The sequence below is a fragment of the Microcaecilia unicolor genome, chromosome 5, assembly GCF_901765095.1.
Source record: "Microcaecilia unicolor chromosome 5, aMicUni1.1, whole genome shotgun sequence".
NCBI lineage: Eukaryota > Metazoa > Chordata > Amphibia > Gymnophiona > Siphonopidae > Microcaecilia > Microcaecilia unicolor.
The window spans coordinates 63979796-64051884 of NC_044035.1; positions in this window are offsets into that span (position 1 = coordinate 63979796).

The following is a 72089-nucleotide window of genomic DNA, read 5'->3' on the forward strand; positions in this document are numbered from 1 at the left end:
TTTTAGTACTGTTAGATTTCTCAGCAGTTTTTGACACTTTGGATCATGATATCATACTTACATGACTGGCAGAAACAGGTATCAATGGAACATTACTTGCTTGGTTCAGATCGTCCATAATGTTTGGTAGCACCTCATCGCCACCATGCACACTGACCTGTGGGGTATCACAAGGATTGATACTGTCACGTATTCTGTTCAATATCTACCTCAAGCCACTAGCCAAGCTGATTTGGTCGATGGACACTCAGTTTTACATCTACGCAGATGATGTGCAGCTGCTCATACCCGTTGAACCTGACTTATTTACAGCTCTGAATAAACTGATTACCTGTCTAACACCAATTCCATGATGGAATGTGGAGGAGTGGCCTAGTGGTTAGGGTGGTGGACTTTGGTCCTGAGAAACTGAGTTCAATTCCCACTTCAGACACAGGCAGCTCCTTGTGACTCTGGGCAAGTCACTTAACCCTCCATTGCTGCATGTAAGCCACATTGAGCCTGCCATGAGTGGGAAAGCACAGGGTACAAATGTAACAAAAAAATAAATAAACACAACAAACTTTGCCTGAAACCAAGCTTTTCTGGGACCCTAACACAAGTAGACATATACCTGACATCAAAATCTCTTTTGGGAAGTACAAACTCCTGCTCAAATCACAAGTCAAGACCCTTGGAATACAGTTAGATTCAACACTTACTCTGATTCCCCAAATCCACGCAACCTTCAGGAGCTGCTTCAACTATTTGCGACAACTACGCTGCCTCTTTCCTTACATTGAAATGGCAAATCTTATCACAGTTGAGCATGCCGTGATAACAACAAGACTGGAATACTGTAACGCACTCTACACTGGTCTGACTACAAGCAGTCTGCACCAGCTCCAAATGATTCAGAATGCTGTAGCAAGACTCATAGAAGGTTGCAAGTGACGTGACCACATCACACCACTTTTACAAAATCTTCACTGGCTACCAGTACAATACAGGGCTAAATTTAAAACTCTATGTCTGATCTTCAAGGCCCTTAAAGGAAATTGCCCTGAGTACTTGAAGAACAGGATCACCCTCTACACACCTCCAAGGACACTAAGGTCCTCCCAAGGAGTATCCCTAATTACACCCTCTCCAAAAGACATTACACGATGTGATCCCGCAAGTGAGTCTTCTCTCCATAGTCTGGAATACACTCCCTGAAAGATTCTTTAACACAAGGTTATCTCTACTTCAAGAAGCAGGTGAATGCTTGGCTCTTCAACCGGGCCTTTAATGGAAGAAGTAACTAACTTGTTAGTCTCTCTCTCTCTCTCTCTCTCTCTCTCTTTATATATATATATATATATATATATCTCACACACATACACGGAGCAGCAGGACATATTTATCTAATCCTACCTTAACTGAGATAATATTTAATCACCTCTCTGACCTCATGTACAACTTTCTTTAAATTAGTCCCCTGATTTTCTGACTCCTCTTACTCTCTTAACTATCTATATGTTCCATCTTTGCTTACACCCTATACTGTTTATTAAAATGTTTTACTACGTATTGTGTTGACATTGTAAGTAGTATATATATCACAACTCATTCTCTGTAGTCACTGGCTTCAAAGATGGCACTGGAAAGTTCAGAGACGTCATCAGAGCACCATCTTTGAAGCCAGTGACTACAGTGAATGAGTTGTGGTATCCAGTATTTTCCCTTCCTGAGACAGCCAGAATTTGGCGAAACAAGGCACACTTGTTGAAGTAGTATATATATATATATGCCATACTTTGTATTGCTATTTTAATATTTTTTACTGCTGTAATTATCTATTGCTTATGTTTGATTTATTCTTACTGTACACCACCTTGAGTGAATTAATTCAAAAAGGTGGTAAATAAATCCTAATAAATAAATACATACATAAATAAAATAAGATGTTGGAAAATCCTAAAATCAAAGCTAAATGGATAATCTGGACAAAAAAAAGATAAAAGTTGATGACAATGCACCATGCTTTACACCTCCAAAGTTATATTGATCTGTTAATTTCTAGTCTTTTTACCACCACCCCAAATTCTCAAATTACTATGTACCAACCATCCACAGTTTGGAGTGATAAAAGACTAGGAAGGCCACGTATGAGAAAAGCAATTTTTATTACTTACCAAATATAGATACAATTAATAGTTTCTCATGGGAGGACAGCACTGCTACACATATGTGTTATCTGTAACCGTCTCTCCGATATCATTAATGATTTTCTCATTGGGAGAACGGGACTACTAAACAAAAATGTTCGCCGCCCTCGCTTCTCCGAAGTAATACTCTGATCAAGCTGCTTATATACTAAAATAGACAGCTAACAATTCATTTACTTCTGCAAGTTATTTTCCACTTTTACTGGGTACTTTCCACAGAGGTCCATACAGTTCTTTTTTTCCCAGGATCTATTTCCCTTATGTTATTCCCCTTAGGTTGTTAAACCACATTATCCTGTTTATGAGGTTTTTATGACTTCTCTTTTCTCTGAAATGCCTGCACTCTTTTGGTACTTCTCTTTTCCCAGAACAAAGAGTGTCTTCAGCATCTCATAAATTTCTAAGGTCACACAGGCTAGTTAACTGTTTATTCTTTTAGGCCTTGGTCTTAAGGCTTATGGCTGTGCCCATATTCTACAGATCAGAAAACAATAATGGATAAGGTCTTCTCCAAGTTAGACAGACTGTTCAAGAGTCAAAATAAAGACTGACTGATTACATCAGATCAAGCACTGAGAAAATGTTAATGACATTTTGCAAGGAAAATATCATAGTAACATAGTAGATGATGGCAGAAAAAGACCTGCATGGTCCATCCAGTCTGCCCAACAAAATAAACTCATATGTGCTACTTTTTGTGTATACCTTACCTTGATTTGTACCTGTCCTCTTCAGGGCACAGACCGTATAAGTCTGCCCAGCACTATCCCCGCCTCCCAACCACCAGCCCTGCCTCCCACCACCAGCTCTGGCACAGACCGTATAAGTCTGCCCATGTTGACTCTGCCCCGGTATCATGCTCTCATTCATCTCGCCCCCTGGTGGTCAGACCTGGTGGTTGCAATGGACTGTCTGTTGGTGGTTTTCCCGGTTCCAGAAGTCATGCCGGTCCGGTCCGGATTTTCTAGCCTGCCAGTTGGTCTCGAGACTTTTTGGAACTCAGCTGTTTCCGTACCTGGTGAACTCCCTGGCCGTTGGCCTTTATTAACCACCTGGAAGTGTTTCTAGTTTGCCTTGCAACAGAGGTCTTCAGAGGTGTTTCTTCTGCGGTTGTTTGTTGCTGTGCTTTCCCTGCTACTTTCAGTTTCTGCCTTTGAACCTTTGCCTGGACTTGGACTTTGACTTTGTTTGCCACCTGCCTTTGAACCCGTGCCTGGAGCTGGACCTTGACTTTGTTTGCCTGGCCCCTGTTCTGCTGGGTTCGTGGACTATTTTCCTGCTCCCTGCTGTGGCTTCTATTCCGGTGGGTGTTCCTCCTGCCGCTGCCGCCTTTGGCAGTAGCCCAAGGGCTCACTATACAGTGTTTCGTGTGAAGCGTGACAGCCCAGCATTATCCCCGCCTCCCAACCACCAGCCCCGGCATAGATCGTATAAGTCTGCCCAGCACTATTCCCGCCTCCCAACCACCAGTCCCGCCTCCCACCACCGGCTCTGCTACCCAATCTCTATCATCATGAGTACAGATATGAACAACTGAAAACATATATGTCTAACTAGAAAGGCAAGGCCTTATGTGGGAAATACTTTAGGGAAATCAAGAATACCATGGACTTGGCCAGGAACTGGAAATGGCTACAGATGAGTTCCATAGCACAAGAGACAGAAGGATTGATTTTTGCAGCACAGGAAAAAGCATTACAAAACTAATTGAATGAAAACAAACATTCACTATTTTTCAATTAATAGACTGTGTAGTGAAAAAATGAAACCATTCACTTCTTACTCAGTAGATGTAGTAAGATCACCCAAACTGACTACAAAGAAGGTCATGAGAAGGAGCTACAATGATTCTTTGCAGCTTGTGCAAGAAGTGCCACTTCTTGTACCCACCATGAAGAAAAAGTTACAGGGAATGAAAACATCAAGATTTTATGGAACCTGAATTCAAATGGACCAATATTTGGAATAGAACACACCTGATATAACAGTAATCAAAAAATAATAATGTGTCTTCAATTTGCATGGACATATCAGGAAACATAATAATTAAAAAAAAGGAATTGGACAAATTATCAAAATGCTATGAGCTGAAAATATAAATGGCAAGAATCTGGAGAAAACAATGTTGGGTTATGTATATTGTTACAAAATCCTTGGGCAGAATTACACCAAGGCTAGAAAAAGTTTTTAAAAAACCTTGAAATTTTAGATTTAACAATGGTGAAATTACAAACATAAGGACATAAGAATAGCCATACTGAATCAGACCAATGGTCCATCTAGCCCAACATCCTGCTGCCAACATGGCAAATCCAGGTCTCAAGTACCTTGCAGAATCCCCAAAAATAGCAAGATTCCATGCTACTGATCTCAAGAATAAGTATTTGCTTTCCTCATGACTATCTTAATAGCAGACTATGGACATTTCCTCTAGAAACTTGTCCAAATCATTTTTAAACCCAGATACACCAACTGCTGTTACCACATCTTCTGGCAAAAAGTTCCAGAAAAAGAAACATTTCCTCTTATTTGTTTTAAAAGTAATTGCATGTAACTTCATTGAGTGTCCCCTAGTCTTTCTACTTTTTGAAAGAGTAAAAACAAATGTTCACATTTTCCAATTCTACACCATTCATGATTTTGTAGATCTTTGTTATATCCTCCACTCAGTCATCTCTTTTCCAAGCTCCATCCCCTTAATCATTTCAGGTCCAAACTATATTTTGTGACTGTACTTGGATAATTCAATGTGAAGCTCAAATACCTTAGTTGAATGTAATGAATCTGGCAAATCAATTCTTGGAGGCAGGTCTTTGGGTGGCATAAGAATAAATGGGCCCTGCTGCAGATAACTCGAGCTAAGCTTTAGTAAACAGGAGGGGATAGTAATAGTGGACCATTTATGATAGCACCTCTTGTCATGTAACACACATTTCTTTTTTTAGGCTGATTGTCTTTTCTGTATAAAAGCAAAAATTCCGTTAAAAAAGATCTTCCACTATAGACAGAGAACAAATAAGGTATAGCCTGTGGCAGAAATAATTGATAATAGGCATATTGACTGGGCACATTCATTCCATGATATGCGCCCATTGGATGCCAACATAATTTGTGATGAAGCAAGCCCCCTATGACTTATGAGAAACAGTATTTCATATATTGTTTTTACTTGTAGGCTTGTTTTCAGAGACCTGATCTTTGAGTTCTGTGATTTCTCACTTTTTTATATTTAGTCAGGAAGTTGGACATGAAAATGTTTTATTTGGAAATTATTTCTCTCCATATGGAATTAAGAAAAAGCACAAAACCCTTTACATTTTTTTTTTAATTTGAACTTTGGGTGACCAGCAAGGAATATTAGTGCAGTATTACTACAATATAAAATGATGAAAGCTATGTAGCTGCTTCACGTTAATTTGTTGTTATATTTGCTAGCTTATTTCACTGCATTATTAAAGCATTTAGCACCGTATGTGTCATTAATATTCCAAAATGTAATTAGCATATTTAATCAAAAACAATTAGGAGCGAACACTGTTTCCCTTTTTAAGTAATAAAATATTTACAACTGGAATAAACAAATGGAAAACCAAAAAGCACTTTGAGGTGTTGATTTCTCGCTCTTTCCGACTTTCTTCTTGAGAGGAGACTTCCAGACTTTAAGCTCCCTCTGGTGGATTCTTTACCTAGATTTTCTCTAGGGAGCTTCAATTGCGGTATGTCAATTCTGAAGGAATAAAATTTCATTGCAGTTTCAGCATACTGTAATAAAAGAAGATGCATGCACTGAACAATCTTATTTAAATTCTACTTCAGAATCAGCCTTGACTGCTCAAATCATTTTTAAGTGCAATAAAAAATGTAAAATGTTGAATTGGGTCTTGAAATTCAACTAATAAAGTAGGATATTGCAATCTGAAATCATACAAAATTACACAATGATACATATCAGGTGAACAAAACTGTGCTGGTTTGATTTTAATATGAAAATTGGATGAACTCTCTGCATTAGCCCTATTCTTATTTTCTGAGGAATGGGTCTATGCGGGCTGAAAAATTAATCAATGAATATGATCAACGATCATTAACTTTACCCTGACCCTTGAAATAACACAACCTACTTAGGAGGGAAGTTATTAAGCTGGGTTAGGGCAGTAACCCGTGTTATTTGTGTCTTAACACGTGTTAAAGACCTCTAACACTGGATACAGTGCCCTAATGCTGAGTTAAGTCAACCTGCATTACATAGTAATTACATGCAACATATACAAATGAATATAAAGCGGTTCATTATTATATTAATTTGGTACTGTGGTTTGGGTTATTTTACTGCATAGGAACATTGGGCCTGGCACCAGACATAGAAGTAGGGGGTAGTGGGCATAACCCCCCTCTACTTAGCCAAAATGTCCTCCAGTGACACCCCCATCAAAGTATCATTCCAAACCAGGCCCCCAACATCAACATCCCCCACTAGTGGCCAATTTCCACCTGAATATATTACTGCATTTCCTTATAGTATATTCCTTTCTTGAGGGGATGATTTATCCTCATTTCCATTTATTTGTCTTGGGTTCTCCCATTTGTAGTCTCAGGTTTATGATTGCCATTTCTGTATTTTCTTTTTGATGATATTTCTTGCAATGAATGCCTTTTCTGTATCAAACATTTAAGATTGTGTGTTTTCTTATAAATTTCTTAAAAAGCAAAAAAATATGGTGTTTCCCAGAAGGGATGAGAAAATCATTGCTGTATAATTTTTTGGGTGACTTTCTTCAAAAAATGGTAAATAAATCCTAGTAAATAAATAAACAATAAATAAACCACATGGAGCAACAATTATAACCCTAAACATTTTACTGCGAAGACTAAATTGGTCATTTCAGTCATCCTAATATGAAAGGACTGTCTTACTGGACATAGCATAGCAAACACTTTTAAAAAATTAAGTATTGTATAGTCTTCCAATTTGTTTTGCTTCATTTTTCTCAAAAAAAGATATAGTGGAATTAGAAAAGGTACAGAGAAGGGCGATGAAAATTATAAAGGGGATGGGACGACTTCCCTATGAGGAAAGGCTGAAGTGGCTAGGGCTCTTCAGCTTGGAGAAAAGATGGCTGAGGGGAGATATGATAGAGGTCTATAAAATAATCAGTTGAGTGGAATGGGTAGATGTGAATTGTTTGTTTACTCTTTCCAAAAATACTAGGACTAAGCGGCATGCGATGAAGCTACAAAGTAGTAAATTTAAAATGAATCGGAGAAAATGTTTCTTCACTCAATGTGTAATTAAACTCTGGAATTTGCTGCCAGAGAATGTGGTAAAGGCGGTTAGCTTCGTGGGGTTTAAAAAAGGTTTGGACAGCTTCCTAAAGGAGAACTCCATAGACAATTATTAAAATGACTTGGGAAAAAAATCACTGCTTATTTCTGGGATAAGCAGCATAAAATGTATTAAACTTTTTTGGTATCTTGTCAGGTATTTGTGACCTGGATTGACCACTGTTGGAAACAGGATGCTGGGCTTGATGGGCCTTCGGTCTGTCCCAGTGTAGCAATACTTATGCACTTATGTAGCTTTTCTGTAATTAATTCTAGAAAAGATGTATTTACTGTTGAGCAATGTTTCAAAACCACATACCCCAAGAAGCTGCAAAATATTTATTTACCATCAAAAGTTACTGCAAAGTTATTAATTCTGAACCTCTTTAAATAGTTCTCCATTTCTTCTAAACATTTAAGAATGATATTTTTTTTGAAGCAGTGCTGAAACCTGCCACTAGGCCCCAAACCAGTTGAAAAGGACCACGAGGAGGCAGCCCTGGGAAGAGGGGCCATTATGGGGAGGGGAGAACAAGAAATCATGGGAAAGCAGCTATGGGAGAAGGGGGGGGGGGTGGGCAGAATCCCAGAGAAGGTCAATGGGAGGTGAAACTAAAAATGTGTTTGAATTGCCAGGAGTCTTGGTATGGTTCTGGCTGGTGTTTAGAGGAGATCAAATTTGACTCAAAAAAAGGAAAGCAAAAGGATCAAGGAGATGTAGAGTATGAATGCACTGGCATTGACAAAGACTAGAGGAATTTACACTTAGAAACAGAACAACTAAGGGTGAAGGATGACCAGAGGAAGCACCAAGATGTTACATTCAGTAGACTCATATGAGGAGGCAGGAGCCAATTGAGAGAACAGAGTATAGCCAGAGGCCTCAACATTATGGGTTGGGCCAGGATCTGAAAACCAGGGCTTGAATGAAGGATGAGGTGTTCCTTGCCACATTACATTGTATAGAAAGATGCTCAGTCTACTGAAAGATCTGGCAGGGGGGGGGGGGGGGGCAGGGAAAAAAGCCAAAAGGCTCTCTCACATGTATAAAAGTGTATAGCAATATAGAACTTTCATACCCTGTGAAAGGCAAAATAAAGTTCCTCAATCTTTGTGAGGATCTAGACCCAGACAGATGTCTGATGACCACACAATGAGAGACCCTCCACAAATAATATGAGTGGTTTGCCATTGCCTTCTTCTGAGGCATAGAGGGTTAAGTGACTTACCTATGGTCACAAGGAGCTGCTATGGGACTTGAGCTGAGGTTTGTTCCCAGCCTACTGCTCTAACCTTTAGGCTTCTCTTCCAATTGGTGTGTGAGTGTAGACATTTTATAATATGTTAAGTGATTCCATTAACATTTAGAAGTCCTTCAGGTTTTGCAGATATGATTTTTTATCTGTGTACAGTTGATCCTAGAATGCACTATGATTCATTTTTATTATTAGCATGAAGTCCCATAAGTTTCATTGAATGTGCTTGGTAGCCCTTATTAATGTCTGTCCATTGCTCTATACTGTGGTGCAAAGTGGAAAGTGTAAAAATGTGGAGAAATAAAACTTACTCTATGATGCACAAAAACTAATCAAAGATTTTATTTTGGATGTATAATAAGGTGAAGTTTTAAACACTAAAAAACACTAAACTTATTTTTAGACTACTTTCTTTCTTATAAATATGGTCCGTTGAAGGACACTGCCCAAGGGACCCTGATTGCAGGCACAAGTCCAGCCTCATAAATTAAAAGCAGAGAGATTCCTAATAAGCTCATTTCTGTTGAAATAGGTTTATTACTACTTTTGCTGACTCCTGAACAATTCATGAAGTATAAGCGGTGGGAGGAACTCTGATTTGGTTCTTGCAATTAAGGTCTTGCTCAATGACTAGTGTTGCAGCTTGCATGGTTAAATCACATTGAAACACCAGTTAAATTCAGCAATGTCACTTTGTTTGTGTGCTCTCTCTCATATTTTTGACAGACAGAATGGATGTCTCCTTGTGGTGGTGGTGCAGGAAAGAAAAAACAGTAAAACAAAAATTCAGGAAAGCATTGGATCAGAGCAGAGGGTCTTTAGCTAAGGGATAATGAAGGTAAAACCAGAGATCAATTAGAGCATTTCTCATCAGTCTTGAAGTATCTCATAACTGTTTTTTTTTCTTCATTTTTTAAACATATTTTTTCACTTAATTATTATTTTCAACATATCCGAACAAATGAGATAATACAGAAATAGGAAACATACATATCCCTTAATATAATAGTTTGGAAATCAAAGAAAAGAGAAAAATAATATACTTTCATCCACTATAAATGCAATGTGATCCAAGAAATTAATAAAATTAACAAAATATTCTTAGAAAAATAATCCTATCATATACCTGTAAAGCTCTTCCCATCCTGCCCTTAACAGCGTGCAATATGAGTCTATGCAGTGACTTTTATTTCTTCTTTAGCCACAAGAAATTCTTCCAATTGTTAAGCTCTGATAAAACTTTAATATCTATATAAATAATTCTCACCTCCAACATTCTTAAGGTCACTCTGTGGCAGGGAAACACTGAAGCCCTGCACTGTTGGTAGGCTAGGCTGTCAGCACCACTCACTGTCACTCATGCACCACTCACTCTCACTCATAGACCCGCCCTCAGCCACGCCCCATCCACACATAATTCACAACCCCAATGTTCTAATGAAGCCGGAAGCTGCAAAGTCTGCAACTTCCGTGGTGGTGTAGATCGGAATTTTTCCCCATGAATGTCTACCCCGCCCTCGCGTCTAAACGTCATGACATCGAGGGCAGGTAATGATTAAAGAAAATACAAAAGGAGTTAGTTGCCTCCGCAATGCCGCCGCAAGCCCCCCTACAAACATTGAAAGCGCAAGGTACAGACCACACGTCACCGTGTTCTTCTGTCTGAAAGGATCTGGGCTGCATGCTGCGAACTTCACTTTCCCATTTTTACCACTTAAACTGTGTCGCGGGTTGCACAGCAACGATGCGAAACAACTGTTTGTTAAATGGTAGGGAAGCCGTGTGGGGAAAGAGGTTTTCTCTTGCTCTCTTTCTACTTCCTGCCTTTCACTCCATCTCCCGCACTACGAGCGCGACTACACTGCGAGTGGTGGTCATACTTTCCTAAGCTACCACATCAGTTGACTTTCTGTGTTTAGTAATGGGGAAAATTTGATGTGTATTACAATATATTTTTCATGCTGACGGTAGGTTTTACTACATCTTTCTGAAGCTGCTTCAGGGGTTCCCCCCCCCCACATACACATACAGACACCTGGCGATGGTGCTGCAGGAACAGGCAGTGACTGGGAGGGAGGGAGGGCGGGGGAGGGAAAACTCTGCAACTGGGATGCAAAACAGTACAACTGGGAGGCAGAAATGGGAGGGAGGGAGGGAGGGTGGTTGAGGACCCTAGAACTGGGAGGGAGGGGGTGCAAAAACCCTAGAACTGGGAGGGAGGGCGTTGAATAACACTGCAACTGGTAGGAGACGAAGGGCGGGAAGGAGGGGGTGGAAAAACACTGGAACTGGGAGGGGAAGGGATGGGAGGGGGGCCCTGCCACTAACTCTCATTCTCACACACACACTGTCACGCCCAGTCTCACTCTCTCTGTCACACACACACACTCACACATTCACTCTCTCTCTATCACACACTCACTCTCACACACACTCTGTAAAACACACACACTCTGAGGAAAACCTTGCTAGCGCCCATTTCATTGGTTTCAGAAACGGGCCTATTTTACCAGTCTTTAGTATTTTCCAATGTCAAAGTTTGTAAAGAGGAATGCATGTCAAATGCAAGGTCCCTTGGTGACTCCAATGTCACAACAGCTGGTTTAACAAAACCTCGCAAAGTTAAAGCAGGTGTAGGCAAGTTGGAAACTTGAGAAAGAGTACTCACAGTTTGCCGAAGCAAAATTGAGGCTGCGTTTTATAGCAAATCCTGCGAAAAATGCAAGCTTCCCAATGCTGTGGATATGTACCCTCCCTGAGTTACCAGGTCGTCACTCACAGCAGAACCAGGGTCAGAACAATCCAAAGCAGCACTATGTCCTGGCTGCAGGGGAGCTGCCTGCTCCAGGTGACTCAAGGAAGACCCGTCTACACTGCTCTCCGAAGACGCCACACCGGCACCGGCAGAAGGGGAGGAAGACTGCACGGGTCCCGCCAGGACTCTGAAGTCATCGAGAGTCTTCTGTTTCAGGACCAGAGCTGCAGCGGGAGTCGAGAGAGTCTCCTGCACCTTTCCTCTTCTCTTCTCTTTCCCATGCTCAGCTAGGAAAGAGCTGTCCGAAAAACGTCTGAGTCAAGACACTCTCAGAGAGCTGCAGGCATGGTAAGTCTGCATGACGCCATCTTGGATCCCGTCTGGTTTTCTTTTTAGAATATACAGTGAATATGCAAGCATAGATTTGCATGCATTGCCTCAACTACATGCAAATCTAATCATGCATATTCTTTTAATATATCCTGAAAACCAGACTGAGTTGGGCAGAGTGGAGATACTCCCAGATTGACACGAGAAACGTTGCTTTCTGTAGCATTGCAGCAAGACAAAATATCGGACAGCTAGGATGAGTCTGCTAGTCTTTACCTGCCATTGTAGCTCACATTTTGGTAAATTCTTTATTTTTTTCACTCTATTTCTTTTTACTCCCCTTCCCCCACTGTACTATCAGTACATCTCTGTAATAATATGCAGTCTGGCACAGAAAAGCCTCTGCTTTGTATCTGCCTGAATATTTCTGCACTTTCATCCAGTGCTTCAATATTTGTAAAGTGTTATATGGTATATAACTTTCACTTTCATACCCTTGGGTTTAGATTTTGAGTTTGATATACCCTTGTATATGTGAATATCCAAGTGATTTTCAATCAAATACAGAAGAAAAAAAACATTCCAGTTAATCAAAGCATCAGAAAAGTAGAAAGCACAGGTAAGAGAAAACAATTTCTGCAGTTCCCAGTGCCTGTTTTCTGTTCAGAGGGGGAAGGCTTTCCACACAGTGGATGAACAAAAAATCCCACGAGGTAAAGATACAGAGAAACAAAGTGGAAAGTGGACCAATGACTTCAGGGCACTGAGATTCTGGTGGTATATAAAGAAGTGAACTTTATTGTAGACTGTACCGACAGCGTTTTTGTGAGTAAGCAGATTCTGCTTACATTAGAGGCACTACATCCTGACCGCAGGGCCGCCGATGGGGGGGGGGGGGCAGGGGGGGTCAAAATTCCCTGGGTCTGGGTCTCCAAGGGGGGCCCGGTGCCGGGGTCAGGCCACCAGCGCTGCAGTTCCCGGTCTCACCTGCCTCCTCCTTGGCTCCGGGCCCCCTGCATTCAAAGCGGCACTCACAGATTGCCTCCCTTCAGGCTTTTCCTCCCTGTGTCCTGCCCTCGCGGAAACCGGAAGTTACATCAGACGAGGGCGGGACACAGGGAGGGAAGGTCAGAAGAGAGGCGATCTGCGACTGCCGCTTTGAATGCAGGGGGCCCAGAGCCATGGAGGTAGGCAGGTGAGACCGCGGACTGCAGCAGCAGGGGGCGGGGCGGCAGTGGCGGGGGGGGGGGGGGGGGGGGAGGCAGGGCGGCCTTGCCCCGGGCCCAGCCTAGTCTCTCGGTGGCCCTGCCTAACTGTTTGGTCAAACCTAAATTTCTATGGAAATCATAAAGAGGACCCTCTGACCCCTGAGGCAGGCGTTTGTACGCCGAAACACAGCCCATGTTGGGTCATTTTCATAATAAAAAGGACATCGATTATCTCAATCCTGAAGGCCCAGTGTTGCTTCTTTTTTGTTTCTGACTCAAAGATGAGCGCCAATTATAGAATAGCATTGAGTGCCAATTTCAGTGTCCCAATTTGGACACCAGGACTTAAATCTTCTGCAACCTGGTGCAATTCCCAGAGCCCAATTTGGGCACACATTCCCAGTATTCTATAACACTGCATGCAAATTTTAGTAAGACCCCTGACCTGCCCATGCACCTCCCATGGCCACACCTCCTATTGGGTTGTGTGCTATGGGATTTGGACACAGATTGTTATAGAATAATGTGCAGCAAGATGTGTCTGCAAATTTAACACTTGGTGCCAATTAGCACTCAATTATTGGCACTAATTGGCTCATTAGCCAAATTAGTTGGATGCAGATCTTGGACTGGCACCCAAATATCAGCACCCAATTTTGGGCACCATATATAGAATCCAGGGGTCAGCGCACATTAAATTCATTAGCACACTTTAGTAAATGGACCCCTTGTTGATACTACTTAACATTTCTACAGGGTCCTTTTACCAAGCTGTGGTACAAAGGGCCCTGCAGTAGTGGCTGTGGCCATTTTCGCCACATGCCAGTGCCCTTTTTACTGTAGAGGGGAAAAAGCCCGAAAAACACATGGCTGTGCGGTAAGCTTGCACTTAAGGCATGGCCATATGTGGGGTAGCTCTCACTGCCACCCATGGAGTTGGCTGTAAGGGCTCCCATACTACCCCGGCAGTAACCAGGCAGTGTGTAGCGTTGCCTGATTACCACCGGATAACCCCCTGTGGTATACATATATTTTTTAAATCCAGCAGCGCCGGAAATGGCATGTGCTGGAGGCAGAAATGCTATGGCGGATACATTGGGCTGGTGGTAGTTCCGGGTTGCCATGCGGCAACCCTTTAGTAAAAGGACCCCTATGCGAACACATATGCACATAAATAACAATAACTCAGCTACATACTGCTTTGTAAGTATACACTCCTCCAATTTAGGTATGGGCACTTACACCAGTTCTATGGTTGGCAGAAGAGCTTGTTTCTAACAATATATGTGCATAGTTTAGTGCTCCAAATAACATACATGCATATCTTTATAACAAAATATTATCTTGGGCAAGTAACTTAAACCTCCGTTGCCTCAGGTACAAAATTAGGTTGTAAGCCCTAATGGGACTGTGAAATACCTAGTGCATGTTATGTCACCTTGAGCTACTACTGAAAAAGAAGGTGCATAATGAGACTACAAATGGGCCTACAGTTTGCACCTAAAAATAGACATAACATAAGCATTGCTGTACTGGGACAGACCAAAAGACTATCAAGCCCAGTATCCTGTTTCCAATAGTGACCAACCAGGACACAAGTACCTGGCAAGATCTCAAAACAGTACAATATATTTTATGCTGCTTATTCTAGAAATAAATGGAACGAGCAGGAAGTATTCCAGGAAGAAGAAAGCCGATCGTCCCTTGAAAAAGCAACAGCGCGAAACAGGCCCTGTCGGGACATTAAGGCTCCTGGGCGCTCTATTATATCTATTACATCTAAGCACACTGCACTTAATCACAAGGCATTGAAAGTAAAATTAATAAATAATAAAACGGACGGTAGGAGGTTGTCAATGATTAAGACCATGTCACAAGAATAAGGCAAAAAGAACAGGCCAGTGTGTGAGCCTGAAGTGACTATATGAAACTTCCCCATTATTATTACTGATTATGATATGTGTGCAAATGTTTCTACTTTCAGTTTCCTTATTGCGTCTTATGAACGTCGAAGTAGAAAGCCACTTATTTTTGACAGTATTCTAGAAATAAGCAGTGGATTTTCCCAAGTCCATCTTAATAATGGTTTATGGACTTTTCTTTTAGGAAGTTATCCAAATCTTTTTTTAAACCGTGCTAAGCTAACTGCTTTTAACACATTCTCTGGCAACGAATTCCAGAGTTTAATTACACATTGAGTGAAGAAACATTTTCTTCGATTAGTTTTAAATTTACTACTTTGTAGCTTCATTGCGTGCCCCCTAGTCCTAGTATTTTTTGAAAGAGTAAACAAGTGATTCACGTCTACCCATTACACACCACTCATTATTTTGAAGACTTCTATCATATCTCCCCTGAGCTGTCTTTTCTCCAAGCTGAAGAGCTCTAGCCACTTCAGCCTTTCCTCATAGGGAAGTTGTCCCATCCCCTTTATCACCCTTCTCTGTATGTTTTCTAATTCCACTATATCTTTTTTGAGATGCGGTGACCAGAATTGCACACAATATTTGAGGTGCAGTCACACCATGGAGGGATACAAAGGCATTATAACATCCTCATTTTTGCTTTCTATTCCTTTCCTAATAATACCTAACATTCTATTTGCTTTATTAGCCGCAGTTGCACACTGAGCAGAGGGTTTTCACATGGCTGCTGTCTTTTTTTTGTGATTCAAGACCAGAGATCCAACTCTTACAAATTCAGCATATGGAAACATCTTACATGTTGGCACCCTAATACAGTATGTTGGGTCAGCTGCTTATCAAGTGACTGCTTTGTTTGCTGTATGTGGAAAATATGACTAATTTTCTTATTTTAGCCTAGTTTTGTACCTAGGCTAGAATAAGAAAATAAGTCCAATTTTTCACATACAACAAACAAAGCAGTCACTTGATAAGCAGCTGACCCAACATACTGTATTGAAATCCTGGAAATTCAAGAACATTAATTGAAAAAGCTCTTACTTCTGGCAACATTTAACATTAGACCTGCTGCTGATTTTCTGTGAGAGCATCCCAGAAAAGTGCTCTTGGGAAGGATGAGATGCCACTGTGGGGGAAAGATCAGGAAATAGCCACTCATGCACATTATCATGTGCTGCTTTTTACCTCATGACATATTGCTCTACAATTTTCATATTGTTTTGCAGATTAGAACGGTTTATTCAACAAAGTCCAAAGAAACAATATACATGTGTATTTTAACTCTCCGTCTTTAAATGCACGAACCAGTAAGGAAGAACTTCTGAAGTGTAGAAAGCATTTGTTCAGTTCTCCATGGAAAAGAAAGTCTAACCAAACAAGCATATAATATAGACACATTCCTCATGGGTAAAGTTATCCCTAAGCCCATATGCTTTAACAAATTAAGAAGTAAATAATTTGCTGAAGTTACAGTTCACCCACATCAGAACACCTCTGGAAATGAGATACCTGCATCTCAATTGCTGTTTCCTATTGGGAAAGGTTTTCTTTCTTTCTCTTCTCTTCTCTTTTTTTTTTTTTTTAATTCTCCTTACTGTTAAATGATCATTAACTCCTCTGGACCTCAGTGAGTAGTGTGGCTATTTGATACAGGTTCTGCCTGCTGTTCTTAAATCTAACAAGCGACTGAGGGAGATTGATAAAAGTGAGCATTTTCAATAGGAAAAGCCCACCAGGGACTTTTCACTGCATAAAAAGGGATACAAAAAGGTTACTACAGATATTCTATTATTCAGGGCATAATTCAACCATTACAATTTTAATTTATGGGGAGAAAAACCTAGAATGGCCTCAAAATGGTTAAATTTCACTCCTCAACTGATCATTTTAGTAAGTCAGGAAATGAATATATCTAACACAGAGAGGCCATCAAAACCAGGCCACTGGAGACTCTAAAGTCGACTTACATAGGGTTCCAGGGATTTTTCATGTTCTTATGGAAAATATCTCTTTGAAATCCCTGAGCTGAAAATTTTAATCTCATTTGTGGACGTGTGCAGTACTGAGAAAGGGTTGAAGAGTAACGTGAACACTATTTTTGCATAATTTCATTTGTCAGGAGAGTCTTGCTGCTGACATTGGAAGAGTGATTTAATTGATTTTAATCATACACCTGAGATTGGGAAATTGAGCCCTCTGTCCTGAAGAATAATTCTAAATGGTCATGAGAATATCTAATTTGCCGTTAATAGGTTCCTTTTTATTTTTTTTAAATTTTGTTGTGAAGTTAGTATGATGCACGATCAAAGCCTGATGCTCTGAACTCCTGCTCTGTTTTTAGGCAATACGTTTAAAGAATGGGGTGCCCTTTTTAAATGTTCCACAGGTTTTGGATCAAATGACAGCTTCCATTAAACACATTTGTTATACATGTAAATATGCACTCTGGTCTTGATGTCAAAGAACACTCAGTGCTATTCTATAATAGGTGCTACATCTTTGAGTGCCTATTATAGAATAGCAGCGGTTAGCATATCTGGATTTAAAAAGGTTTTGACAAGTTCCTGGAGGAAAAGTCCATAGTCTAGTATTGAGACAGACATGGGGAAGCAACTGCATGGAATGATGCTGCTAATTGGGTTTCTGTTAGGTACTTGTGACCTGGTTTGACCACTGTTTGGAAAAGAGAATACTGGGCTAGATAGACCATTGGTCTGGCCCAGTGTGGCTACTCTTATGCTCTTATGTTCTGAGTAAACATACAGTTGGAGGACATTGATGAAAATATGCAGTATATAAGCCTTTGCTGAGCTGCTAAAGATTTGTTGTCACCCATCTGAGTTGTTTGTTCTAAGCTTTTGCAGAAAGAGAGCAGCAAGAGATAGGATGGTAACAGGACAGATTAGCAGAGGGTTCTTGATTAGCTTTGGTTAGTGCTACCCCGGACAAACCTGGTCTGTCAACAAGCAGCAAGTAGGTGGTGGGATTGATGACAGACGTAATAGGCTGGCTAACATGTGCCTAAGAAGCTTACCATAGAAGCAGAGTCCAATGCTAAAATCATTTTCAAGTACTTTAGAAACAAAAAGGCTATAAGGGAGTCAACTGGACCACTAGATGACTAAAGGTAAAAAGAATGCTCAGGAAGAACAAGGCAATAGAAAAAAAAACCTAAGAGGCCTATTTACAGTTTTGCACCTGCTGTTAACACGTTAACTGTAGGAGCTATGGTGCATTATATGCAAATCTTCAGCAATAACTGCTTAATGCATTCCCAGCATTTTTGGGAAGGTTGCCATGCAAAGCTAAGGGGTCTCTTTACTAAGCAGTGGTAAGCACTAACGCGTACTTCCCGTGTGTCAAAATGCAGTACCGTGGGGATGCTCAGGCGCCCTGCGATAGTTCAGGCATCTACGCATTTGTGTCACGGCTGCATCCAGACTCACCTTTTTCCAGTGATCTGGCTCTGTGACTTCTCCGGACTGCTTCATCCCTACATTGATGCATCTGCTGTCTGGTGTTCCTGCTATCCAAGTCTCGTTCTGGTGTTCCTGCTATTCAAGTCTCATTCCAAGTTGTCACATCATCAGCAAAGTCCTTTATAAAGCACATTGGAACTCTCATGCCTTGGTCTTTGCAACAGGTCTTTTAACCTTGTCTTTGTGTTTCCTGTTTAGATCCAGTCCCTGCTTGGCTTTCTTCCTATATGCTTTGATTCCAGCCTTGCTTTGTTGCTGTGAGTCTTGTCCCTGGATGCTTGTTCTTGTGTTTCTGAGTTTTGCTCCTGAAAGCCTTGTTTCTGAATGTCTTGTTTCTGAACCATGTTCCTGAAAGTCTTGCTTTTGTAAATCTTGTTCCTGAAGCTTTACTCCTGTGTAGACTTGTCCCTATTGTGTTTCTATGAGTCTTGTACTTGAAAGCTTTGTTTTTGTGTGTCTTGCTTTTGAACCTTGTTCCCAGGGCCGCTGAGAGACTAGACCGGGCCCTGGGAACAAGGCCCCCCCGAGGTCGCCTCCACCCGCTCCCCTCCGTCCGCCACCGGGCCGGGCCCCTGCACTAAATGTAGATCCTTCAAGAGGTAGTGTCATGATTTAGGCTCTACACCTTTTCTGATGTTTTGGTGCCACCTCAGTAAGGCCAAAACACAATCTCTCCACTACAAAACACTATACACAAACTTGTGCAAAAACCCCCTCATAACCTTACCAAACCATAACAGCAATAATTGCAAGGACAGGACAAGCTACAACCTTATGTGTGGAAAGGCAGCACTATAATTACACCGGGATCTAAAACACCAGTACACAACCTAGTGAAACAAACAAAAAAAAAGGGCTGCAAATACTACACGCTAGCAGAATACTGCTCCTTGATCACAAATGAAAAACACATGGCAACAGATATGACACAAGGAACTAGAAATAAAAAAAATATGAAGGCAAAAATACTGTACTGGAAAGTTACCTCAAGAAGTCAGACTCAGAATGCAGTAATTAACAATGGAAACTTACATGAAAAATATCACAGATGCACATTTCCAAAAGCTGACATATTCCAATGAATAAATTCTGAATAAAATATTTTTTTCTACCTTTGTTGTCTGATCATTTAGTTTTTCTATTCGCTTTGGTCTCAGCGTCTTCTGTTTTATGTAGTGGCTTCTTTCCATTTGATATTTTTTCTCTCACCATGTCCACCATCCTCCTGTGTTCTTATGCGTCCTGTTTAGCATCTGTAGCCCTGTCCCTATCCTTCCTCCGGTTTCAGCATCTGCCTTCAAAGTGTTCCGATCCAGCCCTTAAATTCAGCAATTTCTCCCCTCCATCCATGTGCATCTACTTCCTCTGTCTTCCCTTCCCTCCATCCATGTCCAGCATTTCTCCTCTCTCCCTTCCCCTCCATCTATGTGCATCTCCTTCCTTCCATCGTCCAACATTTCTCCTTTCTTAACTGCCCTCCACTCCATCCATGTCCAGCATTTCTCCTCTCTTCCCTCCCCTCCATCCATGTGCATCTCTTTCCTGACTTCCCTCCCCTCCATCCATCTATGTCCAGCAACTCTCCATTCTCCCCTGGCCACTCCTCCATCCACCCATGTTCAGTAAATTTCCTCTCTCTCCTGCCCCCTCCATTCATCCATCCATGTTCAGCAATTTTCCTCTCTCCCCTGCCCTCTCCTCCTGTCCAGCAATTCTCCTCTTTCCCCTGCCCTCCTCTCCTCTCCATGTCCAGCGATCTCCTCTCCCCCCTGCCCTACCCTCCTGTCCAGTGATCTCTTCTCTCTCCCCCTGCCCTCCCCTGCTCTCCTCTCCATGTCCAGCAATCTCTTCTCTCTCCCCCTGCCCTCCTCGTCCAGCGATTTCCTCACCCCCTGCCCTCCCATCCATTGTCCAGCGATTCTTCCTGCCCTCCCTCAGCTCCCCGACAGCCCTCCTTGCTCGCCATTCCTTCCTACCTCCCGCACGTGTTTTCTTCATTCGTCGCCGGCAACGCTGCCATTCATTCTCACAAGCAGCTCCGCTCCCCTCTGCTGCATCCATCTGGCCCTATATTACGTAAACAGGAAGTGCATTAGAGAGGGCCTGATAAACGCGGCAGAGGGGAGTGGAGCTGCCTGTGAGAATGAATGGCAGCGCTGCCGGCGACAGATGAAGAAAAGAATGCTGCGTGCAAGGGGCATGCGGCGCTGGGCCCCCCTGGAGGCCCGGGCCTGGGGAATTTTGTCCCCTCTATCTCCCCCCTCTTGGTGGCCCTGCTTGTTCCTGAAAGCCTGGTTCTTGCTATAGCCAAACCCTGCTCTTGGTTTCTGTTACAGTATAACTCTATCTCAGGCTCCTGCTTTACTCTAGCCCTGCTCTTGATTTTTGCTAAAACTAAGCTCTGTTCCTGCTTTCTGATAAAGCTAAAGCTCTGTTAAAGCCAAGTCTGTTCCTGAATCCTGTTCCTGCCTTGGAAAGTCTGTTCCTGAATCCTGTTCCTGCCAAGCCAAGTCTGTTCCTGAATCCCTGTTCCTGTTGCCAAACCAAGTCTGTTCCTGAATCTTGTTCCCGTTGCCAAGCTAAGTCTGTTCCTGATGTCATTCCATAGTAACATAATAGATGATGACAGATAAATACTTGTACAGTCCATCCAGTCTGCACAACAAGATAAACTCATAGGAATTTTGTGATACTACATACCTATATTTGAACTTGATTTGTCCTTGCCATTTTCAGGCACAGACCGTAGAAGTCTGTCCAGCACTGGCCTTGTTCTCGAGTTACTGAAGCTGAATCTGTCCAGCTATGATGAGGGCACAGACCATAGAAATCTGTCCAGCACTGGTTTTGTTTCCCAATCACTGGTGTTGCCATCTAATTCCCACTAAGCTTGTTTGGTTCTATGCCTTCTATAGAGGATTCCTTTATATTTATCCCATGCATTTTTGAATTCTGTTACTGTTTTCATCTCCATCACCTCCCATGTGAGGGTGTTCCAGGTATCTATCACCCTCTCCATGAAAAAGTACTTCCTGATATTATTCTCTCCCCACTACCTCAACTCATGTCCTTTAGGTCTACCACCTTCCCATCTCTGGAAAAGGATACTACTGTCCTGCTTGTCTTTGGAGAAAAATGTTGACCACCACTGGCTGAATATAACCTGTAGAAGGTTTTTTTTAAATATCTTTGTTTATTTACAGTTTTGGCGGTCCTTTTACTGACGACCTGTGTTAGCCAGTAACACATACTTAACACAGCAAAAAATGGATTACCATGGGACACACTACAAATCATGCAGTAGTTTTTGAATGTGTGCACGCTAACCCTTGCACTAAATCATTTTTTTGTATTTTTTTGATAAGATTGTTAGGGATGCTTCTGGTTAGCGCATGGATAATGCAGGAGCCCCTACCGTCTACAAAATTGATGGTGATAAGTACTGCCGTGGTCATTTTTGAATGATTAGTCTGAACTTCAGCCACTTGCAGTTTTTCATTATGCTGCTCCATTTCTCCCTGACTCTGATGAAGCCTGAGTGACAAAACAGGTCCCATTGGCCAAGTGAGTATTTGCTTTAATAGCGACGTAAATCTGTGATTGGAGGTGCTTTGAAATTCATCATTGACTCAATGTTGGTTATGAAGATTGAATCCAGTTAATTGTGAACACAAGAGGATTGAAGTTTGTCTTTTTTGAAATATTGAATTTATTGAACTATAGTGTGTTACTTCAGTCCTTTTTGAATTTTGTATTTACGGTACTGAGTGATCTTGTATATTAAAGATATGAAGAGTTTTTCTTACTTGCTGTGAGACATCATTTTTGCACTTGGAGTGTTCATTTTTTGGTTCTCTTTTTTCATCCTTTTGGATTTGCATGTTTAAAAATGGCCAACACAATAGCACATGGCCATTAATGGAGAAAATGGAAAAAAATACATTTTTATGGCTGTGGTAAAAATGGCCTTAGCGTATGGGAAAGACCTAAGTAAAGCCACGCTGAGATCAATTTTTAATGCAGCTTAGTAAAAGGACCCCTTTGTGATTCATAATGTGCTCTTTTTTTAAATAAAAGATATTCATATTAGTTGTCTAATATTTTAATTATTTTGAATTTTCAAAAAATATTTATTTAATTTTTCATTCTTTTGACATTGTAACATAAAGGTGATGGCAGATAATGACCAGAATAGCTCAGCTGCAGTGGCGTACCAAGGGGGGGGGGGGCGGTGGGTGCGGTCCGCCCCGGGTGCACGCCGCTAGGGGGGGGTGCCGGGCACCTGTCTGCTACGTTCGTTCTGTGCTCCCTCTGGGGCAGAGGGAGCATGGAAACGAATGAAGCGGACAGGCGCAAGGCCCCCCCCAGTGGCGTGCACCCGGGGGATTTTTCGCAGGGGGAGGTCGCGCTGTACCCGGGGGGGGGCGGGGCGCATCGGCGATCCGCCCCGGGTGTCAGCCCCCCTAGGAACACCACTGCTCAGCTGGTCTGCCCCACTAAAGTGGTTTAGATTGTAGTTGTAGGTTACATGTACACTGTATATGTAGGTTATACGCCCCAATGCCGTTCTTTAGGATTGAATCTGCCGACCCATGCAGGTTACCTTCATGTCTTCTTTGTAATTCAGAAAAGTTATTTTATATGTGTTCTGAGTTTTAGGTGCTTTTTCCTTGGTTTCCTTTCTCTTGTCACTAACAGAACTTCTGTGTTTATTCCACCTTTTTGAATTCCATCACCATGTTTGTCTTCACCACCTCCTTCAAGAGGACATTCCAGAAATTCACCTCCCTTTCCATAAGGAAATATTTTCTGACTTTGCTCCTGAGTCTGTCTCCTTTCAGCTTTGTATTTTGCCTCCTAGATTCCTTTGGAGAATGTTTGCTTTTTGTTCATTAACATGTTTCGAGTACTTAAATGTCTGTATCATATCCCCCTTGTTCATCCTCTCTTGTAGTCCTCAAGTCTCATCTTCTATGCCTTCTGAAATAGATCCCACACCATTTTGACTGCTTTCTTTGGACCACTTCCAGCCTCCCTGTGGTCCCTATGCACTAAAATGCAAAGTGACTTTGTAAAAATACACTTTGCATGAAGAATAGTGCAAAACAGCTAGAAATGTGTAAGAATGGCAAAGTTAAGGCATTATGGAAGTAATTTTATAAAGACCCATCTAAATTTAGGTGTCAAGTATGTGCATTAATGCTGGAATTCTAGATATTAATGTTCACATACAACATATGCTCATAAATGAAAATAATCTGGCTTTGCACAATTCTTTAAGTCTTCGATGGCATTTATTTTGCAGGTGAGCATTCATATCGGCAGAGCCTGGGAAAGGTATGGGCAGGGTGTGTGATTACACACATAGGGCTAGATTCTATTTATGGCGCCTAAAAAATCAGTGCTGAAAAAAATATGCTTAGGCATATTCTATAAACTATGCTTAAAGTTTGGCATAGTTTATAGAATATGCCTAAACTTAGGTGTTGTTTATAGAATATGCCCAGTGCCTGTTTCCTGTGACTATGTTTAGTTGTGGCGATTTATGCCAACTGAAGCCTGGTGTAAATGTCAATGCCTAAGTTACGTATGGAACAGGCATATTCTATAACACTGCACATAAATGCTAAGAATGCCCATGACCTGCCAATGCCCCTCCCATGGCCACACCCCCTTTTCAGATCTGCATCTTAGAATTTATGCAAATCACTTTATAGAATACGCTTAGAAAGTTTTGCATGTAAATTCTAATTAAAACCAAGTAGTGGCAATAATTAAGCCAATTAAGTTGCTTGTGCAAAACAGAATTCAACCAGATTTGTGCATGCAACTTAGGTTGTACTGTATAGAATTTGGGGGATAGTCCCGGAATTAGTAGTTAGTGCCCAAATTTGAGGCAGAAAGAAGAGCAGTGTAGTCAACACAGCACTTCCAAAAACAACAGGAGGACGGCATATGTCCAAAACAGGAGACTTTATTCTATAAAAGACTCGACACGACACCATGTTTCGGCAATGATGATTACCTCATGAGTCTTATAATATGAGTGATAATGGCATGGAATCCTAGTGTTTCTCTGGAAGGTTGCTGAAGTTTCCCTACTGAGGCTTTTCCCAGATATTTTTGAAACACTTCTACAATCTTTTTAAAGGCTATTTTACTTCATCGTTTAGTTTTTTTCCATTATCACTCATATTATAAGACTCCTGAGGCAGACATCATTGCTAGAACACGGTTCTGTGTCAAATCTTTTACAGAATAAAGTCTCCTGTTTTGGACATACACCGTCCTCCTGTTGTTTTTGGAAGTGTCGTATTGGCTACAGTACTCTTCTTACTGGTGTTGCGCCTGTAGTGTTCCATGTTCCTCCACTTTTCTGGATTCCTCTTCGTGTCCAAATTTGAGCACAAGAAAAAGTTGGCATAGAGCTCTGTTATATAAAGAGCACTCTGAATTGATCACTCTTTAAAGAATAGTACTTAAAGCCTATTTCTGCACCCAATTTGGTTGCCAGTATTTACGCCAGCTGAAAACTGGTATAAATGTCAGTGCTCAACTCTTCGGATTTGGATGCAGAAACGATGCTATTCTATAATTTCATGTGCAAAATTTTGGAATGCTCCTACCACTTCAAGGGATCTGAGGGATAATGGGGGCTGAAGCTACCCCTACTTGTTCCAGCCTCAGCCTTTGCCTGTGACCCTAGCCCCATCACCCCAAGACCCATGGGAATAAATCAGGGTACTGAAGGGTGTGTAGGGTGGCAGACCAAAAGGATGACTCTTTTTTAAGGGAAGGGGCAGAGTTTTGAGGACTGGGGCTTTAAAATGTTTATGTTCCATGTCCAGTCACTGGGACAACTGGGCCACCAGGTAGCAGAGGTTCCCTCAGGAGAGGGGGGATGCAGGGAGGTCTCCAATTTAGCTAGTGGGCCTTTTAAGATTCTTCACTCTGTTGCATTGGGCAGTGTAGTCAGGGCCATTACAAATGGTGTACAAGCTGGTCGACCAACCTGAACACCAATCCATTGGGAGACACTGTGCTGATCAGTCTATGAATCTGCAAGCACACCAGCACAAAAGGGAAGGGGGAGAGGCGGCACTGAAAGCAGCCCTTGACAAATCTATAGATATATCTGGTCACTGTCTCTAGTGTAGCCTTCCCTAAAAGTACCTGAACAAGGACAGCTATTTATACAAATGAGATAAAACTGGAAAAGTATTATTTTAAGTTTATTAACATACAATTTTTCTATTATATCTTATTTGCACCCTAATATGCTGCATTAGCCTAATGGTATATTACAATAATCTTGAAATGTCAATTGCAATTTCTTTGTTGCTTCATATTAATGCAAGACATACATAACTTGTATTTTATTGTTTTAATGTTGCATAAGGGATTTTTTAAATGCAATCAGCAGAAAAGGACTTTCAGTGTTAGCAATAGATGATTTTAATATGGTTATGTGCAATTATGGTTTGTGGAAAAGAAGCCCCAAAACAGAACATTGAGCTCTATGATGACATTGTCACTGTGATACAATATTATTTATTGCAGTACTTAGTACATGAAGGTAGTCAATTAACCAGACTGATATGCATGATAGGATCCTATATTATAAACCCCCCTCATTTAATACATCTCGGACAGGATAAACAGATGTTATATATGGTATTTGTTATAAGCTTCTGCTCTTACAAATCCTCTTTATAAAAGCAAATCTGTTAGTTCTAAGGTCACTTCTTGTAAAAGGGGACCATCACCTCTGAGCACAAATATTTTCATGGTAATGTTACCTTCACCACCATAACCAAAAGGAATGCATTTTTGTAGATTAAAAACAATAAGGTATGATTAACTGTTGAAGAAAACAGTTATCTGAAAAGATGCTGTAATCATCTTGTTTATTAAATTACATTTTTGACTTTAGGTCTGAAAATATGCTGTTGTATTCTTATTTCTTGTGATGGCATTAACCATTGAATGCTTACATTTGCTATTAGGGTTATGTGAACAGTTCAAGGTCGAATTGAACCAGCCTGGTTCAAGTATGATGGATAACATGAGCAACCAGTTCTGTCCACAGGCCTGCTATACTCACCCTCCATCATAAAACTTAAGATTGCAGATTAGGTCAGCAAAGAACTAAAAATACAAGTTTGGTTAATAAGAATCACAGTTTTATTCATGTTTAGAACTCATGGCATTAAAAGGTTACATTTTAGTCATTAACAAAGCGGACAGCCCTGGGGTGGGTTGAGGACAGAGAAGGGAAAATTAGGGATTTAGCACTGATTTTCAGCACCAGCCACCTGGCAATCCTTCCTTCCACCCAATCAGAAAAAAAAAGACACAGGCTCTATTCCCACCCAATTCCCACCCAATGTTTAATTCCTATGAGTCCTGATGGCCTCCCAACTCCCCTTCCCCCTCCTTTCCAATTTGCAGAAATCCATCTCCCTGCTTTTTCTTGATTCTCCCTCTGATCACATATAGCCCACACAAAATGCTAACAAGCCTAGATGACTCAGAGGTGTATTTTCAAAGCACTTAGATTTAGGGCATATTTTACTAAGGCACACTTACGTTTTTAGCTCGCGCTAAACTTGTGGGTGCACTAAACGCTAGAGATGCCCATAGGAATGCATATTTTCCTTTAAATACATTCTGTACCAGAGAACTATATTTTTTAAAAAGTCTTTATGCTATAATGTCATTTTAAAGTTGGACCATCCAAGGATATCAGAACCAGAAACTGTAAAGTTCATACCTGCAATCCGTGAGTTAAAAATGTATTTTAACTACATAATCTACTTCTATAACTCTGAATCTTTTAGATTCCTTAAAACTAAAGGAAACCTATGCAACTGTATCCAAGAATTTCACAAAGAAGTGCTAAGTGCAGCCATTTGTTTCTCTATTTGATGGAAGGCCTGGTCTGAATTTACAACTTTAAAAGGTCTGTTCTTTCAGCTATTAAAGCCTTAACCCTGCATTGCTAACTAGGAAGACTGCTGATCTACAGGGTGTACTCCAAAGAGTGGATTGTAGTGCCACCCAGTGAAATTTTACCTATATTCTTTCACAAAAATGTGTCATGCAAGCATTCTAGTGGTGTGTGGGAGAGGAAACCATAACCCCAACAAATCAAAGAGAAGACAAAAGTGCAAGAGGTCAAACACCTACATAACAGTACTTAAAAGATCACCTCATTGTCACACCAAAGCTACCCACAGCATAAGTGAAACCTGGCAAGATGAAAGTGGGGGGGGGGGGGGGGGGGGGTTACCACTGGCTGAACTATGCCCAACAGATTTCAATATCCAACATCAACCAAGACCAAGAAGACAAGGTGGAGGGGTAGCAGTCTTGATTTGGGACACAATCAAACTGCACAGATTATCCATCCCCCAGCTACATGGATCAGAATCTCTTTTAATCCAACTTGAAGAGGAGAAGCCAATCTGGCTGCTCATGGTATACAGAGCACCTCGTAACAACACATTATCTGTGCAAGAACTCCTAGACCTGATTATTCAAGTGAACCTGAATTACTCTAGGTTGGTGATCATGGGAGACTTCAATCTACACATCAAAACCCCAGATACCACCACAGCTGCCTTTCTGGACACGATGACAGCACTAGGATTTACACAGGTGATCAATTCTCCAACCTACAAAAAGGGTCACATACTAGACCTGGTATTCTACAAAGGGGTGGATATCCCAGAATTCTGGGATAACAGTATTGAAATAACACCCCTATCATGGTCAGACCATTTTCTAATTAAATTCTCCCTAAGTGACCACCTGAAACAAATGGCACCTCCCAGAGTTTGGAAGAAGATCAGAGACAAAATAAAGCTGACCGCTGAGAATTTCCTAGAGGTCTTGGACCAGTGGCGTATCTGCGTGGGGCCACAGGGGCCTGGGCCCCCGCAGATTTTGCCCTGGTCTCCCCTACCGCCGTCAACCCTCCCCCACTGCCGTTGTTTACCTTTGCTGGTGGGGGACCCCAACCCCCCGCCAGCCGAGGTCCACTTGCCGCCTTTAAAGATATTTCTTCAGCTGGCGGGGGACCCCAACCCCTGCCAGCCGACCCGACGTCTTTAAAGTTCTTCTTCGGCCTCCGTGGCCGTGCTGTAGTTGATAGCTGTTCAATCCAGTTCGGAGTCTGACGTCCCAGCACGTTGTACTTGCAGGACAACGTGCTGCACTCCCGCCCCAATTGATTTTTTGTTGCAGTGCCGGTCAACCTTCAAGGGGGCGTGTTGGTAGGGTAGCGAAGGTGGTAAGGGGGGCGGAGCGGGGCGGGGTTACGAAATGGCCAACTTCACCTTATTATGAAAAAAAAACGCCAGCTCAAATGAGTATTTCACCGGGCGGACTTGGTCCATGTATTTTTAGGACCAGCTCCCAAAAAAGAGCCCCAACTGACCAGATGACCACTGAAGGGAAGCGGAGATTACCTCCCCTTACTCCCCAAGTGGTCACCAACCCCCTCCCACACACACACACACAAAAATTAAAACATTTTTTGCCAGCCTCAAATGTTATACCCAGCTCCCTGACAGCAGTATGCAGGTCCCTGGAGCAGTTTTTAGTGGGTGCACTGCATACTGAACTTCAGGCAGGTGGACCCACCTGTTACACTTGTGGTGGTTAATGTTGAGCCCTCCAAAAAAACCCAAAACCCACTGTACCCACATGTAGGTGCCCCCTTCACCCCTTAGGGCTATGGTAATGGTGTTGACTTGTGGGCAGTGGGTTTTTGGGGGGGGGGGGGGTTGGGGGGCTCAGCACACAAGGGAAGGGTGCTATGCACCTGGAAGCTAATTTTGTTTTTTTTTAAAAGATTTTTAAGTGCCCCCTAGGGTGCCCGGTTGGTTTCCTGGCATATCAGGAGGGCCAGTGCACTACAAATGCTGGCTCCTCCCACGGCCACATGCCTTGCATTTCGCCGGGTTTGAGATGGCCGGGTCTGGTTTCCATTATGGCTGAAAATCGGAGCCGACCATCTCATCTAAACCCGGCGATCCGCCGGCAATCCTATTGTAAACCCAGTGAGCGATTTGGCCGGCGCCAAGCGTATTTCGAAAATATGCTTGGCTTCGCCCACTTACAGCGCCGGGCCCGAAGATGGCCGGCCATCAATTTCACCGGCACCATTCGATTATTCCCCTCTATGTCACGTGACATAGCTGGTGACTGGGTTAGACACTGACTGGCATATTCAGCGGGAGATAATCGGTTATCTCCTGCTGAATATCGGCAGATAGCCGGCTGGAGTGTATTTAACCTGACCAGTTAAATACTTTTGAATATCGGGTGGTATAATTTTAGCACACAAATAGGGCTGGATTCAGTAAATGGTGCTTAAATTTTGGCACAGAAAAAAAATGACACTAAGCACGATTCTATAAAGGGCGCTGATTCCCATGCCTAATTTTAGGTGCCAGACTTACATCTGCTGAAACCTAGTGTACATGTTGGTGCCCAATTTAGGTGTGCTGAGGCTGTATTTTCTTTATTTCTTTATGACATTTATATGTGCTCAACTTTTCAGAATGCCCCAACATGCCCATGGCCACTCATCCTTTTGAGTTACATGATAGAATAGTTAGATCCAAGCCTTAAACAATAGTGCACAGCCGGATGCACAAGCAAATTTTAATAAATGCCAATTAGCATTAATAATTGGTTGTTAGCACCCAATTAGTGATATTAATTAGCTTGTTAATAAATCTGAGTGCATATCCTCAAATTTGGGCAAGCAATTCCGGGCACCATATATAGAATCTAGGGGATGGTGCTATATGAAGGGGCCCTTTAACAAAGTGGCAGTAAGCCCAATGCGAGCTTACTGTGTACCAATTTTGAGCTACTGCCAGCCCAATGCAGGCACCGGTGGTAGTTCCAGCCCTAGCATGCTCTATTTCATGCATTGGGGGAAAATAAGGCTCAATTTTTTTTAATGCGGGGGTTACCCGGCAGTAATCAGGCAGCGCCGCACGCTACCCAGTTGCTGCCGGGTTAGCACAAGATCCCTTACCACCACCTCAGTGGGTGGTGGTAAGTGGTATCTCCCCCCCCCCCCCCCCCCCCCCCCCCACATGGCCACACAGTAAGAGCATTTTTACTGTGTGGTCATGTACTTTTGCAGACTCTTCAGCTGGGGGTCTTGTGATGGTGCTTTTGGTGATTGACAGAGGCTATGGTGCAGGGGTGCCATTTTGGGGGGGTCTTTGGAGTGGGATGATGTAATTGGGCGGGTCTTTAGGGTAATGGGATGTAATTGGGGACACCCAGACTGGAGGGAATATAATTCAGGGGGCTTTCCGATTGGGGGGGGGGATGTCATTGCAGGGGAAAGGGAGGGAGGCAGATACTAATTATGAATGCCAGACCTTTTAAGGAACTCCGAGGCACATTGGCCTGTGACTTTGTGGCCCTTTACTCATGGGACAGTAAAATAACGTTTCTTGTTAAGTGGGTCACAAGCAGCATTATTCTTGTACCGAGCAATCACAGGTTAGTCACTTCCATGGTAAATCAAAGTGTAGCACAAGCTTGAATTTTACTCCACCTTAATAACTACCACCCTTTATTTTAAACTTTTATGACAGTTTCTGCTTATGAAACTTTAGGATATTCATTTCCCAAAAGGCCAAAACATTGTGGTGAATCAAGCACTTACAGGTGAGGGATAATTTTATAGCATGTGAGAAGTCCTAAAGGCATCTATTTAAGTCTATTTCATTTTATTTTTACATTATGTGTGTTTGCTATTACACTTACTGTAATACTCATTAGGTGTGAGTTTTGCCTACAGAGCGGTGTGAGTAAACTAACATTACATTTACAGTTTGTGCATTTTGAACTGCTGCTTCCTTCAATATTCTTCAACAGCTTTTCATTTTCAATTTAAGCTTCTCTCAAAAAATGATTTTTCGAGTCTCTTCAAAGCTGCATAAGCTCTCCAAAAGGTCTGGCACGGCTATCACATGCTGAAGGGTGCAAATCTCTTTTGCATGCTGTTGGAAGTTGTAAAATCACACAATCTTCAGAATTTCCTACCACATTCTCATGAGCCCTGGTTTCTATAAAGTCTTTTCAAGAGCTGATGTTCTTCTGAGCTGAGCTAGGTTAAATCTTTAAATGAGTCAGCACTGCTTAAACATGAAAAATATGTGTAAAGCCGGTTGTAAAATATCACACGATGTATTGTGAAAAAAAAATGCTGCACATGTTTTTTGTTTGCTACACGGCAAACGTTCACAACCCGTCTAAAACTGCATTAGAACTTCTGTGTTTGCTCTTTGGAGATATTTAATAAATTATTGTGAGCTGCAAATGTTACTAGATTGGGAACTGCATGAGCTTACCTTATTAATGAAAGACATGCAGCTGGAATGCAAGCTAGGCAGTCTCTACTCATGAGCACTTTTAATTCAATGTCTGGTTCTCTTCACACACAGATATCACTACATTTTCCCTCATCCATAATATAGTGCAGATGTAGCCACTAGACTACATTTATCAGCCCTTTCTAAATTACATTCCTTGTGGATCTTAACTCTACTTTATAAGAATTCTCTTACATTGGTAGAAAGGTTCATGAGTAAACTCTGAGGCTAATAAAATAGTATGTTACATCCAATGGCTATTTATTCATTAGTACATTTATAATCTGCCTACACCTAGGCAGAGTATAATCAAACATGCATAATCATAAAAACAAATGTATATACAAATAAATAACATCAAATATCCTCATTCTGACATCAAATTGCCTCAATACTCTGATTAATTGTGATCATAATAAATAAATGCAGATGCCTAAAATAGTAATCTGCTCACTGCACTTACTAAAGTGTCACCAATAAATAGCATTTATTTTATTTTTTTATTTTTGTTACATTTGTACCCTGCGCTTTCCCACTCATGGCAGGCTCAATATGGCTTACATGGGGCAGTGTAGGGTTAAGTGACTTGCCCAGAGTCACAAGAGCTGCCTGTGCCTGAAGTGGGAATTGAACTCAGTTCCTCAGTTCCCCAGGACCAAAGTCCACCACCCTAATCACTAGGCCACTCCTCCATTAAACCCGGGATTCTATATATGGCGCCTTAATTTACGCTATGAACTTGTTATGAGATGTTAATACTTTGACCATATAATTTAAGCCTGAATAGATGATGTCATAATTGAAGTAGCCACATTTATTGCATGTTTATTCTTATAGAAAAACTCTAACAACTACAGGAGAATGCAAACTCTATAGAAAATATTCCAACCTGGTAAAAGGAGTTTGATTTTTATATGTAAAGTTAGTTTGGAGGTGTCCCTTTAAATTGATGGAAAAAATTCCCAACCCGTATATGAAATATTAACCTACTCCTGTTTACACAAGGTATTGTGAATACTTTGGTATTGTTCCTTGTTAGGAGGTTTGAGGTTCCATTTGTGAGATATATATTTCATATACAGGTTGGAAATTTTTTCCATCAATTTATAGGGACACCTCCAAACTAACTTTACATATAAAAATCAAACTCCTTTTACCAGGTTGGAATGTTTATTTTTATGCAATCATATAGCAATTTGTACAAAGACCTCACATAAGGGCCCTTTTACTAAAGCATGTTAGAAAATGGCTGGTGCTGCGATTAGCGCATGGGTTTGCCACGTGCTCCAGCCTCTTTCTAGAGAGGCTGAAGTGGTGTGGTAGTCGTGTTAGTCCACTTTTAAAGGTAATGAATAGAAATAAAACAAAACATCGACAAGAAGATAAGAAGATACCTTTATTATTGGACTACCCTTAATACTCAGATCAGATCTGAAGAAGAAGGGTTACTTTCGAAATTTAATAAAAAATGTATTGTTAGTTAATAAAACAGTTATCTTTTTATTTTCTTTGCTAAGTTTTGTTTTATTTCTATTTATTACCTTAGAGTGGCTGAAAAATGGCCATGGTCGGCTTTTTTTTTTTTAATGGCCACGCACTAATTTTCCCATTAGCACATGGCCATTACCATCAGGAGCCCTTACTACCACCCATTTAGATGGCAGTAAGGGCTACTGTGCTAATTGTGTAACATGCAGTAATGTGCCCGCACTACCCGATTAGTGCAGGCATGCCTACTCTCTGTCCCCAGATGTGTCTCCAGCAATAAAAAATAAACAACTATTTTTTTTACTGCAGGAGTAGCATGCACTATCAATCAAACTACTGCAGGATGCCTTGGCATTTCACGTGGTAATGCCCTTTTACCACACAGTAGGCTCTTCTCCTTCCACCTCCCCCATCTTCCCCTTTCTTCTTTAATGACCACTCCGCTATTTCTTCCGAAAAGTAATAGTTTCTTAATAAGTTCCATTCGCTCCGGCGCCTTCTGTAAAATGGCACCTGGAGTCGGTCTGGTCTTTTGAATTGGGCCGAGCTCTCTCCCCTTTCTCCTTGATTGGTCCCCTATTCCCTGATGCTACCTAGCCTAGCTATCTCAAATACCTACCCCACCGCCTTTTCCCTGGGTGGCTCTATGCTGGATCCCTCTTTGTGGTGGCAGCCCCCCCTCCCCAAATTCCGGTACATGCCCCCGTCTATCACAGCATTTGTGTGCCCATTATAGAATACTCACATAAACCCGCATCAGCACATTTAAATGTAGGCACCCCATTTAAACCTGGTCAATGGCTTACGTGTGACAAGCAACACATGCAATTTACATGCACATATAATTGCAGGCACACAGTAAAAAAAAATTGACTCTTTAAGTGCTATGTAATTATGTGCAGGCAAATTTAAACTATTACTTCTTTTCCTCATGAAGTCCATGACCTTGATTTGATTCTTTGGACATTAAATAATTAGCATACAATTTCTGCTATAATCTAGTATCTGTAAAGCAGAAAATGAAGAAGGCGATTTTTCAGATGCATTTGTATGGGTAAAGCAGTTCTTTCTGTGCAGAAATGGACTTTTAGAAAATTGGCCTGTCCAATATGCATGTCATGTTACACATGGACAGCCTGACAGATTGCTCAAGGTTGTACCTGGAGATTTGCCTTTATGTACAGACTTTTGAAAATACACACAGATGTGTGTAAATTAACCCAGAACTTTGTGCATGATAAAGAGCAGGTGGAAATGTCAGCACATTAGGACCCCTGGGTAGGCTTTAAGACAGAAGTACATACATAGTTTCATTTTGAAAATTTGCCAAAAGCTACACAAAGTCTGGCATGTGCATTCATTCTGTGAGCATGCAGATATAAAATTATTCCCCAAACGTGATAGAATTATATCTTAAAACAGAGGTGAAATCACTCAAGCTTTTGCATGCACCTGAAGATGATGGAGTCAGAAGATTCTACCTGTAAGTATTAGATACAGAGATAGACAGGCAGCGAATCTAATGTACAGCTGATTTCCTTCCATTATTTCCATGGAGCTCCTGCTTATATTGTATGCACTAGAGTACAGATGATTTTAATACAGTAGGGAGCTATTTTCATATCCTTTTCTTGTAATAGATGAGATTATAAATGGGGCTGGATTAATCAAAAATCAACACATGCAATGCCTCTGGGCCCATTTAAGATAGAAGGCCACCCTACAAATTGTCTCCAGTGAAAAAAAAGGTTAGGGCTTACTTCAAGCACACTTGATCAAACTGTATGTGATAACAGTATAAAATATTTTAAAATATAAGTGTTACCCCTTGAATTTAGTTAAGCATTTCCTCTCGAGGCCTTCCTTTGTTGAAAGGCCCTCCTGGCGTACCCGCAAATCCCAAGCACTAAACCAATTTGCAAATAAACACACAGCGATAGGCAGCTGGCAAACAGAGAACAGGTTTACAATTAATGAACTTGCAGAGGCAAAATAAATAGACAAGTTACTATTACTGTGGATTCTGCAGGGTTGAATGGGAAGACATGGGCTGCATGCAGACAAAGTCACTTCTGTATACTCAGTATTGCTAAATGCCTTGTTGACAAGGGCATAGAATGTAAGAGAGATGTAGGGCTCATTGCATTATGTCTTGGTCTTAATAAACAAAGGACTATTTATCTGCTAATTGTATACAACATTTGCCATTATTTTAATAACTGCAATTATTCTAATGCCTTAAAATCAGATTTATACACTGCCTGGGGAATACTGTATAGGTTGACTAAAAGTAGGTGCAGGGATGATCCATGCTAAGTACAAAATCTATAAAAGCAGTTCCACATGGATAAAATACTAGCTTTGCGTGCATTTTGCGCCTAACTTTGGGCATAAGTATTTACGTCTGCCAAAGGCTGGTGACCCAAAGTGCTTGCACCCAAATAATACCAATTCCAAACGGTATTATATATAAATCTCTTACTGGAAAAATCAATGTATCACACTTCAGTTTCCACAATCCCAGTTCTTGTTCTTCCAACACAATTTCTTCACATTTTCTTTACCACCCACTTTTTTTTATATATATATAATAATTCTTTAAATGATTCTTCAGAAGGGGAGATCCTTGACACAGCCGGAAGGTGAAACATGCATGTTGGACGCATCTGAGCCCCCAGTCCGAATATACTTAAGATAAGTGCTATAAAATGATATATAAGTAATAAGAAGCCGATGAAGAAATTAGTGCAGTTTAGAATTGCATAAAATTATGTTAGGCAATTTTGCAACTACTGAGGCGAGAATGTAAGAGTTCTGAAGAATCATTTAAAGAATTATATATATATATATATATATATATATATATATATATATATATATATATATATATATATAAAGTGGGTGGTAAAGAAAATGTGAAGAAATTGTTGCACCCAACTAATGACAGATGCAAAAATGCAGGTATTCTCTAACACCAAGCCAAAATTCTGGGAATGCTCCTGATCCGCCCATGCCCCTCCTTGGCCACACCCTTGGCCACATAAATCCTAATGACTACCAATTAAGTGCTTGTTATACTAATTATTTATTATCACCAATTTAGCCAATTACTTTTGAAGTTTCACACTTAAAACTGAGCACCTAACTTTGGATGACCTATACAGGATTTCCCCTTGCATTAAGTATTTATAGCCATAATTTTTCTAAGCATATTCTCCTGGATTCTATATATCGCACTGAGATTTCCGTGCAGAAACTGAAGCATATTCCATAACAATATGTATAACCTAATTAGTTTACAAGCCAATCAGCACTGATAATTGCCAATTAACTAGCAATTTTTGACACTAATTGACACTAATTAGAATTTATTTATTTATTTATTTATTGGCACATTTTTACCCCACATTTTCCCACATAAGCAGGCACAATGTGGCTTACACAAATTCAAGAGGATACAATGCAATTCAGAGAAGGCACAGATTCGGAGTGTGACAGGAGGGGAAGGAACATGGGATGGCACAGGTTAAACACTGGACTAGCCAGTGGAATAAGCCTTGTCGAATAAGAATGTTTTTAAGGCCTTCTTGAACAGTTGATGGTCGACAAGCTCTTTGAGCTGTTTTGGCAGGACATTCCAGGATTTTGGACTGATGTAGGGGAAGGACAAAGCATAAAGGGTCTTGTATTTAACATTCCTGCAGGTGGGGTAATGTAAATTGAGGTAGGTCCTTGCAGAAGCTAGGGCATTCCTAGATGGGAGATCGATTAAATGAAGCATGTATGCAGGGGCTTCCCCATATATGATCTTGTGCGTTAGTGAGCAGATCTTAAATGTGATACGGTCTTTTACTGGGAGCCGGTGAAGTTGAAAACGTAGAGGTTGAGCAGGGACAAAGCTTGATTTCCCCAGGATTAGCCTAGCAGCCGTGTTTTGAACTGTCTGAAGCCTTGACAACCAGCATAGATCCCGCTACAGTAGTCTATATGGGATAGGACCAGCCAATGAACAAGGGTATGGAAAAGTTCTCTAGTTATGAAATGCCTGACATGCTTCAGCCTCCACATTGCGTAGAACATTCTTTTTGTGATGATTTGCACTTGATGGTCCAGTTGTAAGTGGTTATCCAACACTACTCCAAGGATTCGGCTATTTGAGATCGAAGCTTATAGTCCTTAATGATGAGTGTACCTTGGTTTATTTTATTGTGCTGAGATGAAAGGATTAGGCATTGTGTTTTGACTTGATTAAGCTTGAAGAGAAACACCTTTGCCCAGGAATCCATGATGGAAAAACTGGCATCTATTTGTTCGGAGATGTTAGTTAGAGTTGACTTGAATGGGATATTGATGGTCATGTCGATCACATAAATGAATGGGTTAAGGCCAAGCATAGATAATGTTTTAGCAAGTGGAATCAGCATAACATTGAAAAGGGTTGGAGAAAGGGGAGAGCCTTGAGGTACCCCACAAGTGGCTTTCTAAGGTGCAGAAAGGTTGGAACAAGCTTTGACTTGGTAGATACTGGAAGATAGGAAACCCTTGACCCAGGTTAGCACGTTCCTGCTTATACTGAATGTGTCCAGCAGGTAGAGTAAAAGCTCATGATCCACCATGTCAAACGCGCTGGATATGTCAAATTGGAGTAGTAAGATCTTCTTCCCAGTGGATATTTCTCTTTTAAAATTAGACAGAAGGGTAACCAGTACTGTTTCGGTACTAAACTGCGGATGGAACCCCAATTGTGAGCAATGTAGTATGTCAAAATTCTTCATGTAATCATTTAGCTGGGTATTGACCAAACTTTCCATTGTTTTAACAAGTAATGGGATAGATGCCACTAGTCGATAATTTGAAAGGACATCAACTTTTATTTTTGGGTTCTTGGGAATTGGTGTGAGAAGAATGCTTCCATGATCATAAGGAAAAAGATCCTTGTTGAGCACGAAGTTTAAGTAGGGGGTGAAATCTACGATGAAGCATTCAGGAGCAGATTTTAACAGATGACTAGGGCATATATCAAGGTCACAATGTTTCTTAGAGAACTTGGATAGCGCTCTTGCTACATTATCAGCCGTCAAAATACTGAAGGTGGTCCAGCTACGGTCTGCTGGGCATTGGCCTGGAGGTGAGTCCAGTGTTTTGAGAAAATGCTTGATGACAGCAGTACTGCTAAAGAGTGGTTTTCTTAACAATTGAATTTTCTCATTGAAATATGTAGCAAGTTTAGCAGCAGAGGGACAATGTGATTGTGCGGACACAGTTCTGCTTGTATCAAGGAAGGAATTCAAGAGTCATTGAAGCTTTTTAGCGTCCTTGCCAACTGACGCTAGTTTTTTCCGTAAAGTAAGGAATGCTTTGCTTATTTGATAACGTATTTATATTTCCGTCGACATCTGTCTAAGCGTATTCTATAACGTGTTGTGTGTAAATTCTAAGTTGCATTATTGAAAAGGGGACATGGCCATGAGTATGGAATGGATGGGTCATGGGCATTTCTAAAATCTATGTGTGTTGTTATAGAATACACCTGGCCTGCGCCTAATTTAGGTGTCTGCATTTACATCAGGTTTTACTTGGCGTAACTGCCCATGGCTAAATTTAGTCGTGTGGACTGGCACTTGGTGGATTCTATAAACCGTGTGGAAATTTAGGGTTATTCTAGAAAGTCTGCGTAAATTAAGGTGTACTTTATAGAATCTACTTAAGTGAATTTTATTTCGGTACCAAATTTGTAGGTGTGATATATAGAATCTAGTCCATTGTGAATAAATGAAGGAAAGGGTCAGGCACAAATTAACCAGGAAGAGCAAAGTTATCTTTTGCTTCATTCTCAACAACCCTGATAGCAGAATCAATCAGAGGCCTCACATAAATTACTATAAAGAACCTACTTAACCTTTAGTTAATTTCAAATACCTGTGGAGGGTAACTTTACAACAAGTCACTTAAGTGTGAAGGCCAAGTGGGCACCTAATTTTAGACTATTTTATAAAAACACATGGGCATCTATGGGACTCGTTTTCAAAAGAGAAAAATGTCTAAAGTCATAGATGTCATAAAGCACCATTTGAATGGATTTCTTCTCAAAATATCCAAATTGATATTTTCAAAACCTGCTTTGCAGAGGTCTATCTATGCATTCCATCTGCAGTGCATCAAATCACAAGGGGGTGTTTCAAAGGCCGTTTTATAGCCATAATGGAACAAAACCAAAATGTCTAGAGTGAAATGTTCTATGGCAAAAAGTTCTAGATCTGTTTTTCTATTGAATAAGACACAAAAAGGTGCCCTAAATGATCACTGGAGGTATTTAGGGATGACCCCTCCTTACTCCTCCAGTGGTCACTGAACCCATCCCACCAGATATTTGTGACCTGGATTGGCTACTGTTGGAAACAGGATGCTGGGCTTGATGGACCTTTGGTCTGTCCCAGTGTGGCAATATGCACCCCCAAAAATGGTACTCACCAACCTCTATGACAACCTCAGGTGTTATAGGCAGGTCCCTGGAGTAGTGTAGTAGTAGGTGCAGTGCACTGTAGACAGGTGAACCCAGGTCTATACCTCCCCCTACCTGATACATTTGTGGTGGAAACTAAGCCTTCCAAAACTCACCAGAAACCCAATGTACCCACATATAGGTGCCCCCTTCACCTATAAGGGCTATTGTAGTGGTGTACAGTTGGGGATAGTGGATTTTGGGTGAGTTTTGGAGGACTTAGCAGAAAAGATAAGGGAGCAACAGTGAGTGGGAGCATTTATATGAGGTCCACAGAAGTGGCCCCTAGTGTAGCCCATTGTTCTCCTGGGATGTCTGGAAGACTTCTGTTTTCCCTGATGTGTCTAAAAATATTTAATCTAGATGTAAGGAATTTTTGGCTTTGAGATCCAAAGCTCTTCAGTGTGGAACAATTTCCTTTGCAATTTCCCTATAAGTGTTTTCGGAAACTACAGGGAAATAGATATGCTTTTTGATCACCTATTTGATGAACTTTCTTTCTGACAAAGTATCTTCATCTGAATTTATATCTCAGATATCAGCTCTACTTTTGGCATCACTGCAGTAATTATGTAAGTTATCTCTCATTACATTTTCCCTTCTTTCTTTTAATATATTGCTTCTCATTTTTCTGTTTCTTCTTCTACTCTTCAAATATTGAGGTCTGCTAGGACTCCTCATTCCATGTAAAAATAACATCTGTTTTAAATTTGATTAATGGTGATTTGTTTCTTCTAAATAAGGAATTAGTGTTTTTTGTTGTACAGTACTTTATTGTTCAATGTATTTTGTCTGAAATTTAAAAAAATAGAACAATTTAAAAAGTGGTTTTAAATTCCTGAGAAATTAAGCAATGTTCTCCCCTCAAACACTCCCTCGAAACCCCAGGTCCCAATGAACAATTAGCCAGGGCTATTGCATAACTCAAAGCAAGTATAAATGCCATGGTATACCTGCATTACCATTGTACAATATGAAATACATATTAACTTGAAGGACCATCCAAACTATGCATAGAAAATGCCCTCTCAAACTTCCTGCTTGAATCTGCTTTCATGCATAAGTCTAAAATAGTTCCTTACATACGTACTCTAATTTATATGTGTAAATCAGCATTCCACATGTGTAAATGGTGCCTAACATTAAGGAGGGTAATTACTGAAATGCATTAAGAGAATATTTGTCTTTTAGATGTGATATACAGCCCAATAATGCAATAATTTACTATAATGCATGTTAGTTTAAGTCAGTGTATCCAAAGTCCAGTCCTGGAGTATCCCTTGCCAGTCAGGTTTTCAGGATATCCACAATGAAAATTCATGAACTTGACTGCATACACTGCCTCCATTGTATGCAAATCTCTTTCATGTATATTCATTGTGGATATCCTGAAAATCTGACTATCAAGGGGTACTCCAGGACCGGACTTGGGATACACTGATTTAAGTTACCATGAACTACATAAAAGTGAGACACAAAAGCCTACACATGAATACAAAACATTTCTTATTATGCAAATTGACTAACTCAGTTTGTGCAGAACTGCATAAGCTGTGTTGTGTCAGGAAAAATAATGATAGCTCAAAGTTGGCATTACTTGCCGAGACAAGAAGAATTGACCCTCTAACCTTGCTCCTGGACAAAATCTTAAAGGGGCTAAAGATTTCTACATTTCATTAGCAATACCTATACCCCTCATCCCCCTAAATACCTTCCCCTGAAACCCCCCTCCCTCTTGTCAATGACCGTACTCCGTTGAATACTTCCTGCTCACTAAAGTACCCCACAGATCTAACTTGCAAATTTCTGAAGGTCTAGTGATTATGGAACAGGGCAAATCCCCAGTCACTCCTGGCCCTGTGGTTCTGGGTTCAAAATAGCAGCTTAGAACCTCTAGCAGTAGTCTCACAATATGACCATTAGGGCCAAGGTGCCATATGCAGGCAGCCTTTGTGGAGGTCATTGACTGAGGGTTTGGAGGGAATGGGAGTCTTTGGGGAAAGAGAAAGATTGCCTTTTTTCAAATAGCCTTTATGGGGTGAAGGATCTGTTTGGTGTGGAGGAGAGCAGTAGGAAGAGGGATTCTTCACATTTCATATGTAGATAATTCTGGTCCCTTTAAGAAGACTCTTCCTGGGAATATCAGATGTGCATTAGTGGCCCAATGCTCCTAGGCAGCTTACAAGGTTGATCATAAATTTTTATTTCTTACTGCATGAGTCACTGAACTGTGGTACTGCAAGTTAGTGTAAAATGTAATATTTTGCTACAGCTTAGTAATTTCTCCCATAAATCACCTTCTCAGGCACTATGGATATTTTAAATAAGTTTGCCCAGCCAATTAAGAAAATATATAGATTTTTCTGGTTAGCTGACACCTTTTCCTATTGTATCCAAGGTTTGTATTCCCTAACCAGGGCATGACACTACAAATTTCTAACAACATGGAAAGAAAGTAGTTCAAAATTGGGCATAAAATTTTCATGGCACCGTACGCCAATTCTGGAATCCCTAAAGAGGAAACTGCTAATAAGATACAGAAATTCATTAACAGACAACTGAAAAACATTAGCAGTGGCCCAGTCACTTACCCTTCCCCCATGCCTGATGGCAATCAGTATTCCATGTGCTTCCGTATCATCAGGTCTGTTGTTTCCTTCTACTGATCCTTGTGGGCCAATGGAGCTGTCACAATTGTGTGATTCAATGTTATCCCGTCACAGTGTTTCCCACCCTTCTGCTTACTTACAAACTCTACTGTGCTGACCTCAGTGTATTTCATATACACTTGCTGACAACTGCAAAGCACTTATGATGATGCAAAGGATCTATTTTGGAGGAATACTCCTTGACCCTTGTCCTTTTTCTCCTTCTACCCCATACCCTTCTCTCCCTGGTCCCACTGCTCCATCTACTCCTATAACCCCCTCACCCATTCTTCCCCTTATTCTCTTTTCCTGTCTTTATTACCCCTTTTCTCCATCTTCTCTTTTTCTCTCCTCCCCTTGTCCTCATAATGCCCCTCTCATCCTTTCCTCCCTGAGTCAAGGATTTCTGTCCTCAGTTCCCCCTTACCAGTCTTCCCCCAGCACCATTTCACCTGCCAGCCTACACCTAATTTCTCCTTTTCACTTGTAGGCAATGATCTAGCCAACTAACAAACCAGTGAGCTTAGGGACCAGTCATGGACCTAAGGCCAGCTTTAACAGGAGGGGTGTAAACAGTTCAATTGCCCTGAGCCTCCATCATACAGAGGGCTCCAAGCCTACTTGAAGCTGATGGAAATATAACCTGCTGGTGGTCTTTGGGCCACCTCCCAAAATTTTGCTCCAGGCCCCAGCATATTTAACACAACTGGGTGTGAACTATATTGTTGGAAAGAACCATTGTCTTTGCCAGGAAAGAAAGATATCTGCAGTGGGATGTACAAGTGCACCAATGTTTGTCATATGCGCCCTACCATTTAGTGACAGACAGGAACCATCCTCCTCCACAAAATGCATAATGAGGTCAATTCTATAAAGAGGCACCTAGAGGTAGATGCCATTTACACCCATTAAAGGCGCCATGAAATTGACAGGATCCTTTGTGCACTAGACACTATTTTATAAGGTAGTGCTTAAGTTCCATAGTGCAAGAGGGTGTACACATGGAGCATGGACATCTCCTAGTTTGGCGCATAGTTTATAGAATACTATAGATTATGCATGTCACTTGGTGCACCTTAGTGCGCTTCTGCCTGCCATTGATATGGTGGAAGATAGTGTGCTAGAGGTTGGATAACACACTGACTTCTACACGGGGAGTACTACTACTACTATTTAGCATTTCTATAGCACTACAAGGCATACGCAGCGCTGCACAAGAGTATTTTTTATTAAGGCACCAGACAGGACCCGACATGGGGCCATGTTTTGGCGGGAACGCCTGCCTGCCTCAGGGATCAAATACAATAGTACTTGAAGTCGGAAGGTGCTACAAAAAGTGTCTTGGTAAAACTGATCTAAGTATGAGCAGAGTTAAGGATAAGCAAACTACTAGTGTCCCAGAGGGCACTTGCACCAAATAGTTGTTCGTCCAAATGAGTGAGAAAGAGTTCAAGTGAGAATACTGCTAGCTGTTGAGCTGCTAGTTCCTGCTTTTTAAATTTGGACTAAGAACTACTGGTTAAAGGGCCCTCTGGAACCCTAGTAGTTTGCTTATCCTTAACTCTGCACATACAGCAGTTTTACCAAGGCTTGATTTGTAGCACTTCTGGCTTCAAGTACTATTGTATTTGACCCCCTGAAGCAGGCGAGCATTCCTGCTGAAACACGGTCCCATGCTGGGTAATTTCTGGTGCCTTAATAAAGAACACTCTTGTCGATACTCCCCGTGTGGAAGTCAGTGTGTTATCCCCTACTCCTCTGGTTTCTTTGGACTCCCATAGAGGTTACATTCCTGTTCCCCTTTGGATTTTTGTTTTTTGTAAGATAGTGTGCATACATTTGGGCACACTAATGCCATCCTTAAGACTGTATAGTGGAATCTTGGTGCCCAGATTCTGTTCTAGAATTGGTGCTAAGAACACGACATTAGGGCACCTAGACTGAGGTGCCAATTTCTAGAATTGCACTTGATATATAAAGATAAATATATTCAGTGAAAATCTTAGATCCTGCAGAACACTTTCATATCTTTCAGAAAACTTATCAGGACTAGTCCCCATCCATCAAAATACTTCCTTGATTTATATATAAGTCCTGTTTATATTATGATTACTGCATACATTTTTCTGTCAGTAGTAATTTATTTGAAAGTCTTAATCTGCTAGGTTATGAATTCGGTAGTATTTTATACTGACTGCCGTTCAAATAAGTCATCCTCTTCAGAATAATATTCAAAGACTGGTGTATAAATCTCAGACTCTGAATGGATCTGACACACACAGACAGACAGAAAAGACAGACATATCATATTAACTTCTTATAAATCTTTGGGAGCTAAACCTTTTTTAAAAAAAAGAGTTACAGCATATCTGACACCCGTATAATTAATATGATTAGCATCACATATCAGGAGCTGTTTTACATTGTTATAAGGATGATATTATAGATAGTGCATTCTGAATTGACAAGAAAGATAGACATTTCCATTCCTGTTTGGTTCATTTTCAACATTGTACATGTATTACTAATAACGCATATACAAAAGGGTTCGTGCACAGTGTGTTTCCATTTGTTTACTAACATTTTTAAAAGCATATTTTCTAGACACATTGCAACCGAGTAGCAAACAGCATTTTAAGATGAGCATGTGGCCAGAGTTTTGGACGATGAACAGATTGTAGTAAGCTACCATTCGATAATTTGGTGATATCCAGGCACTATTGAAACACTCCCAAATGAACTTTACAGGCAGACATTTTCATTCGCTGCCTCCCTGCTCATGCATATTAACAAATGATATGCAAGGCCTCATTTAATTCACTGATTTTACATTCGGATCACTTCCTCTTTTACAGCTATTTTTACCGGGCTTCATTAATCTTTGTTGAATACAATGGCATACATCTTTAATGCTGGCACTGTCAAGTTATATTTCAGTTAGAGCTGCAAACTGAATGACAGCAAGCAATATTAATAAATTTAACATAGACTATATCAATTTTTAACAGAACAAGCACAGGAAACTTAAATGTATTGTTTTTCATTCACATCATAGGGTTTATCACTAGTTAAGTAGCAGTGGTTTCTGGAAAAGTTGTGACGTGCCATACAAATAGATTTACATCTCATTAATAAGTAAATTAGGCAAATGCCTTTCAAGTTCAGACAAGTACATAAGTGTAATCTCCATATTAAAGGAGTAGTCTTTGATAAACCACAAAGGAATTGCAGCAGCCAAGGATGTGACATGTTGCTGCTGCCTGAAACCCTCCACATTCCCACCTTTAATTACACTGGTTCATTACTAAAGAGATAAGTGTCTCTCCAGTTAAGATTTTCTAAATGAACAGCAGGCAGGAACCTCCCAATTCATTTTTGCTGAAAGCAAGAAAAAGATGGTAACAGTTATGGAGAGAAAAAAAACGAATTATCACCTGCTCTTCCTTGCAAAACTCAATAAAAATGCCTTTGAAGGATGCTACAATATTTAAGATAGAAAAGGGAGAAATGTTTTTTCTTTTAAATCTTTTGACAATCCCAGCAGAGATCATTTCTTGTAAATTTTAAATCCAGTGGCTTGTCTGGGTAAATAAATAAAAAAAAGTTACGGTTGGTAGGAGACATCTTTTTGCAGTAGCTTTAGTGATTATAAGAAATTATATGCAAAGCCAAAGTTCTGATCCTAAGTTAATTTATAATTGGAAAAAATTATTTAATTAGTTTATGTCATTTTAATTAAGAATTAGAGAAATGTGCATTAGAAAGTCAACCAATCTCAGACAAAACAACAGGAAAAAAATCCAATATAAAGCTACAGTAGTAACATGGTAACATAGTAGATGACGGCAGAAAAAGACCTGCACGGTCCATCCAGTCTGCCCAACAAGATAACTCATATTTGCTGCTTTTTGTGTATACCCTACTTTGATTTGTACCTGTGCTCTTCAGGGCACAGACCGTATAAGTCTGCCAGCACTATCCCCGCCTCCCAACCACCAGCCCCTCCTCCCAACCACCGGCTCTGGCACAGACCGTATAAGTCTGCCCAGCACTATCCTCACCTCCCAACCACCAGCCCTGCCTCCCAACCACCGGTTCTGGCACAGACCGTACAAGTCTGTCCAGCACTATCCCTGCCTCCCAACCACCAGTCCCACTACCCACCACCGGCTCTGGCACAGACCGTATAAGTCTGCCCAGCACTATCCCCGCCTCCCAACCACCAGCCCCGCCTCCCGATCTTGACTAGGCTCCTGAGGATCCATTCCTTTGGCACAGGATTCCTTTATGCTTATCCCACGCATGTTTGAATTCCGTTACCGTTTTCATTTCCACCACCTCCCGCGGGAGGGCATTCCAAGCATCCACTACTCTCTCCGTGAAAAAATACAGTAGTAGCACAACACTGTCCATTTTCTCTTTGGTCCCATGGTCTAAGGATATTTGCTGAGACTAAATATGGAAAAAAACTATCAGAATACACATATCAAAAGGAGGAACGGCTGTAGTTCCGCATTAAAATATATGAAAAGGATAACTGTAAAGGATTACTTACATTGTGAGCCATTCAGGGACATACAGTTCAAGCTTCTCCTACTAACAAATGCACGTGATCTGCAGCCCCTCAATACCTCTCTACCCTCATCTCCCCTTACACTCCTACCCGAAACCTCCGCTCACAGGACAAATCCCTCCTCTCAGTACCCTTCTCCACCACCGCCAACTCCAGGGTCCGCCCTTTCTGCCTCGCCTCACCCTATGCTTGGAATAAACTCCCTGAGCCCATACACCAAGCCCCCTCCCTGCCCATCTTCAAATCCTTGCTCAAAGCTCACCTCTTCAATGTCGCCTTCGGCACCTAACCATTTTACCTCTATCCAGGAAATCTAGACTGCCTCAATCTTGAGTGACTGCACTTTTTGTCCTTTAGATTGTAAGCTCCTTTGAGCAGGGGCTCCTTCTTTGTTAAATTTGTACAGCGCTGCGTAACCCGGGCAGTGCTTTAGAAATGTTAAGTAGAAGTGGAAATAAATACCTACCATACCTGAAAGTACACCACTTCAATAGATTTTGGGCTAGTAGGCGGTATATAAATAACAGTAATAATAATACTTGAACAATTTCCTGTTGTAGAGGTTGACGTGAGTCATTTTGCAGCAGGAAAAGGAAGCTGAGGTGAATTGATATCAGGAAGGTTTGATGAATAAAAAGTATTGCTATTCAAAGTTGGAGCAGAGGCTATGTGGGAAATGTAGTAGGAGTGAATAGGGTAAATGGATATTTTATAAAGCAAGCTGCTTCCAGCTTTGGAATACATTCATTACCTCATTTCCACATACCTGTACATTCTCTTTTTGGATATACAAAGTCAATTGAATTATGCTATTCTCCTATAAGAAACATGATATCTGAGAACATAAGAATATAAGAAAACCCATGCTGAGTTAGACCACGGTCCATTGAGCCCAGCATCCTGTTTTTTGCCAGTGACATGTTGGGTCACAGATATATGGAAGACCCCAATAAATACATTCAAATTTTTATGGCTCATTTCAAGGGAAAATCTATGGCTTACCAAGTCTATCTGATTAATCATTTTTATGGACTTTTCCTCCAGGAACTTGTCCTAAGCTTTTTTGAGCCCCAGTATGTTAGTCTCTTTGACCACATCGTCTGTCAAGATATTCCACAGTTTAATTATGCACTTCATGAAAAAATACATTATATGATCTGTTCTTGATCTGCTGGTCATTAGCTTCTTGAAGTATCTTTATGGACTTAGGCAAGTCACTTTACTCTTCATAGGCAGGAAAATATATTGTCCTCTGGATTCTATATAGTGTGACTTAAGTTGCATGCGCAAATTCCATCATATTCTGGACTTGCACATGCAACTTAGTTAACAAGTCAATCAGTGCTGCTAATTGCCACTTAACAAGAAATTATTGACACTAATTGGCATTAATTACAATTTACATGCATAACTGTCTAAGTATATTCTATAATGTGATGCACGTAAATTCTAAGTCACAGAGTTGAAAAGGGGGTGTGGCCATGGGCATGGAATAGGCGGGTTGTGGGCATTTCTAAAATCTGTACGCGTTGTTATAGAATACACCTGGTCCATGTGTAATTTAGGTGTCGACATTTAAACCGAGTTTTACATGGCATAAATGCTCATAACTAAATTTAAAAGACAGGTTCTCATCGTATTCTATAAACCATATGTAAATTTAGGCTGATTCTATAAAGTATGGCTACATTTAGGCATACTTTATAGAACATGCCTAGGCGTATTTCATTTTGGCACCAATATTTTAGGCATCATATATAGAATCTAGTCCTGTATAACTCCTTAATCATATATTGTTCTTGCATTTGGAATAGGTAAGTAATTATATCTAACATCCAAAACAACCTAACCATTAGAAACTCTGTCTTCTGTGTTCAAGCATACATAGCATAAAGGGAGCTCTGTCTTAATATAGGGGCCTCATGACAGAAACCAGGAAATTTGGATACAGTGGGACTCATTTTCAAAAGAGAGAAACATCCAAAAAGTGGCATAAATCTGCATTTGAACGTTTTTCTCATAAAATCATCAAAATTTGTATTTCTGAAACCAATTTTTGGACATCTTTCTATGAAGTCCGTCAGAAGTGTGATCAGAGCATAAGTGGGTGTGTCAGGGGCATGTTAAGGGTGAGATTTGGGCATTCCTAACACTTGGACATTTTCTACCATAACGGAACAAAACAAAAACATCCAGGGCTATAAGTTGGACGTTTTAGTCTACACCGTTTTTATTAAAAAAATAAGCCACAAAACAGTGCCCTAAATAACCAGATGACCACTGGAGGGAATCAGAGGTGACCTCCCCTTACTCCCCTAGTGGTCACTAACCCCATCACACCCCTTAAAAATGTGATTAAAACCAAAACCAGCCTCTATGCCAGCCTCAGATGTTAAATTCAGATCCATTAGAGCAGCATGCAGGTCCATGGAGTAGTCTAGTGGTGGGTTCAGTGCACTGCAGACAGGTGGACCCAGGCCCAAACCTCCATCTACCTGTTACACTTGTGGTAGAAACTGTGAGCCCTCAAAACTCACCAGAAACCCATGATACCCACATATAGGTACCCCATTCACTCTTAAGGGCTATTGTAGTGGTATACAGTTGGGGCCAGTGGGTTTGGGGGGACTCAGCAGACAAGATAAGGGAGCAACAGTGAGATCTGTACCTGGGAACATTTTTTTTGAAGTCCTCTGCAGTATCCCTTAGGGTGGCCCATTGCTCTCCTGGGATGTGTATGTGACCAGTCTACTAAGAATACTGGCTCCTCCTACATCCCAATAGCTTGATTTTGTGCATTTTTCACTTTAACTTTTCTTTTTTAGAAAATGGACCAAAAAGATAAATGCACAGGGCACAAAAACATCTAGCAAATAGCCATTTTTGAAAAAAAATGTTTTTTTTGTTTGTTTTGAAAATGGCTGTATCCCCCACTTGAATTTTGGACGTTTTTAACAAAACGTCCAAAGTGGGAATTAGCATATTGAAAATGCGCCTCAGTGTCTATCAGCAGGAGCTGGATCTCTTGACTATAATATGTGAAGGACAATTCTATAAGCTAGTGCCAAACAAATATATAGGTTAGAAAATGCTAGCACTTGCGTGTGTCATTGGTGCATAGGCGGTCGGTGGCCCAACTATTTGGGGAGGCTAAAGGGGGTGGGGTTAGGGGTGGGGCCAGGGGTAGGGCTTACATCCATAATTGTCTGTCAACACAAACAAAAAAATAAGTAAAAATAAAATAGTCACAATTAATACCTTTTATTAAATGTAGATATTAGATATGTATCATATGTCAAAAATAAAGTGGTTGCTCAAAGCATATACTAAGCAATGTATACTAATCAAAAATGTTATCAATTATTAAACACTGCTATTTCCATCCATGGAAAATCCCAAAATGAAATGGTCACATTAGTGAAGTAACATCTGGCGACTAGACTTCGAATTATAGGTGTCAATGATCTGCTCAGGGTTAATATCTAGGGGAGCGAAGGGTGTCCCATCCCAAATGTGAAAAGTTATAAGTACCACACTAATTAGTGAAAGTGAAGGTTAGCAAGTGAAAGTTTTCTTGCAGTGTATTCGGTATATAAATTTGTCATGGTGGAGAAGAGACTGAGGCTGCTGGTTATTGACAAGTAATGCTTCTATGTGCATGTAAAAATGGATTTATATATCATAAATGACATATCATATTTTAAACTCAATTATATTTAAGCACTTAACCAATACTAAACTGCATACACATACACATGTATGGAGCAATGCAACACCAGATCCTCCAAAATATTCTAAAACCAAACCATGTCTGGTGTTATGACAAACTAAAATTAAATTATAGTGTTGATGTTTGTCACCTCAATAAGGCCAACAATCCCTGAACCGCAAAACACTAAGCACAAACTTGTGCAAAAACACACTCAGAACCTTACTGTACCATAAATGCTACACTGGGCAGACTCTAATACACCAATATACCACCCATACGGAAAACACAGACCATTAACAATATGAAACAAGGGATGATATCACAATTCTCATGTACAGCCAAAAAAATATCCTTTTAGGGTGGATAGTGTTCACAATGAGCTCCTTTTATTAACAACCAGATAGAGATATGAGTTTTCAAATTTCAATTTTGGCAATGTATTAGGGGGCTTATAACCCATTTAGTTATGTTTAAACAAAAGAGATCTGCATGAAACAAAATATTTCTTTTTTATTTTGACTTATAAAACCTGAGAACACCAATCTTCAATCCTTCCCCAGCGGTTCCGGCTTCTTCCTGTGAGTCACGCTTCTTCTCTCCTCCCCTCCCATCAGCTTGTTGACATTTATTATTCCCCTCCCCCTCCAGCACTTCTTTCGATCTGTCCACGTCCATCCCTCTCCCCCCAAGGTCCAGCAGAGCCAAGTCTTTTGTCTCTCCCCTCCCCCCATCGCGGTTCTAGCATCTTTCCCTTTCCCACCCTACCCACAGCCCTGTGATCCCTTGCATTCTACTTGCCTTGACCACCGATGCTGCTACCAGTAGCGGTACTGTAGCAATCTACCTCAGCACCTCATGAGGAGGTTTTCTCTCCTGAAATCCAACATGCGACAATTTTCCTTTGGTGAACAGTATTCAAACTCAGCCAGCCTTCCCTACTATGACGGGTCCTGCGCGTTCCCACCTTTGCGGAACAGGAAGTTGCATCAAATGAGATGGAAGCTGTGGTAGGGGAGGCTGAGGTGATGAAGCAGATTGCTGTAATCGCTACAATACCGCTAAAGGAGCAGGAAAGATGCCAGTCCTGAAATGAGAGTCGCGGGGGGCGGGGTGGGGAAGAAGAGAAACCGCGGTGCTGCAAATAAGAGCGGACTGGAGGAGGAGAAAGATGGGAGAAACTGCTGCAAAGAAGGCAGGGTCTCTCAGATCCCCCTGTTGCTTGTTGCTGGGTAGACAGCCAGCAGTTTTTTGTTATGTGAAGGCTGGCTGCACTTGTGGCTGGGGAGGCTTAGCCTCCCCAAGCCTCTTATACCGGGTGCCTATGCATTGGTGCTACTACTGGCATTTATGTATGAAAGTATTAGGTGGTATTCTATAAAGTATGCATCAAACTCACTTAGGGGCCTTTTTACTAAGCCATGTAGGCGTCTATGTGCGCCCAATACATGTCAATTTAGAGTTACTGCCCGGCTACTGCGAGGCCCTGGTGGTAATTTTGTTTTTTACGCACATCCGCTATGCCCGTCAGAAAATAATTTTTATTTTTCTGCACATGGTGGAAACCGGGCGGTAATCATCATTCTACGTGCATAGACGATTACCGCACGGTTACTGCTTGAGCCCTTACTGCTAAGTCAATGGCTGTCGGTAGGGTCTCAGACCCAAAATGGACGCACGACAATTTTTATTTTGACGCATGTCCATTTCCAGCAAAAATAAAAAAGGCCTTTTTTATAGGCACGCTGAAAAATGGATCTGTGCATGCCCAAAACACGCGCCTACACTAGCGCAGGCCATTTTTTGGCTCACCTTAGTAAAAGGACCCCTTAGTGTGCACCTGCAAGGGAAGCATTCATGTAAGTGGCACAGTTCCCTCTAAGCTGAGCAGGAGTCCTCCAGCTGCATTGCTGCCAATGGGGGGTGGTGCTTCAATACTGGGTTTTTAATTGCTAAGGAAAGGCAGGTCCCATGGAGTCCTGCAGAGCTTGCCTGTCCCTCACTATTGAAAATGTGATAGTGAAACAGCACCACCCACTGACAGGACTGTAGTTGGAGGACTTCTGCTCAGCTTAGAGGAAACTGTCACCACCCACATATATGCTTCCCTTGCTTTCTCGCCCCTTTTCTCCCCCTTTTTTGTTCTTTTCCTGTTCCGACACTCATAAGGATACTCTTTCATATTCATTGGTACTAACACTGGTTTACGCTACCTTCTGTATGTGGTTGCATTGCATATCTATATATTATAGGACTGTTTTTTTGTCTTTGAGATAGATACCTCATATTTTTTTGTTCTTTTTGGCATTTTGAGCCTTGTCTATCAAACTGCTGACGAAGCCCATTCAAAGTGAATGGGCTTTGTTGGCATTGCTACTCTGCGAATCACTAGCATGGTTTGGTAAAAGAGGCTCTTTATTTTTTTTTTTTGATAAAAGTCCATTTTGAGCTTTTTCATGATAATGTCATTAATTAATTAATAAGATTTTGCATAACATATAACTCTTAGGAGGTCTTTTACAAAGCGGCAGTAAGCCCAATGTGGCAGCCCAGTGATAGTTCCTGCTCCCAGTGTGCGCCATTTCCAGCATTACAAAAATATTTTTATTTTTGTAGCTCTGGTATATACCCAGTGGTAATTGGGCAGTGCTGTGTACTGCCCAGTTACTAACGGGTTAGTGTAGGAGCCATTACCTCCATCTCAATGGGTGATGGGAACCCTCACTGTCACCTCAGCAGGTGGCAGTAAGTGCTCTCCCCCAAAACAGGCACGTGACAATTGCTTTAATTGACACACGGCCCCATTTCTTTTAAAAAAGAAAGACCTACCTTTTACCCAGTGAATGTCAAAAACACACGCCGATGCCAGCACAGGCCCCCTTTTGCCGCAGCTTCATAAAAGGACCCTTAATGTTGTTTTATTCATGATTAAATTCATTCTCATTTGCTGATTTAAAATAACATTGCTTTCGTTTTTCTGTTTATGGTTATATTTTATACCTATATATTACAGGATCAGCTTTTATTTTGTGTTATAATTCCTGAATTTTTTCTCTTTTTGTATCCATGGAAACATTCTGGTAATAATCTATTTTGAAAATCTTTGTATAATGACGCTGTCAATTTTGCTAAGATTATATATAATCTCTTTTGTGATAACATTTATATGACCATTGTGTCCAAAATGGTGGCACAAGCCGTTTAATGCATCTTGTCGTGACACTTTTCTTATGAGTAGAATATGTTGCATACTTATTTAGGTTACTTGCTTCTTATTTTTACTCATGATGATGTCATTGATTTAAACATCGGCTACGGGACCTTATTTTAGGAAGTATTTTAGAGTGTAGTCTGTAAATTTCCCTCTTCTTTTGTTTTGATTTATTTGGTCCTTATCTGTGTGGCTTAGAATTTTTAGTATCTTTTTGACTTTTCACTTGGCTCTTTTATATTTCAAGTGGCAACTGTCTTTTAAATTGAGGACCACACATGGTGTTTTTCATTTAGGGCCCTGTTTACTAAGCCGTGCTGGAGACGTGCTAACTTTTTAGTGTGCTAACGCTAGAGACACCCATATATTCCTATGGGTGTCTCTAGCATTAGCACACATGTTAATTTTTAGTGCATGCTAAAAGGTCAGTGCACCTACAGCACAGCTTAGTAAACAGAGCCCTAAGTGAGTTTTTGGTGCCAATGTAGTTTCATGTTAAGATCACCGGCAGTAAGTTTATTAATGCTTTTGTAATCTATTGTATAAATAATGATATATGCTCATTATTTCTCGGCAATAATATTGACACACATTTTTATTGCTATCGCATCTTTACAATATTTATCTGCAATAGTTAATATTTAGATGTATGGCATCCTTAAAAAAAACACTCGGTTACAATACCTGTTTTAGTACAAGCACATCTTTTTATGAGTTATTTTATTATTTCTGTTTTTGGTATGATATTTATATCGGTACTTTGGTTAAAATTGATCATATGTTACTACATTTGGTAGGTATTCTAGATGAGATCTGGTGACATCACAGGTATATGTCTGTAACAGTTTCCCATTTACATTGATGAAAATAGAAATACATGGTGGAACTTGGTTTGCATGACTTATAAATATGAATCCTATCTTATTTGATTCCTTGAAAAATCTTGATACCCCTCTTTGTATTACAATGATATCCACAAGAATTGTTCATTATACTCATGAGAATCCTCATACTTTTCTTGATTCTTTATTGTTGTTGTTGTTATTTGTTCATTGAACACTAATAAATAAACTAAGATTTACAAAATAGGTCTTTTCTTTTTTGCTATAGGCACTGAATTGAAAAGTTTTGGGTGATTTCTTTAATCTTGATACATACTTTTATCATGGTTGCATTAAATAAAATCCTTCTTTTTTCTGTTAATAATCACATGTATAATCAGTGTTTTACATTGGATGATCACTTTTTCCACCTTTTCCATTTCTGATATCTCAGTTCTGATTACTTCATAACACAAACTAGGCAGGTGGCACCTTGGCACTTTCCTTTCATCCCACACACCACATTCCAAAGTATCAACACATGATAAATCATCCAAGAAGAAGAAGAGTGGATTTATTATGGCTGCAGCATTGCACTACTAACATATGTTAAACACATTTTACAGTGGAGGAGTGGCATAGTGGTTAGGGTGGTGGACTTTGGTCCTGGGGAACTGAGGAACTGAGTTCAATTCCCGGCACAGGCAACTCCTTGTGACTCTGGGCAAATCACTTAACCCTCCATTGCCCACCACATTGAGCCTGCCATGAGTGGGAAAGTGTGGGGTACAAATGTAACAAAATAAATGCAGCTTACAGTATAATGCAATTACATACATGAATCTTTGATGATATTTGATCTAGATCATTTCAGGGCAGGGTGTCCAGCCTTTCAAGTCATACAACTCCAACTATTTCTGCCTTAAGTACATTTCTGCCCTTAAGCTAAAACACATTTCTATCCTGTCTGGGCATAGACCATTGAAGTACTGATGCACGACCATCACTTCCCTCATCAGGGTTTGCCATAAAAATGCATTCCCCTTTCTTAACTGTTGACTCTTTTTCTTGATGCCTTCAATCCCTCTCCCATTCTGTCAAAGTAGGGGGTAGGCACCTCCATCTTTCTGTTTCTCTGGCACTGGTCCTCCTCCATAGAAGAGGGGGACTGCTCCGGGTCTTTGACATCATACATACCACTGCTAGCATGTGACAAAACAACTTCATATTTGACCACTGTTAAAGCTTGATTTGGTTTATACTGCTGTGTGCTCTAGCAATAGACACTGAATTGAAAGTACTGGGCATTTCTTTAATCTTGATATACACTTTTATCATGGTTGCATTAAATAAATTCCTCCTTTTTCCATTAATAAACAGAAATATTAAACAAGTCCATCTTATCTTTATCAGCTTCTACATATTCCTTCCCTTCACCATTGAGTCGCACAATGCCACTTATGCACTTCCTCCTATCACTAATATGTCTTAAAAATGTCTTCCCCCCCATTTTGCAATATTGGCACTTTTTTTTCTTCCATATGTATCTTTGCTTTCCTGACTACTTTACCAGCTTCTCTTATCTTTTCCAGATATTATTGTTGGATTATTTGTAGTAAATAATTAGCAGATTTTAGTACACACAGCTTCAGCTTTAGAAATGTTAATTTCTTTCTTCATCTCTCTCTCATTCACCCCTGAATAATTCACTGCTGAGTCACTTTAAAGTTGAAGTAACAAAACATCTGTTTACTCACAGTTTGTAGTTAGATTATAATCAGACAGGCTTATATATACATATTACTATACATTTGTATTATCAGCTCCTTCCATGTGCTTAGATGGTAATGGATGCTCACACCACCATAGATCCTCTCAGGTTAGGAGAGATCATGAGCTCCATGTGCTCCATGTGCTGCATCTGCTGCATCTAAACCCCCACAGGAAGTTGCATAGCTGTGTGACCTCTCTAAGTAATTCACATCAGAGGTCACAGAGTAATCACAGAGAAATAATAGGTGACAGTCAATGCATGTAAAATACAATTACATTCCAACAAACCCCTTCTCATGCATAACTGTCATGCAATTATTTATTCATACAAAGTCCAAGCTTTATACGCAGATTCACAAAATGTTCTCTGGGTAACGGTTTGGTCATGATGTCAGCTGTCATCTCACTGGTGTGACAATAGTGTAGACTGATGACCCCTTCTTTCACCAACTCTCGCACGTTGTGGTATTTCGTTGCGATGTGCTTGGTGCGTGACTGAACCTTGTCATTCTGTGACAGTCGGATGCAGCTCTGATTATCTTCCATTATCTGGATTGGTCTCTTTTCAGCTATTCCAAAATCCAGCATAAGTTTTTCAATCCACATCAGTTCTCTGCACGCTTCCGATACGGCCACGTATTCAGCTTCTGTAGAAGACAGACTCACAATACTTTGTTTATGACTGGCCCATGAAATTTGTACATTTCCATACATAAACACATATCCACTTGTGGATTTATAATCAGAATGATCCCCTGCCCAATCTGAATCACAGTAACATATTAGTTTTGGATTACTATTGGCTGAAATCTTTAATTTACAATCAATGGTACCCTTTAAATACCTTACCATCCTTTTAACTGCAGTCCAATCTGATTTGGTAGGTGAGCTGACCCTTCTGCTCAAAATTCCTACTGCATTTGCTATATCAGCCCTGTATGTGGTAGCTAGATATAAAAGCTTACCTATGGCTGATCTATATTGGATGTTATCTGGTAAAGGTTCTCTTACTGTTTCATCCTTCAGAAAATCAGTGATCATGGGAGTGCTTACAACTTGGGCATCTTGCATACCTAAACTTTCAATAAGCTCATTTATTTTCTGCTTCTGGCTTAGAAGATAAGAACCATCATTTTGTTTCTCAATTTCTATACCAAGATAGTATGACACATTTCCAAGTTCTTTTATCTCAACATTGAGGTTTAAACATTTTACAATGTCCTTGTACTCTTGCTCACTTTTGCTTGCAATGAGCAGATCATCAACAAAAGCTAAAATGTATGCATATTGTCCATTTGTGCACCTAGTGTACAAGCATTTATCTGCTTCACCTTGCTTAAATCCTAAATTTGTCAATATTTCATGCAATTTATCATTCCAACATTTCGCACTTTGCTTTAATCCATAAAGACCTTTGTTTAATTTACACACTAGCTGTCTTTGTTTTGTATTTATGAAACCTGTTGGTTGTTCCATGTACAAGTCTTCAGTTATATCTCCGTGAAGAAATGCTGTTTTCACATCAATGTGGTTGACTTGCATGCCTTTTGAGACTGCAATGCTCAGAAGTGTTCTTATTGTCGTGTGTTTCACTACAGGTGCAAACACTTCATCAAAATCTTCTCCATATTTTTGAAGATATCCCTTTACGACTAATCTGGCTTTATACCTTTCCACTTTTCCTTGTGCATTCCTTTTTAACTTGAATACCCATTTGCATCCTATAGCTTTCTTGCCAGGAGGTAATTTTGTAAGAATCCAAGTATTATTTTTATCCAATGCATCAATTTCTTCTTGTGCAGCTTTATGCCATTCAGCAGCTTCTTCTGCTGGCATTTTCTCAATCTCATCCCATGTTAAGGGCTCTTGAGCTTCTGCTGACTTTGTTAGGTAAGACAGTCTTGGGGGTGGAACACCTTTGTTTTCCCTGGATGAGCGTCTGACAACAAGTTGGTCTGACCTTTCCGCATCCTCTAAATCTGAGAGTTCTTCTCCAATTGATTCCCCTTCTCCAACTGTACTGTCTTCTTCAATGATCCTTTCTGTGTCTGCTTCCTCTGCCTGTTCCTCGTTAGATACAGATGAGTTGCTTTCAGACATCTGCCTTGGTATGGCATTTATATACACTGGCATGTCTATTATGGTTCTAGTTTCATATTCTGGATGATAAGGCTCATCTGGGATAATCCAGCCTTTATCAACCCTCTTGTTTTCATCAAAATATGTAACATGTCTTATGCCAACAATGCCAGTTTTCAGATTCAAAATTCTATATCCTTTGTGTCCTGGAGCATAGCCAACTAAAATGCCCCTTTCTGTTGTGGAATCCAGCTTATGCCTTCTTTGCTTTGGTATATGAGCATATGCTGTACTTCCAAATGTTCTTATGTGTGACAGGTTTGGCTTCCTACCATGCCATGTCTCATGTGGTGTGCGCTCAGCGCCTTTAGTTGGCATTCTGTTTTGTAGGTACACTGCTGTGAGAATGGCTTCCCCCCATAGTCTTTTAGGGAGATTGCTATCTGACAGCATACATCTGGTCATTTCCACAAGTGACCTAAATTTTCTCTCTGCAACAGAATTTTGCTCTGGTGTATAAGCTACTGTTGTGATATGCTGAATGCCTTCTTGTTCTAGAAATGTGCGCATGCTTTGTGAAATGAACTCACCACCATTGTCAGTCTGAAGAACCTTTGGTTTTCTTTCAAATTTATTGCTCACCATGGCTACGTATTTCTTCAGCATGTCTGTGACTTGACTTTTCTCTTTCAGCAAATAGGCCACACAATATCTAGAGAAATCATCCAAGAATATTAGCACAAATCTGTTATTTCCCAATGATGGGATATTAAACGGTCCACATAAGTCACTGTGTATTAAGTCCAGCACTTTATTACTCCTATTTCCTGTGTATGCAGGAAATGAGGGTCTCACACCTTTTTGAGTAACACAGTCTATGCATTTCTCCATTTTACCAGCATTTGCACTTATCTGAATGCCGGTGGCCAGTTGCTTACTGTAAAGATCCTGGATCACCTTAAAATCACGATGTCCCAGGCGGCGGTGCCAGATTTCCAGACTACATTTACCATCATTCTTCCTTACTTGCGCCATATGTGAGGCTTCACCTGAAATGCTCAGTTTATAAACATCATTATGCATAAAAGCTTCAGCATACACTTCATCATTTTTAGAGATTGTGCACTTACTGTTTTCAAAATGAATCACAAATCCCTTCTTATCTAATGTAGATACACTAAGCATATTACAAACTGCTTGGGGAATATACAAGACATCACTTACAGGAATTTCTTTAACTTCATTAGACACTTTGCATTTTAAGAATCCAATACCTTTTGCTTGGATCTTAGCAGTCCCTGCGTTTGCAGTTTTAAGAATACCTTCCTCTGGACACATTTCCTGAAAGAAATCTTTACAATTGGTTAAATGGCATGTGCTCCCCGAATCCAAAATCCAAGTACTTTCATTTGAATTATTATTTACCATAGTCAAAGATTTTTCTGCCATTAGAAAGCCCTTGTGTTTATCTTTGTCCTTCATACATTTCCTGGTTTGAAAATTCTTTAGTTCCATTGGCTTAGGTGAGCTAGAGGGAGTGTTTTGTGTTTCCTTACACCATTTAGATACATGTCCCTCCTTTCCACATGAGTAGCAAATCAGCTTGCCCTTGGGTGGAGTTTTCCCATAGCTCCGCCTTCCTCTGTTCTTTGCCAAGAAATTTGTTTCATTTCTCTCTGACTTGCTTTGAGAACACATCTCCTCAGAATCATTTATTATGCATTCCTGCCTTAGTTTTGATGTTGTCTGTTCAAAAGATTGCCCTTCAATGGCCTCATTTACAGACCTAAAAACATCAAACTTCTTTGATAGTGAGGTAAAAAGAAATGCTCTTTTCAATGCATCACACATGGGAATTCCAGAAAGTTCTAACTTTTGAAATGAAGACATAAGATGCATAATGTGATCATTACATTTACTTTTATCCCTTAATTTGGTTTCATTTAACTCTGCCAACCAAATTGGTTGCTGCTTTGCATATGTAGTTGCATACATAGTTCTCAGTTTATATAAAATGTCCTTTGGTGTATCTTTTCCCTCCACTAATATGGCTTGTTTCTCTGAGAGAGCTTCCAAAAGCATGCACTTCACATAATAGTTTGCATTGTCCCATTCAGCCATATTTTCAGCTGTTCTGTCTTGGTCTAAGCATATATTTAATCCTTTTGCTCGAAGGAGACATATGAATCTTAGTTCCCACTGCTGATAATTAAACTCAGTTAATTTAGGCACCTTGAGAGAATAGAAAAATGGTGAATTTCTTCCCTCAGCCATTTTCTTAGCCTTCTGTCTGCTGTGTGGGGGGAGAGAGAGACAGACTGAATCTTTCCTTTAAAACTTAAGAGAAAAATGTGGCCTTTTTTTCTGCCTGGTAATATTTCTCTTCTTTTTCAATTCCTGAGCCCTGGGCCCATAACCCTTTTGTTGGATTATTTGTAGTAAATAATTAGCAGATTTTAGTACACACAGCTTCAGCTTTAGAAATGTTAATTTCTTTCTTCATCTCTCTCTCATTCACCCCTGAATAATTCACTGCTGAGTCACTTTAAAGTTGAAGTAACAAAACATCTGTTTACTCACAGTTTGTAGTTAGATTATAATCAGACAGGCTTATATATACATATTACTATACATTTGTATTATCAGCTCCTTCCATGTGCTTAGATGGTAATGGATGCTCACACCACCATAGATCCTCTCAGGTTAGGAGAGATCATGAGCTCCATGTGCTCCATGTGCTGCATCTGCTGCATCTAAACCCCCACAGGAAGTTGCATAGCTGTGTGACCTCTCTAAGTAATTCACATCAGAGGTCACAGAGTAATCACAGAGAAATAATAGGTGACAGTCAATGCATGTAAAATACAATTACATTCCAACAATTATTGCCTGCCTTCCTCTTTCTGCAATCTCTTGTAGTTGATAAAGGCTAACCTCTTTTCCCTTACCTTTTCAGCCTCCTTTTCATTTCATTTCATTTCATTTATATACCATCTTTATCCAGAATGGTGTACAAATTAAACACACATATTAATAAAAATAATACAAAGCAAAACACAACAAATATAATACAAACAGACTTGTCACTGTACTGTGTCTATCATCTTCAAAAATCAATTCTTAGCCTGTAGCAACAAATACTTTTTCAGCAGTCTTTTAAACAATCCTGAATTCTTCTGGGTCCTAAGAGATCCAGGCAGTATATTCCACTCTGTCGGACCTGCTACAGAAAAGATTCTCCTTCCAGTGTCTTCCAAATGAAACAGTTGAAAATCAGGGATCTCCAACAAACAGGCATTTCCTGAATGAAGTACCCATTTTGTAAAGTACAAATGAAGACAGTATGGTACATAGATTTTCAGAAAGCTATTGATAAAGTTCCTCTTGAGAGACTCCTGAGAAAATTAAAGAGTCATGCGATGGGAGGCAAGGTTCTGGTGTGGATTAGGAATTGGTTATTGGAGGAGGGTGAACAGTGGAGTGCCGCAGGGATCTGTACTGGGACCGGTGCTGTTTAAAATATTTACAAACTAGTAAAAAAGGCCCGTTTCTGTTTTAAAGGAAACGGGCGCTAGCAAGGTTTTCCTCGGAGTGTGTATGTTTGAGAGAGTGTGAATGTGCAAGTGTGTGTGTGTGTGACAGAGACAGAGTGAGACTGGGTGCAAGTGTGTGTGTGAGAATGAGAGTATGTGCCAGGGTACCCCCTCTCTCCCAGTTCCAGGGTCACCCCCCCCTGGTATGTCTCCCATTTGCAGGGGTGTCCCCCCTCCCTCCCTCCCTTCCTTCCTTCCTCCCAGTTGCAGGGCCCCCCCTCTTCCCATCCTCCCTTTTTCCCAGTTGCAGGGTCCCCCCCTCCATCCCTTCCTCCTTTTTTCCCAGTTGCAGGGTCCCCCTTCCCCCCCTTCCCAGTTGCAGGGTCTGTGTGTCTCCCCCCTCCTTTTGTCCAGTGGAAAAGCTGTAAAAACGGCAATGAGAAGCAGCTCCTAGGTTTCCTTTTTTTTTTTGAGTGTATAGGAATGATGGCTGCTTTAGGGCGTGGAATCAGAGATTAACCAATGGGCTTCCTTGCTTACCATAGACTTGCTTTGTTCACTTCCACTCCTGTCTATTGAACGTCCTGCAGCATGTCATAGCAGCCAATCAGTGGCACTTCAGGAATGACATCACTTTTATCTACTCCACTTTTCCACGGTTCCAGGCAGCCTCAGAACGTTGGAGGTGAGAATTATTATATAGGATGATATGAAAATTGTGCTGACGAGTGAGGTGATCAAATTTGCAGAACACACAAAACTATTCAAGGTTGTTAAAACACATGTGGAATGTGAAATATTGCAGGAAGACCTTAGGTAATTGGAAGACTGGGCATCCAAATGGCAGATGAAATTTAATGTGGACAAATGCAAGGTGATGCACATTGTAAAGAACAATCCGAATCATAGTTACCTGATGCTAAGTTCCACCTTGGGGGTCAGCACTCAAGAAAAAGATCTAGGTATCGTTGTAGATAATATGCTGAAATCTGCTCAGTGTGCGGCAGTGGCTTAAAAAGCAAACAGGATGCTAGGAATTATTAGGAAAGGGATGGTGAATATACTATAATGCCTTTGTATTGCTCCGTGGTACATCCGCACCTTGAGTATTGTGGTCAGTTCTGGTCGCTATATCTCAAAAAAGATATAGCGGAATTAGAAAAGTTTCAAAGAAGAGTGACCAAAATGATAAAGGGGATAGAACTCTCGTATGATGAAAAGCTAAAGAAGTTAGGGCTCTTCAGCTTGGAAAAGAGACGAATGAGAGGAGATATGATTGAGGTCTACAAAATCCTGAGTGGTGTAGAACGAGTAGCAGTAAATCAATTTTTTACTCATTCCAAAAATACAAAGACTAGTGGACACTCGAGGAAGTTACATGGAAATACTTTTAAAACAAATAGGTGGAAATATTTTTTTACTCAATGAATAGTTAAGCTCTGGAACTCTTTTCCAGAGGATGTGGTAACAGCAGTTAGGGTATCTGGGTTAAAAAAATAGTTTGTCAAATTCCTGGAGGAAAAGTCCATAGTCTGCTATTGAGACAGACATGGGAAGCAACTGCTTGCCCTGGGATTTGTAGTATGGAGTGTTGCCACGATTTGGGTTTCTACCAGATACTTGTGACCTGGCTTGGACACTGTTTGGAAAACAGGATGCTGGGCTAGATGGACCATTGGTCTGATCCAGTATGGCTACTCTTATATTCTTGTGTTATGTTCTTATGAGTCACGATGTACACAATGATGAACCATTATCAGAAGCTTAAACTTAATTCTATCCTGCAAAGTTAACCAATTCACTTTCTGAAAGCAGGGGATAACATGATTATATTTAGACGTCCCATATAATAAACAAACTGTCAAATTCATCACTACCTTTTATGTTTCCTCTTACTTTTATTTACTTTCTTTACATAAAGGTTGTTGCCCTTGTTCGAGAGACTGTATAGACCATACAGGTCCTTATCTGTCATCATCTACTATGTTACCATAGTTTGTGTGTTAATAGATCCTTTCAGTTTTTCCCAGCTTCTTCCAGATGTTCCCATCCAGAGGGCAATTCCAACCCATCTGCTAGGCTTTGCATTAATTCTACCCTCACTTCCCTCTTCTATGTCTTTCGTGGCACCTGGAAGGGATGCCCCCTTTCCCCTATTCTTTTTATATTGGCCCTTGAACACAGGTATTCCTGTGGTAGGGGTACACATCAAACTATCTGCTGACACAGATGATGTTATACTCAACCATACCTCCCTGGCCCAATCGTTTCCTAGTCTTTCTCATGTAATTGAAGGATTTGGGGATTTCTCTGGATGTACTATTAATTGGGAGAAGACAAAGTTGTTGCTATTGAATGTTTTATGGTCTCCAACAATGCTCTCCCCCATCCCTATTAGATGTTGTCCTTCTGGGTTAAGATATTATGCCCTACTTGGGAAGAGACACTGCATGGAAATATTGATATACTCTATTGTCAGTTGCAAGAGCTGTGCGATAGGTGGTATCCATTGTGTTTTACTTCGTGGGGGAAGTTTGGCTTTATTAAAACGATGTTGACCCCCAAGATTACTTATATGTTGTTATAATTTCAGTTTACCCATAATTTTATAAAAAAAGAAGATTCATTGCTGACCTGATTTTTGTGGAAGAGTAAGCCCCCTAGAATCTCTTTGTTAAACCCAAAATTTCCTAAACAGTTGGGAGGGGTTAGTTTTCCGGATTTTTATAAATACAGCCAAGTCTTCTTACTTTGGGTGGTGGGCTAGTGAGTGGCTATTGGTAATGATGAGAGCTCCTCTAGCTAGCTCTTTAGGGATGCTAAACTTACTTGTGCCTCGTCAATGGCCAGTTATGCTAGCTACGATGCAGGCTGTAGGAATGCTAGATTTGTTTCTGAAACAACCATTAAGATTGTCTATTTCTGCCCCTTTATGGGACTTCCTACTCCCATGCAGGTTTCACAGTTACTGGAAGGAGTAAGTACTAGTGTAAGGTAACAGTTTCTTCTCTATTTAAAGATGATCATATTAGAATTTCTGGGATGCTATTATTTATGGAGAAATCAATCTGATCTTTGTATTTGTACTAAAGGTTTTGAAAACAAATTTGCCAATTTGGAGGAAATTGTGAATGCAAAATTGTCACCATTTGGACAGATGGACTTTTTTTTTTTTTTTTGCAAAAATGTCCAATTTGCTATTTTTGAAACTAGTTATTAAGACATTTTTCTATGCAGTTCATCTAATCTCAAGGGGTCATGTTGTTGGCATGTTCTAGGTGAATAGGGTGGGCTTATTATTTGGACATTTTTCTATAAGTACATAAGTATTGCCATACTGGGAAAGACCAAAGGTCCATCAAGCCCAGCATCTTGTTTCTAACAGTGGCCAATCCAGGTCACAAATACCTGGCAAGATCCCAAAAAAATACAAACATTTTATACTGCTTATCCCAGAAATAGTGGATTTTCCCCAAGTCCATTTAATAACGGTCTATGGACTTTTCCTTTAGGAAGCTGTCCAAACCTTTTTTAAACTCCGCTAAGCTAACCGCCTTTACCACATTCTCTGGCAATAAATTCCAGAGTTTAATTACACGTTGAGTGAAGAAAAGGTTTCTCCAATTCGTTTTAAATTTACTACATTTTAGCTTCATCGCATGCCCCCTAGTCCTAGTATTTTTGGAAAGCATGAACAGACGCTTCACATCTACCCATTCAACTCCACTCATTATTTTCTAGACCTCTATCATATCTCCCCTCAGCCGCCTTTTCTCCAAGCTGAAGAGCCCTAGCCGCTTTAGCCTTTCCTCATAGGGAAGTCGTCCCATCCCCTTTATCATTTTCGTCACCCTTCTTTGCACCTTTTCCAATTCCACTATATCTTTTTTGAGATACGGCGACTAGAATTGAACACAATATTCGAGGTGCGGTCGCACCATGGAGCGATACAAAGGCATTATAACATCCTCATTTTTGTTTTCCATTCCTTTCCTAATAATAACATTCTATTTGCTTTCTTAGCCGCAGCAGCACACTGAGCAGAAGGTTTCAACGTATCATCAACGACGACACCTAGATCCCTTTCTTGGTCTGTGACTCCTAACATGGAACCTTGTATGACGTAGCTATAATTCGGATTCCTCTTTCCCACATGCATCACTGCACTTGCTCACATTAAACGTCATCAGCCATTTAGACGCCCAGTCTCCCAGTCTCGTAACGTCCACTTGTAATTTTTCACAATCCTCCCGCGATTTAACTACTTTGAATAACTTTGTGTCATCAGCAAATTTAATTATCTCACTAGTTACTCCCATCTCTAGGTAATTTATAAATATGTTAAAAAGCAGCGGCCCCAGCACAGACCCCTGGGGAACCCCACTAACTACCCTTCTCCATTGAGAATACTGACCATTTAACCCTACTCTCTGTTTTCTATCTTTTAACCAGTTTTTAATCCACAATAGAACACTACCTCCTATCCTATGACTCTCCAATTTCCTCTGGAGTCTTTCATGAGGTACTTTGTCAAACGCCTTCTGAAAATCCAGATACACAATATCAACTGGCTCACCTTTATCCACGTTTGTTCACCCCTTCAAAGAAATGTAGTACATTGGTGAGCCAAGATTTCCCTTCATTAAATCCATGTTGACTTTGTCTCATTAATCCATGCTTTTGAATATACTCTGTAATTTTGTTCTTAATAATAGTCTCAACCATTTTGCCCAGCACCAACATCAGACTCACCGGTAAAAATTGGCGTTACATTGTCCACCCTCCAATCTTCCGGTACCACACTCGATTTTAAGGATAAATTACATATTTCTAACAATAGCTCTGCAAGCTCATTTTTCAGTTCTATTAGTACTCTGGGATGAATACCATCCGAGCCAGGAGATTTGCTACTCTTCATTTTGTAGAACTGCCCCATTACATCCTCCAGGTTTACAGAGAATTTATTAAGTTTCTCCGACTCATCAGCCTCGAATACCATTTCCAGCACCAGTATCACTCGCAAATCTTCCTCGGTGAAGACCGAAGCAAAGAATTCATTTAATCTCTCTGCTACAGCTTTGTCTTCCCTGATTGCCTCTCCGGTGGTCATTTGGTCATTTTGGGCACCTTTTTGTGCCTTGGTCATAAGAAAAACACGACCAGGTAGAGTCGTCAAAGTGTTCGTCAGGGACGTCCTTGTTTCTTTCAATTATGGGTCAAGGACATCCAAGTGTTAGGCACGCCCAAGTCCCGCCTTTGTTATGCATCTGACACGCCCCCTTGAACTTTGGTCATTCCTGCGACGGAGTGTAGTTCGGGACGTCCAGAATTGGCGTTCGATTATACCGATTTGGACGACCATGGGAGAAGGACGTCCATCTTCCGATTTATGTCGAAAGATGGGCGTCCTTCTCTTTTGAAAATGAGCCTGATAGTGGCTTAAAGGTCTACTAACTTGTATACACAATTTTAACTCTAACGCAGACTCAATGTTCACTTAAATGTATAATATAATAATGGGGGGAAAGGTCTCATTTGTCACTGGGATATACTGCTAAATTGCAACGTCTAGAACATGAAAAATCCCATCTGTGACTTGAATCATTATTGACCTAAAAAAACCCTTCCTTATGCGAAACGTTTTCTTTATTATTGTTCAATTATGGCAATATGAATATTTTGAAAGGTTTTAACAGAATGATCCAAAGTAATATCACTTAACTGAAAGCTCAGCTAATCCTGACAGGCACCTGTTTCGCTACCACTTTCTCAAGGGACCTGAGCCAGTAAGTACTTTCAGCTCATAAGTCTTTTGTTTCTATCGATGGCAGCTTCCATGCTGAGGTGTCAGCAAGTACACATGGAAGTGAAAATGTTGCAACTTCCACACATACGTGCTCCCACCTCTACGTGTAGTTGCCTCATTTTACAAATTTGCATGTGTAAGTGCTGTCAGTTAGATAGTGAGGCCACAATATAAACATGGTTTCATTTTGAAGGTGAATCCACTTAAATTCCAAATTCAGTGAAAGCAGGGGTAAAATATCAGAAGACTATTTTAAACCCAGCACTTAAGCTGTAAATATAATTAAGGTACCAAACACAAATTCAAATATGTCTTTCTCACGGACCTCGGCAGCAACTTGTTTCATCATCGGTCCAACAATCTTTTGTAAATGTAAATATATATAGACACTTGTTTATTATTTCATATCATGAATAATCTTTTTAAACGTCGCTTGGATTTTTGAGTGGATTAACACAAGAGAGCATAAGAATTTTCTCAATAGTTAATAAGGACCAAAGCCTGATGCAGTGGTGATGAAACATGGCCCACGTTGGCTGTGGTCCTTATAGCGGCTTATCTATATATATAAAACTCACCCTCAACATTCTATTGGCTGCTGACGTCACTGAAGCCAAGGTTCGTATGTTCGAAGCTCTGAAGCCTCGAAAATCACAGTGTGGGCCCCGCCCTCGCGTCAAACATTCTGACATTGAGGGCGAAGGCGGAGCAATTCACCGCCCTCGCGTCAAACGTTATGACGTTGAGGGTGGAGGCGGAGCAATTCACCCACATCGACGACGGGTGGGGGGGGCACAGGAAAGCCTTGCTAGCGCCTGTTTCATTGCGATTTGAAACGGGCCTTCGTTACTAGTAATACTATAAGTGATTTTTTAAATGGCGGTGCTGTTTTGTGGTAAAAGTAGAGTCCTGGGTTCAGAAAACAGAAAGAGAAGATGTGTGATGTCACTGGGGTCTGTCAGATATCCTGGATGGTTGGGTCAATGAAGGTCAGATAGTCGAGACTGTACTGTATTCTATAATAGATCTGGCAATTCTGCTGTTATAGAATACTAACTTAACACCTATTTTTTGGGCCTATCTTTTAGTGCCATTTATAGAACCCCCCTCCACACACACACATACACACACACACACTATGTGTTCAGGTACTTTTTCTGTATATGCTTGCATATATATACGCATGTACGCTCCACCAAAAGTTTACCCCCATGATCTCCTCCTCAGTAAGTGGATACAATTGGCTACAGTGTGCAGAACTGTAGGCAATCAAAATTCCCATTTCCATGCATATAAGCCTGTTTAATGTGCACAAATGACTTTAGAAATTGCCCAGTCAATGACTCCCCCCCTCCCCCGGGGATTAATTCATTAAGGCTCCTCAAGCCTAAGAAAAAAATATCTATTTAGTCACCACACTTTACCATCTTCAGAGCTGCCAATCTGCTTAATTCCAGGAAGACTTTAGGCCCAATTTACATCCTAATGCTATGTGGTATTTGTAGTTCCTGATGCTCCCCAGATATCAGTGTTACCAGTTCCATAGTGAGCCATTGGAAGTCAAGGGCTGGCCCAAAATTGCCCTCCTGGAATTGGGAGACGGGTCAGTCCATAGCAGAGGTTCCACAGGCCCCCTTACACTAAAATGACATACAAGTCATATTAGTTTCTATCCATTTGTTTCTATTGTATCTAATCAAGGTATCCAGCTGTTTGTAACCACTATGATGTATGTAATGAATGGTGGAATATCAAATAAATAAACTCCCAGATTCTATATAGGTTACCCAAATTCAGGCACCCAGGGCAGATGCACATGCAAATTCGTTAGTTAATGAGGCATCAATAATTGGAGTTAATTGGCATCAATTTGCTTTTGCACATGCATCAGCCCTGGTTGCTATTCTATAACATCTGCATCAAAATTGTATAGTGTACAATTCAAAAGGGGCACAGCTATGAAATGAGTATGAGCAGATCAGGGGGCTTTCCCAGAAGTTAGGTGTAGTGTTGTAGAGTTAATGTCATATCCATACCTAAGTTGGGTGTCGACATTACACCAGGTTTCAGCAGGCATAAATCCAGCATCCAATGTTAGTAGCGAGATCTGCACTAAGCTAGTATTCTACAAAATATGAGTGGAGGAATGGCCTAGTGGTTAGGGTGGTGGACTTTGGTCCTGAGGAACTGAGTTCAATTCCCAGAACAGGCAACTCCTTGTGACTCTGGGCAAGTCACTTAACCCTCCATTGCCCACCACATTGAGCCTGCCATGAGTGGGAAAGCATGGGGTACAAATGTAACAAAAAAAAAAAAAAAGGCTTTTTGCAGAATACTAACTTAGAGTAGATCTTTTTGGCATCTAACTTTGGATCACAGAAAATACTGGACAAAATTTCAGCGAATCTGAACTATATTGTCAGATGGTTGTATGTATTGACTGATGAGGTCTTTTTCTCCATTTTGATTAAAAAAGAAAAAAAGATTATAACAAAAAGAGATAAAAAATTGATATCGTATTCCATATGTTGTGAATACTTATTGATTGTTTAATAGAGTTCAGCTCATTATTGACAATCTAACTTTGGATGCCATTTACTGAATCTGGCCCATAATGACTGAACAGTTGACCGTGTGTTCAACTGACACAAGAAGATATTAGAGGTATTCAGAGTTCCAGTTTACCAACAGTCAGAGAAGCCCTTCACCTATCTGGGATCAGATCAGAAATATACAATCATTTTCTACAGGGCATTTCCAGTATCAGAATTCCAGCAGGCAGACATTTACAAATTTTGCATTTTCTACATTTTCTTCCATGATCTGTCTACAAATGCAGACAGTGCACTGTTAACTGATTCATTGCAGTCTAGAGCCTAAAGATGCGATATTTCTTGTCAGTTCTGAAATAATAGACAGAAAAAGGAAATACAATGTCATGTTTTAAAAGAAATCTCCTTTGGTAATTTGCCCTCTTTAATTCACAACCTGGGAAGAAAAAGAAGAACCGTATATCCAACTTAAAGGTGCTCTTTCTTTTTGATAGCCTGGAAAGCATTAATATCTACTGAAGGTCACTTAGGTTGAAGGACGTGCAGCAGTCAGCCATCTGTGATACATCTGCCAATTCAAAATATTAACTGCACTGTGAAATGTACATTGAGTAATAACTGAAGAACCTTCTCAGTAACGGATTGCTCCTTTTTTGTGTTAATTTGCAAAGAAAGAAAAAAAGCCATATATGAAATTTTTCCAAGGTGTGCTCACAACGTTCACCTAAAACAATTAAGAAGGATTTAAAGCTGGGCTTCTCAACCTAGTCCTTGGGACACACCCAGCCAGCTAAGTTTTCAGGATATCCATAATGAATATTTTGATCTTAACATTCCAGCCCCATTATACCAGGGTTCCTCATTTTGTGTAATCAGCTATATGTTAACTTGTTAGTTATTTCATTTACATTGTATCTATTTGTTTGTGTGGCTCAATACTTTGAGCCAGACATCTTTTAGTATCCTGATGTATACTGTGGAATTGTCTTCCCCTATAACTATGAAAGGAGGTGTCATACCAGAAATATGAAAAGGGCCTTATAACCTGACTGTTTAGGTAGCCTTTCAGGGGTCCTTTTACTAAGGTGTACTGAAAAATGGCCTGCAGTAGTGTAGGTGCGGGTTTTGGGCATGCACTGATCCATTTTTCAGTCCACCTGCAAAAAATGCCTTTTTAAATTTTTGCCGAAAATGGACATGCGGCAAAATAAAAAAATTGCTGTGTGTCCATTTTGGGTCTGAGACCTTACTGCCAGCCATTGACTGAGCGGTAAGGTCTCTCGCCTTAACCATGCGGTAATCGCCTATGTGCATTAAGTCAGAGTTACCGCCTGATTTTCTGGTGCGCATAGCAGATGCACGCAAAAGATGAAATTACCCCACGAGCCACATGGTAGCCAGGCTGTAACTCCGAAATGGCACGGTCCTTCAATGTGCTAAATTAATATGATTTCTACAACACTATTGATACAGAAGTTACTGGGAACTAACTTACCATTTGTGTCTCTGATTGATTCATAGTGC